Source organism: Porites lutea, chromosome 3, assembly GCF_958299795.1.
Source record: "Porites lutea chromosome 3, jaPorLute2.1, whole genome shotgun sequence".
In the NCBI taxonomy this organism is placed as follows: Eukaryota; Metazoa; Cnidaria; class Anthozoa; order Scleractinia; family Poritidae; genus Porites; species Porites lutea.
Genome location: NC_133203.1, coordinates 30,106,880 through 30,178,775, shown reverse-complemented (window position 1 = coordinate 30,178,775; position 71,896 = coordinate 30,106,880). Strand labels below are relative to the sequence as shown.

General features: G+C 40.6%; 4 protein-coding genes across 5 annotated transcripts in view; all 4 read right to left on the bottom strand.

The window, feature by feature from the left end:
- Positions 1 to 10,561, bottom strand: part of LOC140929592 (uncharacterized) — a 21,333-nt gene extending 10,772 nt beyond the window's left edge. Inside the window, exons 1-3 of one of the 2 annotated variants that reach the window (XR_012164747.1) lie at positions 10,426 to 10,561; positions 9,225 to 9,490; positions 6,743 to 7,958 (exon numbers count right to left, since the gene is read on the bottom strand). The gene's annotated coding sequence lies outside the window, so the exon portion shown is untranslated. Of the gene's footprint in view, positions 1 to 6,742; positions 7,959 to 9,224; positions 9,491 to 10,425 lie in introns of those variants that run through there. The other variant, XM_073379342.1, reaches the window with a different exon arrangement.
- A 5,030-nt stretch (positions 10,562 to 15,591) lies between these two features.
- Positions 15,592 to 22,616, bottom strand: LOC140930900 (sacsin-like). Its single transcript, XM_073380620.1, has 3 exons — positions 19,759 to 22,616; positions 18,186 to 18,474; positions 15,592 to 17,063 (listed from the first exon to the last, which is right to left on the bottom strand). Exons 1-2 carry the CDS (start codon positions 21,667 to 21,669, stop codon positions 18,187 to 18,189), a joined length of 2,199 nt encoding a protein of 732 aa, XP_073236721.1. The 5' UTR covers positions 21,670 to 22,616; the 3' UTR covers positions 15,592 to 17,063; position 18,186.
- On the bottom strand, positions 22,550 to 42,878 carry LOC140930899 (sacsin-like). The gene is made up of 8 exons (XM_073380619.1): positions 42,789 to 42,878; positions 41,194 to 41,255; positions 38,153 to 38,235; positions 36,161 to 36,271; positions 35,402 to 35,549; positions 33,301 to 34,291; positions 32,377 to 32,948; positions 22,550 to 30,804 (listed from the first exon to the last, which is right to left on the bottom strand). Exons 2-8 carry the CDS (start codon positions 41,195 to 41,197, stop codon positions 22,550 to 22,552), a joined length of 10,164 nt encoding a protein of 3,387 aa, XP_073236720.1. The 5' UTR covers positions 41,198 to 41,255; positions 42,789 to 42,878.
- A 3,025-nt stretch (positions 42,879 to 45,903) lies between these two features.
- On the bottom strand, positions 45,904 to 66,272 carry LOC140932140 (sacsin-like). Its single transcript, XM_073381786.1, has 9 exons — positions 66,269 to 66,272; positions 65,486 to 65,577; positions 64,618 to 64,728; positions 63,981 to 64,128; positions 62,598 to 63,579; positions 61,024 to 61,604; positions 49,424 to 60,471; positions 48,384 to 48,671; positions 45,904 to 47,004 (listed from the first exon to the last, which is right to left on the bottom strand). Exons 1-8 carry the CDS (start codon positions 66,270 to 66,272, stop codon positions 48,390 to 48,392), a joined length of 13,248 nt encoding a protein of 4,415 aa, XP_073237887.1. The 3' UTR covers positions 45,904 to 47,004; positions 48,384 to 48,389.
- Positions 66,273 to 71,896: the final 5,624 nt, after the last annotated feature.

Below are 71,896 nucleotides of genomic sequence, written 5' to 3'. Positions count from 1 at the left end.
ATGATGGAGTTACGAATATATGAAAATCATATATATGATTTGATATATGATACATGATCCTGCAGTTCTCATATATATGATTTTTATATATTCATAACTTCAAGGATAAAAAAATCGGCAAAATTGATGGAAAAAAAATCATAATAAGCCTAAATATTGTCTTCAGGTGAATAATTAGTTCAATCGAGCGAAATCAAAACTGCATAGAGACTTTTTAATAGAGCTAAGTACACATACGAATCTTTAGGTTTTGAATTAAATTGGAATAAACGAAGGCGGTGTGGGTAAGAAAGATGTAACAAAGAAAGGTTTCTGTACAATACTACCCTGAAGAAAACTCCGTCTTCGGGAGGGTCTCTTATTATATCTTATTGAAGTTTTTGTGGGAGGGAGTGGGGTGGGGTGGACGCTTATTCGAAGCTGGGCGCTTAACTTTTTCTGCCTTTAGGATTTATTCGAATAAATACGGTAGACGAAGAAATAGAAAAACGACGACGATAACCGACTACTGGAAAAGTTGTTTGTGTTATTTATACAAGATTGAAAGCGAAATGCAATTATGGGCAACAAACTTTTGAAAAGTAGAAAACTAGCAAGGCAAAATTTAATGAAAAATGGTAAAATCTAGATTTAGACAGCAACAATGGAAAACAAACTACAAACAGAACAGAATGTCGAATAAACATTGCATAAAAGCAAGATCTGAGTTTACTTACGTCGTAGGTTCAAGCTAGCGAAGCGCCGCTTCACTAGGAGCCGCCCGTAGTTTACTTTAGCAATAGAGGAGTTCACGCTCGTAGTTGCATCATGGGTAATCAGGGCAAGATGCCGAGAAATTAGAAGATTTGTAGTAGAATTCAAAGCCCGCTATTTCTTCCTGAATGCACATATTTGATGATTTCTCTTTAAAAAGTGTAACTTAAGAGTTCAAAGAAGTAATACACTAAATCTGGCGTTTAAAGACGTCCGTGATCATTTTTTAGTAAATCTCAATTTTTTTCATACATTTTCTGTAATTTTGATAGTGTCGAATTAAAGAAAGTCTATCGGAAAATCAAGGTTTTCTAAAAACTGATCACGGAGTTCTTTGCACTCCAGATTTAGTGTATTGTTTCTTTGAACTCGTAAGTTACTCTTTTCAAAGAGAAAGCATCAAATATATGAATTCAGGAAGAAATAGCGGGCTTTGATTTCTAATACAAATCTTCTAATTTCCCGCCATCTTACCCTGATTGCCCATGATGCAACTATGAGGGTGAATTCCCCTAAAGATTCCTGGCTGATTTGCTTGATTCTTGTCTTAATAAGAAGATTCCATTTTTTTTTTTTCTGGCTATTGCTAATAATAGCGCAATTTTAAAAGAAAAGTTTTACAAATCACGGTTTTTGCTCATTGACCAACAACAAATAAACTTGTGAATGAAGCTTCCACAATGATTCAACCCGGGTTAGCGGGCAAGATCGTAAAAAAACTGCACGCTCCCGGAACCAATCATTTTGCAGGATTTGGAAAATCCCGCCCGCTCGCAAACTGAGAAAAAAAATAATTGCATTTATTTTTTGTCTCATTAATTGCAAAAGTTTTACATGTATTTTTTCAGTTCCTTCTATTTTATATTTTGCGTTTATTTGTAAAGCAAAATCTGTTCAGTTAATTATTTTTGTTGATAATAAACTTGACACGATGATCTGAAGGCATTCCGATTTTCCTCTCGGGATCATTTTGCCGTCGACAGTGGGGATCGTTTGCTGTCGAGGATCATTTGCGGTTCATTTTGGTGCCATTTTGCGGTCTGAGGATCTGGGCGGCCAGAAATCATTTGCGTTACGGCAGTACTTAAGAACCTGTAGCATTTTCCCTGGGTCTTGTTGGTTTTCACTTGACGTCACTAAACGTCCTAAAATTCAAACTACAAAACTATCGATCCTACTAAGACTTTACTTTTTGAATCATTAGAGCACCTAAAAACTAGTATTCATACAAAATTTCACCTCAAAAGGGTTCTTGGTTTTGTGATAGAGTAAGTTTGAATTTTCTGTAGCCTGCAGTTTCTAAGCTTTTGCGTGAAGCGGCATTTACGAGACGGCCGAAAAAAACTGTCATGTAGGTTACAAAAGTGACTTATTTCAAGGAATTTTGCGATGTGAACAGTTCAAGTATCAGAAAAAGTATTACTTTTAGTGTTCATAAGTTCTCGGGCTCGAGAGATAAATTCACGCTATGGTGGCAAAACTCGGTGACATATGTTTCTGTTAGTTTCCGGCCGCTATGCTGATGCCTTTATCCGGATTGGCACCAGTATGGCGTCTCCATAGAAATCTCTGTCAATTTGGGTAAAACATTTCTCCGGATATCTCGTATATGTAATATTGCCCTGACCTGAATCTTGTCTTTGCACATTAACCTCCTTTCATTTTCCAGATTCTGAACATTATCTATTAAAGGGACTGTGTCACGATAGTGCGCATGTGTGTGCTGTGACAGTAGTTAATTGTTTTTAAACCAATAGGAAGCAAGTAACATGCACGCAAGAAAATTTACATAATTCAAAATTCGTTGTTCACGAAGCGGGAGACTTCCGGACGCTTTTATTGCGTTTTATATATCCCCATAATTCATATTTATTCTCTAGTATTCCTCAGATATATGTTGCAGCCAATAAGAATAAGATTAACAACCCTGTCCTGCTTTGAAAAAAACATTTACCTACGTGTTTTTATACCTACCCACACTAGCCAACCAGTCCGATCCCCAAACAAACATGATTTGTAAACAAACCTTGCTGGTCACTGTTTGCCCTATATAAACTTGGAAATACCTGAAAATTGCGCCTGACCGGTGACCAAAACATCCAGTATCGAATTAGGCAAACATTTTGCTCAAAATGCCAGCTAAATGCGCACTTTAATAAAATAAGCATCGATTTCAACACATAAAGAAACAAGATAATAAACGGAACATTCAGGCAACAATTTATTTTTAATATATGGATTTAGCCAGGGCTAAAAGCGAAGCTCCAATTAATAAAGTTGCAATTAAAATCTAGACTACAAGTAGTCCCCCATTTTTCCTCAGGGATAGTAGAGCGAATGAAACGCGAGCGCGCGTGAAAATCACCCCACGCGAGAAAAGGCGACGCGCGGCGGGAAGAGAGCCGCGTGTCACCTTTTCTCGCGTGGGGATATTTTCACGCGCGCTCGCGTTTCGCTCGCTTTACTATTCCTGAGGAAAATGGGGGACTACCTCGTAGTCTACTAAAATCAAACTATAACTTTTTCATCCACAAATTAAGAGCACATTCATGTGACTTTTGAGGGAAAGGCTAAGTTATTTTAGAGTGAATTGATAACCTTATATGTACACCCAAAAAATAGCAAACATCTTCGATCACATTCAAGATCACAAAAGATTAGGCCTCAAAAACAAATTCTTGGAAAACAAATCAGGCCGAACTTTTTTGCGTTCGACAGGATTACTTTACAAATTCTTGCCAGCAAATCTGGGAGTATTTAAACCAACCTTTTATAATTTTTGTACATCACATTTGAGGTGAAACAGTGCTATTTGTCATACAGACCTCGCACAGAATGCGGTATTTCACAATTTCTCAAGACAAATTGCACTCAGTCAATATTCAGGACGATCAATCGTTGGCTTTAAGCGAAACCGTTCAAAAAATTTCCAAAATCACCCACACGGCCAGCCGGTTCTCATTTCAGTGCAAGCTGTCAGTGTGGTCGAGTGTTTAAATGAACTTTAATAGAGTTACACTTCAACATAATAACGAATTTATTATTATTATTATTTGTTATTTAATGGTTTCAGTTATAGCCATGTGTAATCTTATAAAGCGTTTGATACGAGCGACATTTTTGAGTACTCCTGCAAGCGATGTTCATGAACGATGAAAACAAACGGCACGGACAAGCGATTAAAATTGCAAGAGAGACTACTAAAAATCAATAAAATAAATATAATTCGTTGAAACATTTACATAGACAACAATTTTCATTCACGAAGACAAGTATTTAAGTGTCTCTAAAAACCCTGAGTCTTAAAGCGTAAAGCTTAAGTTTATGTTTTAAGCCGGCTTCCCGGCGCGGTGTTTACTGTTTTCGAAGGTGAACTCCTCGAAGCAAGAAAATCGCTCAAAAGTTTTCTTTCTACAGCCAAATTCATAACTAAATATTCTTCGGAACGTTTTCTTTCTATTTGCGGTGAGCAAATGTACCTGAAGGCTTTTTAAAGTTCTGTAAGTTTATATCAAACCTGATACTAGGTCAGATCATTGACTCAAATCCTACAAACGTGCATAAACTCGCCGCATAAACTGTCAGCGTGAACTCTGCTCGACTTCATGAAGTTAGATATAACCACAGGTAGCCCAAGCTCGAAATATGAGCATCGGCGAGCATCGGCATTGTTGCGTAACATTCAATACAAATGTATAAGGATTTGTATGGGAAAAAACCTATCGTTTCTGTAACCTACCAAAATGAAAGGATTTCAATAAAAACAGTTTACCTTACTTAAAATGTGTGTTACGTCTCTCCTGTGTGGTCCAGGGGCGATTTATGGCCGTTTTATGAGTTTTTAAGTAAACGGTTTTCTCTCTCTATAACCTTTATAGAGTCTTTATAGAGAGAGAAAACCGTTTACATAAAAACCCATAAATCGGCCATAAATCGGCCCGTGGACCACACAGGGGAGACGTAACACACATTTTAAGTAAGGTAAGCTGTTTTTTATTGAAATCCTTTCATTTTCGTAGGTTACAGAAACGATAGGTTTTTTTCCCATACAAATCCTTATATTGAATGTTACGCAATAATGGCGATGCTCACCGATGTTCATATTTCGAGCTTGGGCTACCTGTGATATAACAAATACAGAGTAACAAAAACTGTAACCAAAACAAGCATGAAATAAAATAATTACTCAGGCTTGCCAATCGAGATTCAGTTCCTGAAAGGTATCATGAGGAAGGCCACAGTTGCTTGAGACTTTTAAACCCTCTTACGCATTACGCAAGGTGAGAAACGAAAACGATGCCATGCGAAATTGAGTTACCGAATTTTGACAAGGAACGTATTTCTCAAACAAAAACCCAGTAAACAAACCACCCATGAATAACAGAAGACTCTAGATAGCAGCTGTATTTCATTTTGTACACCCAGAGGAAAAAGACAGTTAAAAACATCACAAGTTGACACAAAACTCTGTCAGCTTCAGCTGTCAAAGTAAACAACTTTCAAGATGCTGCATACCTTTTCCGCATGAACTCAACTGTCAAATTTTGACCAACGCAGAGCATAAAAATTGGACGTAAAGCGTGATCAACGCGTGACCATGCTAAGAAAAGGTCTTCCCCGCCCGTACTTTTAAAAAACTGGCTGAATTTTCGCGTCCGAGGTCACTTTGAAATCAAAATCCTAATAGTGCGGAGCCATAGTGACATAAACACAGCATATTTGATGTGAATCATTGGAAAAAATAAACTTGAGCCTGCGATCATTTGAAACTGGTTATTTGTCAGCGGATAACTTCAAAAAATACTCGACCTCGATGGGTCGACACTTGAGCCCGCGGTACGGTCAGGTGATACTTGTCAGCAGATGCCCTGTTTTGACAGCTGTCAATTGGTCACAGCATTAATGTGCAGTTAGTTTTCTCTTGGGCTGCCAAACAAGATGGAAGGTCTGAGAGTAAACATTGGTTCTCCTGTGGTGCGGACGGACGGTCGGCGGGCGGTCGGTGTACGGTCACGTGATTACCAAATTTTCTGGGATGGATAGATTTACTTAGCTATGGGGCTCCCGCGTGGAGCTCCGCTATAAGATTAATTTCTAAACATTTACGCTCATACAGCAAAGATACAAGGAACATTCCGAGTGAACCACATCGGTAAAGATCGCGCGGCCTGTTAGTAGCTTTCTGGTATACAATTACGGATTTGGAGTCATAAATCGAATGCCTGTTAAACTTTTCATGTTCGATGGATTCTTTCCTCAAACCTCACACGACTTCCTGTACAATAAAAGATTGCTGGGTTTCTCCTTCTGATTCCAAGCACTCGAGAATTGTTGCAGACAATCGGAAATCATGTCGCAGATCAGCTTCACTCGCCGCTGAGTCCCATTTCTAGTCCACGGCTGTATCGTGGAAGCCCTTTTCAACTTTCTTTACACATTTAACGTTTAAAACCTAACCGAAAAAGGTAGATCGTTGACTGAAGAACTTAATGGACAGAACTGAAAGCCAGATGACCACATTAAACGCCACATTTGATCGGTTTGTAGGAACACTGGCAACAAATAATATGCCTTCGTGCACTTATCCTCAATGACTTCGAATTTTCTCGACAATGCCTGCACTAAATTAAAATACAAAATATGGCGTTTAAAACTTCCAAACATGGACCAAATAGTTCTTGAATACTGATATAATAGCTTTCTCGGGCGTCTCAGGGTCGATAAAAGAGGATTTTTTCACCAAATGCTTATCTTGAAAAAAGGTTCACCAGACCAAAAATCAAGATGCCGCATATGCACAGAAGCGTGTCACAGTCCCTTTAAACGGTCAAAATAGCGAGTATTCATAGAAGGTTGGAGATAAACAAAAACACTAAATCCTAGTACAAGTTTCCAGTGCCGTAGCATGTTTCATTTCGAAACTACATGTACAGCAATTTGAACTTCCGAGTTTCCACAGTGCGTGACACACACAAAAAAAGTCTCTTCTCTTCATTTTCACCGGTTTAACCGTTTTAAGTACTAGAGGATGTGTTTATGCGCACGTATGCTGGCTCTCGAGTGTAAAGAAAGAGCTTTTATAGAAAAAGTGAACTTCAGATGTTTTTGTTGATTTCCGGCGGCCATATTTGTGTACCAAAACTGTACACAAATACGGCGTCAAAGTTCTATAATAGTGTGTAAAATGTTTCGGCAAATAACTCGGAAACTGTGGGCGACATAGACCTGACACTTGAACAAATGGTTTACATATCCGTCTTCTGTAACATTTCATTTCCTTCCGCTGGATGGCTTCCAATTTTTTTTTTTCGCTGTGTTTATTGAGTGACAATGAAAACGATCTGTTAAAAATATCAGACAAACACGATTGACCTGTTACGTACGTTTAATCAAGCACACCGCCTGATCGAGTGGTTAGTAGTGAAATTAGAGAATAATTTCACGTGCGTTTTGTCCAAAGTCAAATTTCACTTGCTATTTGTCAAAACCTTGGACTCTCGCATGTGAAATTATTCCCTTTTGATTACCCATTATATCGTAGGTGACAAATCAGGCTCATAATTGTGGGTTTCTCACTTGTTTATGGGATTGAGGGCTCCAAGCACTGATAAGTTTGGAGAATAAAGTTTGACTTAGTTCTCCTTTTTCTGTTATTTTCAACAAAATACCTGTTAGAATCTTTCGTTTGTTTCGTGTGCTCTTTCGTGTGGTAGGGTGAAGTTTCGAACGCGAGTTTTAATGCCCCGAGATCTTCATTCATAACATTTTGCCATATCGGCAATGAGACATTCGGAACGTTGCTAATAGCAAAACAAACAATCTTGGAGTAGATGTTCCTGTCACGAAGATATCAAAACTTCTAAACTTCTCCCTTTCAAGATAAGCTAAGACAGGCCATTCTGCCTCCTCACCCAACTCAACTGTCGGATCACTTGATATCTCCAACTTCGTTTACTAAATTTCTTTTTATATCGCCAAAGGCGGCACTTCGCTCCGAACGCCTCTCGCGCTGGTGAGCGTGAAGGCCTCTGGCATTCAGCGTATTTGCCCTTCCATCCGAAGTCACTGTACATTCGTTGTGATTTAAGACGTCATCATATCGATCCATATCGGTAGAAGGGATATAAGTTTACTATCGCTTTTTAAGGCTGAATTCTGGTACACTCGTTGGCTATTGAAATCATCAAGTTCTTAGTGCCTTTGGCCTTTTCAGAGAAAAAGAAAATCCGTTTAGCTTTCTCAGTAATAAATCAATACAATTTACGGGTCCATCAATTAATTCAGATATTTGCATTAGTTCGGTAACATTTCATTTTCCAGTCGGTCCCTGAAGGCTCGTAGTTTCTGATCTGCGGAGGTTTTTGGCAGACTCCCAGATAAAGAAATTTCACAATGTTTGTGTAATCCCATTAATTAATTATCCTTCTGCATGATATGTTCTTTAAGTTACTGACTATCTGTAAGTGGTGTTTCCCGTGTCAGTACTACAGCTATTCTACTCATTATCTTTCTTCGGTATATTCTTTGATTTGTTAACTGTTTGCAGCTAGTTTTCTGATCAAAGCGAAATCAATAAATAATTAAATAAATCAGTGAGCCACGACCCTACAGTTAACGCACATTCCAGTGGGTCACAGTAGTTTCACTTTCAGAATACGGCAGAGCGTAGCAAAACCATAGTAATCTTTCAATTGAAGTCTCAAGCAATGTATGAAAGGAAGATAAACAGATGGGATCCAGGTTGATTTACAGTTAACTGGTTTTTCTCAAGCATTAAATTCGATAAAATTGTGGAGAGCAGTAGGGCACGTCTTAACCTTCATTATCGACACCTGAAGGCATGCATGAATTGAGGAATCCCTTGGGGATAACGGAATTTAACTCAGGACATTAGCTGTGGTCACACTACAGACTTTTACCTAGGTAAAACCGATTTACCTAGGGCAAATTCAACAAAAATCTGCCTAGGTAAATTCATCTCGGGTTTTGTTTTACCTAGGTAAAAATTCTGGTAAGGTCACAATACTGATATCGGCTCCCAAAGTTTTCACGCCAGTTGAATTTTTTTGGAGCGTAAATTCAAGACGGCAAAATGCGCAGGGATCTAGCTGATCAAAGCGATGTTTTTTTCTTTTATCTCGCTGTTATTTCTTACGCTAATTCAACGTGCAAAGTGAAGAAAGGCGAAGACGTAGACGACTCGTGCCCCCAAAATTTCTTTCATAGCGTGATCTATGTCCGGTTTTGTCATCAAGACCTTCGCCGATGAGCGTCTATTGGCTAGCAACCTCGGTATTTTATTTGTCCCTAGCTATTGCTTTGGGGTAGCTGTCAAGGGAAACTGTATTGTTTTCGATACATATCCAAGACCCAGACGATAAAATTTTCCCGAGGTAAGTTACCTGGGGAAAAATGGGCCACACTTAAAAAATCAAGTTTCCCTAAGTAAACTGTCAACAAGTCGTGTTTACCTAGGTAAAAAGTCTGTAGTGTGATCACAGCTATTGCCTTTCCTGCGCTCAGAAAACTGGACCAATTCCCTCATGGTGCCATGAATAATCTCCCACTCGGCCATAAGTTCTTCTTGGTTGAGTTTTATTGTGAACAGGCTTGCTGCGCAATCGTTGAAGCTTGTAAATGGCTAGAGCCGGGGGAGGCACTGACATTTATTCTCGGTTCTCACAGTCACGCAAACAAAAATAAAATAGCAAACCATTCAATACAGAACGTCCAGAATCTAGGAAATAAAAGAAGATAAATATGCAAAAGGCCTCGCCAAGAATCAGGTCTGGGCGATATTTCATATGCGAGATATTCGGAAAAACGTTTTACCCAAATTTATAAAGCTTTCTATGGAGAAGCCCTGTCTGTCTCCATTTGAGCGGCACAAATATGGCCGCCGGAAACCAACAGAAACATCTTTTTTTGAGTTTTCCTACTAATGCGTGAATTCATTGCTTGAAAAACTCATAAAGGATTAAAGTGATATTTATTCTGAGACAAGGAATGATTAGATAGCAAAATCTCCCAAAATTAGTAATGTTTTTAACCCACATAAGAGCCTTCCCGGCCGCGAGCTGAATGCCGCGTCACGCAAAAGCCTAGAAATTCAAACATCCTCTATCGCAAAACGAAGAACCCTTTCGAACCAAAACTTTGTTTAAGTAAAGGTGTTTAGGTGCTGTAATACCTCATGAAACTCAGAAACTAAGAAAAACCGATAGTTTCTTAGTTTGAATTTTTGGTGACGTCATGTGAAAACCGAGAATACAGATATGAGCCTCTATAACACTATTTGGAATTGTCGTTGTTAAAGGTGGGTTTCCACGCCGTTTAGTATGGGATCGAATATAGAAATCAGAGGAGTTTGGTTCAGAATAGGCCATGATTATGGGAAATAAATGAGTGGTACGAAAAATTTATGTCTAGTCTGGGATACGATAGGGATTTTCGGTATGAAGGTAAAATTGCAGTTGAACACGGTCTGGCAAACGCCAAAGGTAAAAAGGTCCAGTATCACACTTCCACCCTAATATTCATAGGGTACCTCCCCCTTCTCCTGCGCCTGGCTAATTTAGGACAACCCTGAGTCCTCTACTAAATAGTTTGACATCGTTATTTGTACATGTACAACGTAATAGTTTAAAGACAAAAAAACAGCGGTGAACTAACCTGAATCCATCTTGACTTAACAACAGAGTCGGCCAAACCAGGAAGCAGGACGTTATTTCTTTATTAGTATCTTGGACAAGGCGTTGAAAACTATGTATTTGAGTCTCAAATTGGCTGTGGACACCTCATCCAGTTCGCAGTAAACTGTTCATTGCGTCGCATCGTAGCTATGCATCCAGAAGTCCATCGGGGCATTCCCGAGCCCTATATTTGGATATGTCGTCAGGTCTATTAAGGAAACACAAAGGGTTCTTGTGGTGCAATTTTTGGCATATTTCCATAATCATGTCTCTGGGACATGACAGCCTACGATCAGTGTTTTCAGTTCACAAATACGCATAGAATAGGAAAGAAACTACAAGGAGGACAAAAAAACTAGCCGTATACAATTAAAAAAAATAACATCACTGACAAACAAAAGCTGCCATTTAAAAATAGCCGCTTGTAGTACTAGTAATCTTTTGACGGCAAAAGTTCGAGAAGAAGTTTTGGCTGATATAGATGACTTAGCCTTCGACAAGTCGGGACTGAATTGGACGAAGGTAAATCTGTTAATGAAGAAGATGTCTTCAATAAAAGGATTGAGTTCAGGTATTCGTCGCAGTCCCTAGGTCTGTGCGATGTTAACTTGGATATGTTGAAAAGATGCATACGCAAGGAAATTAAAACATTTTGTGGAGTATTTCAAAGTCCTACTGACCAGTTGAGAATTATTCCTCGCGAAGTGTGTTTATAATCTCGTCGCGCGCGAAGCGCGCGCAGTGCGTGGACCGCACCTGTATCCTAGCGAGTTGCAAACTCGCAGCGCTCATGACCCTTTTTAATAGTATTGGGGGTTTTCACTGTCACGCAATCAAAATCTGTTTTTGAGTTTTCCTACTAGTGCCTGAATTCATCGCTTGAAAAACTCACAAAGGATTAAAGTGATATTTATTCTGAGACAAGGAATGTTTAGATAGCAAAATCTCCCAAAATTGATACCCACATAAGAGCCTTCCCGGCCGCCAGTTGATTGCCGCGTCACGCAAAAGCCTAGAAACTCAAACGTCCTCTATCGCAAAACGAAGAACCTTTTCGAACCAAAACTTTGTTTAAATAAAGGTGGTTAAGTGCTGTAATACCTCATGAATCTCAGAAACTCAGATGAATCGACAGTTTCTTAGTTTGAATTTTGGTGACGTCATGTGAAAACCGAGAATATATTCGATGGTGTCCGCCATGACGTCATACAGTAGTTTGACGTCACGACGCATTTTTTGTTTCTAGGCAACATTCGGCTGAAAGCGATTTCCTATCAATGACCAAAGTATCCATGAAGAGCTGACTTGTTTATTCATGGTCAGCGAAACAATGTTTACTTCTGCACTTTCTACAAGTTAATAGAAAAACAAGAAACAACATAGGCAACAAATCATGGAGAATATTGGATATGGCCTGGGTGCAACGCCATAACCCACTTTAATTATAACTAAAAAATTAAACACTACAGCAAATGAAATAGAACTAAAAGCTACATGTAAGTGTGTCACGGAATTTATCAAATTGATTCAATACTTGGGATCCGCCACCAAATTGAGTGAAACATGAAAATAACTGCTCAGGGCTCGGTTCCCTGAAAGATGGTTAAGTTTAACCCAGGATTAAGCCAAATTTCAAGCAAGGTTTTCTTGTCTAGGAACATGCAACTCAAGGTTACTAAATACTGTTGAGCCTTTACGACGAGATTCAGTAATGATAACACAAAATGTTACCCTATGCACTGCATAGGAATGTAAAATACAAAAACGGATCAAAATTTTAATCCTAGATTAACGCTAATCGGCCTTTCAGGAACCGGGCGCTGAACGATAAAAGGTATAAATAACACAGCAAATATAAAAGAGGCAAGGAAGGACAAATGTGAAGAAGATTAGGAGGATTGCAATTATGGTTTTTGAAAACCTGTTAGCGCAACAATGTTTCAAAGTTCATTTTTGTTGAAATATTGCCTAGGAGACACATTTGTTTACACGAAACTGTTATCTTGACATTCACAAGTAATTTCTTAACTTTTTTTATTATTGAATAAGGACGTGTAATGAGCATTATTAGCAGAATGAACTGGACATAAGTGACACTGCCCCTTCTACATCCTAGACTAACTATGAACCATAAACTCCATTTCTTCACACCCCAAATGAAATTCTTATAAAAGATAGCCGATCTTGACCAAACTCTAAGACTAGGGCCGCACATCAAATGTAAAACTTCACATGCTTTAAAGGTTTAAAGGTTTAAAGGATTGCTTTAAAGCTTTAAAGGATTTTTAAAGGTTTGTTTTTTCAGTTTATCAACACTATTTTAGACTATTATATCACACTATAAACCCACTGCTCTTCTGTACGTTTCTGTCGGATTTCAGAGACGGTTACAAGGCTTTGTTGAAGCTCATACCAGACAAGGTCACTAAGATTTTTAAAGGTTTGTTTTTTTACAGTTTATCAACACCATTTTAGACTATTATATCACACTAGGTTGGCTTCCACGACTTCTGTATTTATTTGGCCTGATTTTTTGACCAGGCGCAAAGAAGGGCCAACCAGTAGCATTTAGCTGCGGAACTCCCTTTGTAGAGCAATGCCCCGCCCAACCGGGCCACTTTTGTTCTTTTCTATATTTGGCAAATAAGGTGGTTTCCCCGCAACATAACGTCTAAGCCAGAAATGAGCGCAGAAATTCCATACTGATGATGCACTACTACCTAGATCTGGTTTGTACTTTTGCTCAGTTGAAGAAAATTTTCAATCAGTCAGAAGGACTACCAAGATCTGGATACCGTGCGTCACCAGTATGGAATTTCTACGCTCGTTTCTCAGACGTCATTTCACGGGGAAGCCACGCAGTGGTGGCGTTGCGAAATGTCAGGTGTTTTTTCGGGCTATGACAAAAGTGACTTTATTTTCTTTTTGGCTGCAAGAAAGGTTTATAGGACGTTTTACACCATATTATAGACCATCATAATAGTTAAAGCTTGACGCCGCCGAGGGGGACTCCTCATATGAAAGTGGTGGGGATGCTCGTCGTCTCACTTAGGGGTGTAAATTTCGGATTTTGGTCTCACTTAAGGTGTTCTGGGCAAAACGCCATCATATTTTGCCGTGGAGGTCTCGTTTAAGGTTGAACGCCAAAAAACATAAACATATATACATTGTCTGTGTTTTAACATGGTCTCTTTTAGGGGTCAAAAAAAAAACTCGGGCCACGCCCAGATCGGTCTCCTTTAGGGGTTTAATCAAAATTTCCGACGAGCATCTCCTTTCATATGTGGACTTCCCGCCCCCCACCCCCTGGGCTTTTGCTATACTTTTGAATGAAGTCAATATCACTAATTGAGAAGCTTAAGTGCTGTACATCACAAGTTGTTGAAATGAAATTCTGCAGAGTCTAAAAATTTAAAGGTAATTTGGTAATTGCTTTGTCTCCTTCGATTGTGCGACTTTGGTGTACAAGCAAAAGGAAATGATAACAAATTCAGCGATTGTTACAATATCCTTAGAGAGTGGACACAAAGTATGGAGAGCTTATAGTTCACACTGTAAATTAACGAGTCAGTGCATGGAACGGAAAAAAGTCGTGCAAACTTCAATGCGCTAATGTCCGTCGTTACTACTGTGGGAATAGACGAGAGTTTTGTATTTAACACGCCTTAAAAATTAGTCTCGGAATTTGTTGCCAATGACGTTTCTATGGGTCAGTACACACGATCAAAAAGAAGACACTGATATCAACGTTTGATTCATTGCCTTAGCCTGTATTGCTGTAGGCTGCCTCACAAACGAAACTAAACTCTTGTTAACCGAGGTTTAATTACGTCTGCAACGCAGGCTAGCATTGCTAGGGCATAAGAAATGAAGGGAGAAGATTAAAGAGGCGGCATTGCTCTCTCTCCTTATGCCGGCGTGTCTCGGATGGTCTCATAAACACACTGCTGTGGACATGGCCTAATAAAAAGTAGCCTAGAGTGGCGTGAATGTTTCTTAATTAAAAGATGATAGAACTGTTCACACGAGTAGACATCTCATGGTTTTCAGGAGGAAAAATGCCCGGCGGACTTAATCGTGCAGCTTTAACAAGATAATTATAGATCGGGGAATTGAATCAGGTTACGACCTGTAATGGTTAGCCAGAGAAGAACTGAACAGGAATCAGTGATATCACGCAACAATTGAGCAGGAAGTTGTAGTTAAATTAATCGATCTATCAGTGGATCTCGTCGATGCCACTAGAACCTAAACGGACGCAACAACGCCCAACATTGCTGGGCCCACGATGTTGGGAGTGAGTTGTTACATCCGTGTTAGCATTGATGTGCAAACGGATGTAACAACTCCCAATAATGATGGGACCTGCAGTGTATCGTGGGAAGGATAAAACCCTTAAGACTTTGGAAACCATGTGCAATGCGCGTGCCTGGCTTAAAAAAATGTTGGAAAGAGTTTTGCAAAAGGACGCAACATGCAACATCCAACAATGTTGGCAGTCGTGGGCCAAAGATGTTGGGTCCATTTGCACGGCGCTAAAGCTGCTGTTAATACTAGGGATACGTAATCTGGCCCAACTGATTGTTATTAACTTACCCTAACATTGAGAATAAAACAAAGATAGCACAGTTTCTTTTCCCACTTTTGGTACTTAATGTCGTTACAAATGGCGGTTCAAGTGCTTTGTGATCAGTGACAGTAGTTGGGCAGTTGTGGAGACAGTAAATGTATTCACTTTCAATGGCAAGGAAATGTGAGGCTATCTATAAAATTCTGACTCCAACTATTAAAGTCTGTAGGTACGTATTGAAACCGGCAGCTGTCCATTGCTGCCAAACAACCCCCGGTTTCCATTCTGGGTGCGAACCTAAAAGACAGTACCCTGGGTCCAGAGGTCCGTTCTTAAAATACCTTAGATTAAATGAACCGTGCTCACGGTTTGATAGGGCTCGCGCCTTGTTGACGCGGGCTCGTCGCGAACCATCAGTCGGATCGATGAGAAAAAATGTCCTTTGGAACCCAGAGTAAAAAGACAGCTAATACTGGCACTCACTTTTTAGCTTTCTGTTTTTTTTCTAATGTTTACGCCGTAATGTGCATTTTAAAAGATGCTCAGGCTGGTTAGCTATAAGCACAGAGAGTAGGATTTTACTGGTACAAACTATAACGTTTGCTTTTATTTGCGCTAACTTTCACTTCAAGAGACAAAGTAGGTGAGTTTACTCCTACTCCGCACATGTACCTAATGTAATACTAATCTAATTTATAAAATACAATTACTGCAAAAATCCCTAAGGAAATGTTAAATGTTGATGCAAGTCTATCATGTATCACAAAAGTGGCGACCATCTGTGGAAAAGATACCCCCTTAATAGCGCCCCGAAATTAATAACTGTCCTTTATCTTTGTTACTACTCATAAACAAGAAACTAAGCGAAAACCATGGACAGAAGTTATGAAAGTTATCAACAGTTTGGTTCTGAAACATCGACGGCAGTGGCGCGATTAATTAACTACATGTTTTACTATAACAAAGTCACGCTTAATTTAGTTCTCAGTAGAAAACAAAAAATTCCAGATTCCAAGAGCAAAACGGGTCACGTGACTGATTTCAGGGTGAAATGTGGAATATATCCCTAAAAGAACTAGAGATTAAAAGAGCAATGAAAAAGGGGGTCTACCAAATTTAAGGTTGTAACTGCGATTTTATAGTTAAATCAAGAACGGACAAGATGTAACATGAATAATTTGAAAAAAAAAATCAGAATTCTCCGACATATAAATTCTGATAATCTTGCCGGCAGTCGACACCCATCTTAGGTTCAGGGCCTCAAAACTGGTTTCAAGCTATTTCTGATGCTTTTCTCATCTCTGATGGTGTTTACTTTTCGCTTCCCGCAATTTTTGCATTAACCAGGTCATGTACGTCCCATGTACGAAAAACTAATTCGATACCAGCGCTGCTAATGTATTACTTTGTCTAAATAGTTAACATTTTGTAGTCCCTAAATAAGAAAGATTTAAAACCTGCTAGTTTGTAAACAGGCAAGCTGTGTTGCATTGGTACTTGGTAAAAAAGAACAACGTTAAAGGTAAAACTTTCGACCAGAAAAGTTCTTCTAGAACTGAACAACTTGTTACTTCGCAAGAATCAAAGTCTTTTGTAAAAGCTGACTTTTATGTTTCTTGTGATTGCCAATCGAACTAATTTAAAGGTTTTTTTTTGCACTTAAAGAAATAAAAATACAAAAATAAAATAACAAAATAGCGTCAAGATTAAGCTTTTACAGTTACATTCTACCAAAAAAACCTCAATGGTGTTTGTACATGTTACACAAGATCGAACGTTACAAAGCTACAAACACAAACACGAAACAAAATGCTTCAAAGTCAATAAAACAATCAACAATGCGTTTGACTAGATACTTTAAAAATATCTTAGAAAAATTATTGAGTAAGTAATTAATAAGGCTAGTCAAAGATTGCGTCGAATAATATTCGATCGCGAGAGGCACCACAATCCTCCGATACACAAGTCTATACTGGACCTCTTCTTAATTCGAGTCTTCTGGAAGTTGCAGACTGAAATGGCTTCTTACGAGTAGTTTGATTATTAGCCTACAGAACATGACAGAAGAAAAAGGGAAAATTAAAATTTAGCCAACTAACCTAATTTCATCACTTTATAAGATTAGTGGGACATAAAATGAAGAGTGCTCTTTGGTATTCCCTTCTCTCTCTCTCTCTCTCTCTCTCTCTCTCTCTCTCTCTCTCTCTCTCTCTCTCTCTCTCTCTCTCTCTCTCTCTCTCTCTCTCTCTCTCTCCCTCTCTCTCTCTCTCTCTCTCTCTCTCTCTCTCTCTCTGTCTTTTTGCAGGGAATAGTTTTATTCCGTTTATCTTTCTTTTTTAGTGTCAACTAATTTTGGTTCTCAGCTCTTCCGGTTTTTTGCTTGCCTGTTCCTTCCTGCAAAACTCGTGAAATTCTCAACTATCATCTCGCCAAAGAGCACGCCACTCCAAATAGAAATACCCTCGTTTCAGATCCTCAGTATCAATAGTGGCTCCAAGATTGTCTTTACTGTGTAACCACACGGTGCCGTTTCAACAGCTACAACCAGGACATTTTTAAACCAAGAGTTTGTGCCACATAAATTTTAAAGCCTAAAACTGAAATGTTTGCACGACACTAAATTTAATTAGGGAAGCGCAACGAATTTGGACAACATTTATCGACGTGTAAAGCTATCGGAATGGTATAATTCGTATTGCCATCCCAATTTTAGTGGTTCTCCATTATTTAGTCTCAAGCTGAAAATGAAGTTCTTGAGTAAAGGCATTAAACGACTGAACGAATCCCCTTTTTCTATCAAGATTTGGGACGAGCTAGTTTCTACTCGATCGCAGCCCAATGTCCTAACTTTTCTAAATTTGTCCTAACTTGTGGCTGAGTGGTCAGCGCGTCGCACTCGCAATCCGGCGGTCCCGGGTTCGAGTCCCGCTCTGATCAATCGTTGGATTTGTTCTCGGTGGTCCAATTTTAAATTCTCGGCCATGCTTTTGATAGCCAACTGGTTGCCTCCTGCCAGTTGGGGTTTTCAATCCTGTTACGTCGTGTTTGAAATATTTGTTTCTGAGTATTTGACTAGTTTTTGTAAACTAGCTGTTCTTTCCATTATAAAGAAGACTTTTAACCTTTTAAACCTTTAAAATGAAATCAGTGGCAGTATCGTTAAGCCCCACCTTAATTCAGTTTCACTTGAACTATCTCCAGAATCTTTGTCGCTATTCTAAAGGCCTCCTCTGCATGCACTGCTGTGTATACGTCATGGGGTATGTTGGGGTATGACATAGTGTTAGGGTAACGCATGTGGACTGAATTAATCACAAGACGTTCTAGCTGGGCTGCTAAATCTTTTAACTCAGCATCTGATTCATCAAAACCATGACAATTCAGTACCAAATTGTGGTCATTTGTCTTCTGATTAGCATCCACGTTGTACTGCACAGCCTTCAGGGCCTTTTCGGCTGCCTGGAAAGAATAATTAACAATTATTCCTCGAGCCCGAATGGGCTCTGAGGTAATATCCCATGAGGCCGAAGACCACTAGTTGGATTTTACTAAAAATAGTTTACCATGGTTAACTCTGTGAGGTAAGTACAGACCTAAAACGGCCATTTTGTAATTCTATAATTTAAGTTTGGACTAAACGAAACAGATTTGACGATTTCAATTTTAATTGCAAGCAAGAGAAAAAAACAAAGCCTAAAACAAATATTAGCTAGATCCCTTTATCCCTAAACAAGTCTTCTACCAGTCCTAACAAAGTGAAATTCAGGAACAGAAATATATCAACATACGACCAAGTGTTGAACAATATGCACTTAGCTACAGGACACTAACTTAAGCCATTTCGGGGAAATGAAGATCAGGAACAGGAAAATAGTAGCCTATTCAGTCCAAGTTAAATAAATTTCTCTTAATTACACTTATCTGTAATTCCCATTATGAAAACAACAACAACAAAACAATTTTAAAAAATTATACTTAACTGATTTCAAAACAAAAAGAGAAAACTATAAATCAAGTTTCATCGAACACAGTAACGAACATGTGAAAATGTGAAATGTTTAGAACATTTTTCCTTAGTCCGCCGTAAGAGTCGTATGTGTCAAACGCAGTCATCGATGAATCCCTTTAGGACATTTTCTTCCACGAAAAACCAAATATTAAAAAATTCTGCTTTGAAGAACAGAAAAAAATAAAAATTCACAGCGGTTGTCTTTCATTTTGAGGCGGCAAAACAAGAACACAATAATTTTAAAACATAACTGAAATGGAAAAAAAGGGTTCAGTTGTCGGCAAGAGTCTGTCGGCAAACACATCAGTGTCTATAGATGCTGCATACGTTTTCACGCATGAATTTACCTGTCAAAATTTTGACCAGGTTTGGGGGGAAGATTAGGTTGTTCCTGAAGTGTGACCAAAAGCGTTGCTAAGCAAAAAGTACAGCCTTAGAAATTTATCTCTGAAAATTTTGTCGTAAGTCGAACATAAGCAACTATAAAATAGATTTTTACTCGAACATCTGCGTTGGTTGCCCATTAAGTGGTTAATTTTGCGCCAAAACGAAACGCAACGTCAATGTCTTGGACTCCCTTCCCTACCCTACTGAACTTTTTTTTTCAACCCTACCCCCAAAGAGTGTACGGACGGGCGGGCGGACGTACGCTAACGTCTTTTCCTAATTTTTTGGTTGTCGATAGGTTTCCATTTTTTCCGTTTACAATGTAGATATATGTTTATACTCTTTACCTGGTGGCATTTAAAGCAAAGCCACTCAAATGAGTCAGTGGTGCATGCTCTCTCTCTACTGCAAGACTCAAGGTCAGCGTCAGCTTGTCTCAACCAACGCTTGGCCTCTTCTGGCTGAGGATTTTTTCTGGTTCTCCTTAAGAAAATTGGGGGAGTATCATCATCAGGTGAAGGTGGCCATGGTCCATAGTCTTCTTCATATTTTTTCCGCTGTGAATCACGTCGTTTTACCCGCTCTTCCAATAGAGCAAACAAGTCATCGTAACCGCCACCGAGCCGAGAAACTTCATTCATTAAATGCTGCAAAGCATCCTTTCTTGGAAACCAACGCATGAATAGGCGCTTGACAATTTGGGTTCTCTCGTCCTCTGGGATTTCCCATGCGTTCTGGAGGATGTCCGAGATCTCTTTAAGCACTCCGTCCATATCCTCGTCCTGTTCCTCAAATATCTCTTGCAAGCGGTGAAATTTATACAGCCTACCAGCACTGACCTCAACTGCTTCTTTGTCGTGTTCAATGTTAATTCGGTATGCCTTTGTCAAGATAGCAGTATCTTCACTGTTAATCTCCTCGACTATTATAGCGTAGATGTATGTTGGAGTACCTTCCCGCTGGGCTAGACTTGGGTCGTGCAGCTGATAACCAACGTACTCTCCGGCTTCAAATTCTTCAAAAGCTTCTTTTAACAGGTGGTGGTCTTCGATTGGAATCAATGTACCGGGCTCTGGATAGATATACAAATCTGCCGTGGTGTAGCTGTCATCTTTACGAACTTTCATTCTGTCTAACAGTGGCCAAATACTCGAAGGTGGGCAACGGAGCATCTCACCAATGAGATTTGCCTTCTTTTGAAGGAACTCTCCATACATTTCCCCAATTATGTCCGATATGATTGGAATGGCATCACTCACCCCAGACAGCGTATCAATGTACACTTTACTTTTCCCCAATGCAGACAGCTCCGGCTTGTCTACCAAGAAAGGTACATCAGCTTCACTTTCTGGAATCTGAACTTCATAAAGAAAAAGGGAGGTCCTAAGACCTTCCACAGCAAACAAATCGATGCTTCGAAGACTTTCCTCAATGCCTCTTAAGACACTTAAGTCAAAATCTTTATCCTGATGGTTAACGTGTTTTATGATTCTTGCAACTCCACGAGCAAAGGGGATGGAAGATATCTTCACTTTCATCGTGTCAACAGCCCCGTTCGCGACAATTTTCGTTTTTACGGGATCGCAGAGTTTTTCCTTTACCACACTAGATAGCATCCTTGGCTGTACTTCTGGCGGTAATTTCAGCATCAAATCTGTAAAGTTAATCATGGCTGATTTACGACTTACATTCAGTAGACTAAGTTCTAGTACAAATGGCTGCTCAAGACCTTTTATCCTATAACCATAGGTTGGGGCATCATCAAACAACAGCTCCGTCGATAAACGTAAAGTAACAGGAATGGTGCTTATCTTGAGGTGCTCGTTCGAAAGGCAAAATTCTGAAGGCATTGCTGGTAGGTACAATTTGGAGAGAGTTAGCACGGATCGTGGGTCATCTTGCAAAGTTTTGAAGAATCCTCTGATGGCCTTCGAACACTTTGTAAGTTCATTTGGGTTCAGTTTAGAACCTTTGCATTTCTCATGCATCATCTCCAATACCACAGCGTAATCTCTACAGCTTACAGTCTTTGAACAGCCTACAAACTCAAACAAAGTCTGGAACTTTCCAAATACTGCAGGAATTCTGTAAAGAAACGGCTTAATCTCGAAATGCTCGTAAAGCTCGATGACAGCTTGTGTAGGCAGAATGAACTTTTTTCCTTCTTCAACAGCGATAAAACGCATGGTTTCGAGTACCCTCCTGGCCTCTGGATCGTTAATGGCGTTTGCCTGTAGAAATTCATAAATTCTTTCCATGACCCTCGTTACCGCTGAGCACTGGTCAGTTGTGATATTTTTCCTGGTGCTGACAGTTTGGCAGTGACTAATGACAAGAGCAACAGATGGCTTAATCTGAATACCAAGCTGTTCAACAAATACCTTAATGTACTGATCAACATTTCGATGACGACAGTCACTTGAAAGCTCAAAACTATGAAACCTTGGATCTGCCGACGTTGGAAGCAAATGTGCTTTCGTCCATATGATTTCTGCATGCTCGTTGACAACGGAATCTTTGAATGCAATGAATGGAATTTCGTCTCCTTGTGTTATTCCAAATGGTAGGCATACTTCTTGTAGTGATTTTTCAACAGGTCTTGCAGCCACGAAAGGAATCTCAGAAACAAGATGTAGAAGACCTTCACCAACCACATTTGGTCGAGAAAAAAGGTGTTGCAACAAAACTGCGGATTTTTTGTAGGTGTTTTCTGTTCGCTGTGTTTTAGCTTCATGTGCCACTTGGTTAGCAAACTTTAAGAAATCTTTTCCTGACACGTCTTTAGTGAGGCCAATCTTCTGCAAAAATGACAGCCACTCTTCAGAGTTAAATTGCTCCGGTGGAAAACTGTCTTGTGGTAACAAGGCATCAAATACTTCATTGCAGGGGTCATAGAAACTGGATGCTGTCTTCAAGGAACCGTCCACAGCTGGAATGAGCTCAATTCGTTTCAAATAGTCTACCAATTGTCTTTTTTCAAGCTCTTCACTTTCGTTCTCTTTTGCACTTACTGAAGACACAAAGCCGTGAAGATATCGAAGGTGGGCCAGCTTTCCTTCAAAACTAAACTGCTGAAAGCATGTAAGAATGAAATTTCGGTAAACATTTGATGGCGATACTTGCACAAATTCTAGGAATTCATACAAGGCTGACAGACTTTCGCGAGATTCTACCAAAAAAACAGTCAAGTCTGAATTCAACAACATCGATCCCGTCGTTAGGGATGTCATCAGGGAGAACAAAGACGTTCCTATCCTGAACTTTTCCTAGCCTTTCACCCGCCATTGGAAAGAAAGGAAGCCTCCTTAGAGTTTCTTTGTCGTCGCATGACAGAGACTTTGTGTTGCGGCTAAAGTAATTAAGAACCTCCATAGCTTCTTCGTCCTCTAGTTTCCCATCAAGGGTGGAAGGATTAGCCTTCAGCTTCTGATGAAACGCTGTGAGAAGGGAATGGGGTCTCTTAAGTGTCGCTACAAGATTGCGCGCTAAATTATACGATTCTGGTTTGGTGTAGCAAATTGTACCGATGCGGACAGTTGACAGTATAACTGAATCAAGCTCTGGCAACCCCAAACATTTTAAGGCCTTCACCAACTTCTCGCTGGATTGACCACAATCTCTAAAGTCAAGAACTGATTCTCCCATTTTCAAAGGCACCAAAAATTGTTCTGTAACTAGTTTTGGCTTACTAGAACTTGCCTGGGTTGCTGGAAGGATACAACACATAGTCAATGGCATGAGCAGGTCACGAACAAAGAAAGTTTTCTTTTCCTTACTGAGATCCTTCTTTTCTTCCTCTCCTAAGTCATTAAGTTTTTCGCTGACGAAATTTTCGAGGAACTGCCAAACCCTGTAAATCCAACGACGATTCGGCAGGGCCGTTGACTTTGAATTATCTTCAGGAAACCATCTCACGTACTGATCCTCGCTGCAAAAACATTCAGGAAGAGTTATGTGCAATTGAGAAGAGAAGGTATCTAAATCCAAAGGTCGGAAAACGGGGGTCTTTTTTAAATCAGCCATGTTAAAAACGTCACTTAGAACCTCTTTGTGTACAAACAAGCCGGGAGATCGTGGTAAAATATCGCAGTAACGACACAAACACCACGGATCGCTCTCACTAAAGACGCGTAAGAAGTTGTCCTGTGTGAGAAGCAATGGAAGACCTTCGAGATTCTTCAGAAACTGATCATCGTCTTGGCAGTACTTTAGAATTCGAATAACTCCTTTCACGTTTTTGAATGGACTCCTTTCAATGGGGCATGGAACGTCGCCAATACTGCAAAGCGGATTACTATCATTAAACGACTTGTAAAAGTCCATCACAGCCAAAGGAGAGACGCAGCACACCTCTACTCCTGCCTCCATGAATGAATCAAACAAGTCAATTGATAATGCCGCCAAGTTAAAACCAGTTTCCAACAACATTTCTTCGAACTGGTTCTTTCGTCTAATGCGACTTTCTTCCCTCTTTTTTCTTTCTTTCTCATCCGTATTGGTCCTTGGTGGAACAGGAGCAAAGCAACCCTTTATCTCGAGATTGTTGAAGTATGTTTGGTTCTTGCCTGTGTCCTGCGGCGCGAACCACGTGACTTGGACTCCGCTGGATCCTTTGATACTCTTAACACCGGCTCCTGAACTTTGCTTGGAGCACTTCACCACCGGAATAAGGTGCATTTCTTTTTTGCTCATTCCCTGGTAGACGGAATCAGCTAATGACTTCCAGTATGAATCTTCCAAGGGATACCGCGGAAACAATGCTTCATAGTAAGTTAACCTCTCTGTGATTTCACTTTTGCTAAAGATGGAAATCTGACCAGCCGCATCCTGCCCAACTGGCAGCTGAATGTATCCTCTTACCTTGTCCAGGAGAGTGAGGTAGCAGGAGGTGATAACATCACGTAGCAAGGCGTTATTCCAGTCACTTCGATAGCCAGCAGCTTCATCCTGCCACAAATTTCTTCTGGCCTCATGGTCCAGTGCAAAGTGGCCATTGATATGAATAGGTAAATTGGTCCGAAATGGCAGTGGAAGAAAGCAGTACGCTTTGCCATCGGGTTTCACCGCAGACCTGCTGTCGTTTAAAAGGTAAGCCACTCCACCTCGAGGAAGCATACCCAGTTGTTCTTCTTTGAAAGCATGAGCAATACTTTCTTCCACTGGTTTCTCAAAGCCAACCTGCTGTACAATCAGCCAAGTCTGTTCCTTCTGAAGGCTGTCACGAAGCTTCATACTATAAATACACTTTTTCACCTTAATGCTTGTGGGAAGAAAATCTTTTTGTTTCGCTTGCTTTCCAATCTGCTTCATGTAATCAGCAAAAGATTGTCTTTTCCTCTCGTCTTTCTTGGTCATAACAATTTCAACGGAGTAAGTATCAACCGGTTTGCCACTTCTGTCTACGGCGGCAATGCTAATCTTCCTCACATTGTTTACGAAGAGGAGAACTTCGAACAACTCCATTTTTAGACCTTCCATCATTCTGTCAAGCTGCTGCACGGTGACGGGTGTTCGTGATATTTTGGATTCTTTGGCCATTTCCTGGGACTTCAGTGGGAAGCGAAACATGGTTGCATTTTGTATCGGAAAAAAGTCCCCTAGGTAGCAACGAAATACATCTGGAAACTTACTCTTTAACTCGTCGATCTTCGTGTACATTCTACCTGGTTTTTCATCGGTAGGACGAGCAACGTACTTGCAATGAGGATCAAACACGCAAAGAACATCTCCAATTTCTTTACCCTTCGACCTGAATGATGGAACATCAGTTAGGTGATACACAGCATTAAAGCCAATGCCATACTGACCAGTCTTGTTTGGATCTCCCCCCTTGGTACCCTTGCCAAGGTTACAAATTCCCTCAATATCTGCATTGGTAAACGGTCTATTGTTGTACACACAAAGTGCAGGACCTTGCAGGGCTTTCCAGCTCTCGTTGAGCACCCTCTCTTCAGGATGGTTTCTAGGATCTATAATGAAGCAAATCTCAGTTGCTGGTCCGTCGTCTACATTTTGAAGAAGCTCTTTTAAAATTTCTTTCTCACCTGGATAACCTGTCAAAATCCGTTTTAATCGATCTGTGAGCTCTTCTTTTTGCCCAAAAGGAAAACCAACATCGTGATGTTGCAGAGCTCCTTCTCTGCGAGTTTTAACGCCCAGTTTCTTACAGGTTGACCAGGGAATCTTCTCATGGACAAACAGCTCCTCTGGATCATCAGGCATCCACGGACAATCCTTGTAGCACAGATCAGCTACTGCAAACATTCTGCGTCTGGAATCAGGAAGAAAAACTAAACCACAGCCCTCTTGTTCGTTGTCCAGGTCATCCTTAGACTCTTCAGATGTCTCTCCGAGTTGAATCACCATGTTCACAACTACCTGTAATGTTCGTTCGTCAAGTGGGGTTTCACCGAACTGTCCCCTTATTTCTCGAAGGCATGAAATGAAGTCGTTTGGTTCAAACTGCTTCCTGACACCACAAAATGTCAGGAGTTTGCCAAAAGAATCGGATAAATAATCTGGAACTTGGGTAAGGTACGGGGAACAGTCCGTTTTCACCTCAAATGCGACAAGATTTGCAGGGAGAAAGCGCCTTTCCACTAGAATAAATCGCTTCGTAGATAGAAAATCCTTGACAAAGGGGGTACAGTTGGCAAAATTTTCTTGTAGAAAAGAGTAAGCTTCTTTGCAAACGCGGCTCACTTCTTCGTAACCGTTAGTATCCATCTTTTTTAGGTCAGTAGAAATAGCTTCTTCAAGTTGTTTGACAACGTGCTGTGTCGTAACGTATTTGTCATTTAAATTGAGGAACTCTGCCACTTTACTGGGGACGTCCACATCGACAAGTAGCTCCGTGCAACACACAAGGTACCTCTTATCCTGAGGAAAGATATCCTTTGGTGCCGCCAGGAGCCTTTGAAATCCTCGATGTTCCTCGCTCTTCCAGGGGAGGGGGGATGACGATGGTTTTTCCAGAACTGGAAGGAACTCGGCTTTGCAAATGCGAGACACAATTGCATCCGGCGGGCATTTAGCTTTTCGCTTCAGTTTCATTTTAATGAACTTTAGCAAAACCTTGGCACGCTTGACTGCCGCTTTACTGTCAACTACATTAACGTGCTGGACACTCTCTGCTCTTTCTGCAACGTCTTCCCAGGGTAGATCATTTGACTTCATCCCAAGTTTCTCCAGTTTGGCTAGCACTTGAGGGTGACAAAATGTACTTACATCACTAAAGGGAAACCTACCATCACCTGGGAGAAACAAGGCGGAAGCTTCTTTGTCGGGAGTAACTAACTGACTCGGCCGCTTGAGTACCCTTCCACCAGGCGACACTGGAATGCAGGCGTTGTTCATTATTAAGTCTTCAAACTCAAAGCTGTTTTGATTTAAGGCATGTAACACAAGAACATCCCGCAGATCAGAAGCAACTCTTGATATGTTTGGAAAGAAAACATCACGGTAAAATCGCAACTTGTCGTATGTTTTACTTCTGATCACATTTAGCAAACCACAGCACTCAAACGACTGGAACACTTCGGGTGGTAAGTCAATCACCAGGTCATTTCCTTTTGTGAAGTTGCGAAACACAGCAAATGAAACTTCTCCAATTTCAGGATCCACGCGAAGGTCTGGATGGAGAAAAACCACTTGAGTAATGTCAGCCCATTTTCTTCCATTGGAGAACAGAGCATGAGCTCCATCAGCAATTTGCTTGTAGAATGACCTTACAACAGACCAGCAATGTTCGTTTACGTCAAACGCCCTTGGCCACAGTGAATGGAAAACATAAGATCCGTCTCCAGGGAGAATTTTCTTAAGATCTTCAAGGAGGCACAAATAAGCAGTAGATATGGAATCAGTCATTAGAACATTATTCCATTCCTCGCCATAGCATGTCTTGTCATCTTCAAGTTTACCTTGCAAACGACGCCTATTGGAATCCACTGCAAACGCACCATTTATAAACACAGGCAGGCCACTGTGAATTGGGAGTGGAAGATAGCAGAAAACTGTTCCATTTTCTTCCGGTTTGGGCATAAAGGTGTTAAATTCTTTAAACAACAACTGAACAGCTACTCCCCCGGACGGAAGAAGACTAGGGTCACTTTTTGCGAACTTCAGTGACTTTCCATTCCCCATTGAGGACACGATTAACCATCTTTCAACTTCTCGACTAGGAAGCTCGCTTATCTCAAAGAAACTAGCACCAACCTTAGTGAAAACGCATTCCACATCAACCGCAATGGACGATTCTGGAAATTCGTTTGGTTTGACTTTCCTAATCTTGGAGTTCTTTTTAACCTTGGATGATGCTTGCAGAAAATTAGACTGCACCAACAACTTCTTCTGCTCTGCTCCCAGTTTCTGCGCAGTGTCTGGTAGTATGATGGGGAAGGACAATTCTCTCAGTATTCCTCCTTGGGCGAGTGATTTATTAACCTGAAACATTAGCAACGGTTGTAGATTCTGGTCTGAAGATTTCGGTAAGAAGTACAGTCCAACGCGGAATACGTTTTGTGTAAAAAGAAGCAACGAGTTTGCTTTCACTAGGAACATTTTCAACAGTTTCCGCATTTCGTGTTCGTCGTAACACTTGTCTCTGATCTCACTAACTGCTGCTTGCTCTCTTGTCCTCAAAGGAAATCTGAACAGCGTGCCATCGTATGAGTTGTCTTCTTTCCGAAGGGTTAAATCACAGCCAAAAACACCATTGAATGGTTTAAACTGATTTTTAAATGTCTGCAGGTTCTTGACACCTTTGTTGAGATCAATCCTGATACCAGGCTTTGCTTTGTTTTTGATGATAGTCCTCAGGTGCGATGTGTTGGGATCAAGAATTACAAAATAGTTCTTACTTACAAACATCGGCACATCTGTAAGGTTGTACACTGCATTGAAGCCAAGTCCAAACTTACCGATCTTTTCAGTGTCATGCACTTTCGTTGCCTCGTTTAGCTTTGTGATATTAACAAAGTCTTCATCTTTGAATGTCGCGTCGTTGTAGACCCACAAAGCAGGACCTTGACACTTTTTCATTCCGTCGTCTATGAGAAACGTCATAGCATCCTCGTTGGTCCTTTCATCGTAAAGAAATCTTACGTCAGTGGCACCAGCATCGTCTGCATTTTGCACGAGCTCTTTCAGCACAGCAAGTCCATCTTTGTAGTCTTCTAGAAGTCGACTCAATCGAGTGGTAAGCTTCTCCTCCTGTCCAAACTCTTCTCCTATGGAGAGTTCATCAGGGTCTAACATTCGATGTGTTAGAGATGGTACACCTAGACGTTCAGCAGTGATGCTCGGGACGCTCCAATGTATGTAATGGTAATTTTGCTCTTCGTCTTGGCCAGCACTGCACAGCCATTCTTTTTCTCCAGTGTACATGCAGCGCTCAACTGCTTCAAGCCGGACGTAAGAATTGTCATGGACACGGACAGGCATAAGGATTTTTTCTTGCAGCTCTGGCGATAATTGGTCACATGCCAATTCATTTAAAATGTCAACTGCTAAATGGAGATCATGTCTTACTTCACAGGGGCTAAATCTGGAACTGCGACCGCTATACTTCACTTTTATTAAGCCAAGCACTTGCAGCAGAAGAGATGGATCACTTTCTGTCCTCATGCCAAAAAGTGTAAACAACTTAGAGTGTTTTAGAACCTCCGAGGGAAGAACGCGAACGTAGGGTGTAAGGTCAATGGGTGGCCTAATGGCAATCACGTGGCTAGGAAAAGAAAAGCCGTCTCCATTCCACACCCATTCGAAATGGGAAGATTCCAATGCCCCACTGACTTCATAATAGTCTGAACTGCTCAGAAACGAATAGACTTCGTTCACCAACGCCATGTAATACGCCTTCTCATCATCAGTGTAATGCATGACTACATTTCCCAAATGCTCAACGACGTCGACGACTTCTGGTTTATCTACCCAGCCAAAACAACCAGCAATTTCACTCGAAGGTTCAAAGTCGACAACAGGTTTTACACTTCCTATGAGATTTATTACGTTATGGCCCTTTAGTTCACATGGCTTAAAAAAATGTCTTCCTCCTTCTTCGCATGTTTCCAGCCATGGCAGTGAGGGAGGGAATGTTGATGGCTTGTGGCGCAACCGTGACACCCACTGAATTCTCATCAGTAAAGATCCCAACTCTTGTCCATAAACTTTGCTCTTCAGTTTTTGGGGATAGAGCTTAATATGCTGCAAAATTGCATCGGACCTCTGTCTTGCAGTTAGCAGGTCTGGAAGGCCGGAAACTTTCCTAGCGCTTTGAAGGAGGTCTGCGGCAGTGATGTTGGATTCTTCTTTCATTCCAATTTCTTCCAAAGCATTAAGAACGGTCGCATCGTTGTACAACTGGCCAATGGGAAAAACATTTTCAGCGATAAATATTCTTCTAAGATTGTAACTTCTGGGATCAAAGACATCCGATGCCTTCACCCGCTGCTTATGATGAAGCTGCGGCAGAAATGGCAGCGCTCGTACATTCCGCTTGAAGTGAACATCGGAGCGAATGACGTTTGCGAAATGCTTGAGCACATAGGGCATCAACTTGTCAATCTGTCCTCCATTATATTTGCCACTTTGCAAGTCAGGAAATATAATTTCGCAAAGCAATTCCATAGGTTTAAGAATCCGGACTTTTAGAAGAAGAGCTAAAATCCTAGAATCGTCTTGCGAAATAACAATGAGTTCCCTTAGAGGCGGGACGGGAAGATATTCAACAGGTGCGGCTGGTAGACCTTCCTCTTTGGACACAAATCTCTTAGAAAAAGTCTCAAAAACGGGGAGAGAGAGCATGAGAATGTGTTCCCTTTTTCCTACTTGCGTTGGTTTGACACTGGCGAGGAATGATCTCAAACTTCGCTTTCCTTCGGTGGAAACCTCTCTTATCAAGACTTCAGACAACCTTCCGACTGTGAACTTGGAGGCTAAGATCAAAATGGTGTCCAAAATACCTTGCGCATTTGGGCGATGTACGTAAGTGTCCAAAATACAGGGGTGGTCGATTACGAAGTGAGGACAACCAGTCAAGACATCCCCGCCGAACGCTGTCAAGACACGCATCAAAGCATCATCAATGACGTCCCCACCCAGGCTTTTAATCACTACTGTGGAGGGCTGCGTAAGTGGCTTCAAAGTAACAGTTGCTTGTTCCATACTGACTGGAACTAAGGAGAAGTTTTGAAGTCGCTGAAGTCTCTCTGTAGCAGGAAAGTGGTCGCGAAGGTATCTCCATATCAGTTTGATCCACTCTCTTGGAGGATGGTTGTGGTTTTGGTCATCTGGATGCCACAGAACAGTTTTGCCTTGACTCCAGTCGTAAGGCAGGGATTCCTTAAGAAGACTTACCAAATTGTTTTCAGAAAGAAGTCGTAACTGTGTACACTCTGCGAAAGTCAATCAATGGCAAGCAAGATGAGATTTTGTTATCGCCAAAATTCACGATTATTTAATTACGATCATTCTTCGAGGTAGGCAGCTTCATTTGAAGGAATAGTGGAGAGATTATGTGAGGCAATACGGAACAAAATATTATTCAACTGAAAGAAAATATCATAGCCTTTTAAGTGTTACAGCTCAAATATTATTTCAGGATAAATTTGATTCCGCCTAGGTTGACTCTCAATTTCCTTTGTCTCCTAGTCTTAGGAGACAAAAATCAACCTAGGCTATACAAATTTAACCAGAAAGACAAATCGATATCATTTGAAAGCTTCGCACTCATTTTTTGAGTTATCTCGAATTCTTGCGTGAGATTTCAAACAAGAAAAATTGTGCGAAGAATTAAGGCAGGTAAGTGAGGGGATCAAATATTGCACAAACGACAAACCATGATTTATGCTCCCTCCTGTTTAAATTAAAAGGCGTAGTAAGGTCAGTCAATAGGAGGGACTTTGCGAAGGACTAGGGAAGCGTCCTGCACAGTGACCGGAAGTAACATCTTTTCTACCAAGCCCTCATTACTTCAAGTAAGGAGTTAAAGATGCCTCGACGACGACGGTAAAGACCTAGCTTAAAAAAGTGAATTCGTGTTTTTTCAAACTATATTGCGATTATTCCAATACGCTTACTTGTCAAATTTAGTTGAACTCTCCTGAAAGTTGAAGTTATGCAGTGAACTTCCAGGGGAAAGGAATGTAAAAACAGAAGAAAAACGACTTGCTTGTGCACGGTTTTCAAGCTTTTCTGCCGAGATTTTATCTCTCATAATTTACACTCTTTTCCGTCAACTGCTTATTGTGTATTTGGCTGCATTTTACGTGGTATGTGGGTATATGGGTGTCGTGCCTGACACAGAATTTGGGGCGAAAAATAAACCTTCCAAAATTGCCAAAAATTTTGGAAGGCTGAAAAGAATGAAATGCGTATAACGTGTCTTACAATTCAGTTTCAAACACTGGCGTACTAGGCATATAAAATACAACTAAATGCTTATGCACTTCTCATTGCGGCCCGCTATGATATCCTACGTATTCGTGAAGTACACGCCCCGAAGAGCTTGCTAGCAGGCTAAGTACAGTTAAGAGCTAACTGGGTTAAATTACCAACACAACAACTGTGATCGTGTATCATACCTATTTTTGTATATTTCTTTTCCGTCACGGGACGACTACTATGTGAAAAAGCCTAATTTCACGTTTTATGGAGGACTTAAACAAGCGATAACGAAACTTTTTTTTACTGAACTTGAATTTTTTCTAGGGATTTAACTCAGGAGAGTTCCACTACATTTGACAAAGTAAACGAGTTGGAATAATCGCAAAAAAGATGGTAATAACGTCAATTCAAAAAGCGAGTTTACACAAAGCCGTCGTGGTATCTTAAGCGGGAGGCATTGACGCATTCCTGGAAAAAATACTTTCGGTCACTGCATCCGCAGTCCATTCAGTCCGAATCCGCAGTCCTTGCTTAAAATCCCTAGTATTTTAGCAGTGTCACTTGCTCCCTGTCTTAATTACCTAGTCTGGCTGCGTGCTTTAGTCTGTGAATGATGCCGTGATCCACTGTTTGATCCAAGAAACGGTTTTGCAGACCAGGTAAAAGATCTTGAGGATGCTCAGGCGAGCAGATGTAGATTTTCGGGGATGAGGGTGAAAAGGCGGTTAATTTGCCATTGGACAGAGGCAAAAGTTCCAGGTCACAGAGGTCTTTATACTGATCGTCTTGTAAACAAAAATGAAGAAGCCGTTGCTTCTCACGCCTTGTGAGCCTCCTATAACAAGCTGGTGCTCCCTTCAAAACTATTCGCGTGAAGCGGGGTTCGATTTCCGTACAGGAAGAAAATGAGCTAATAGCTTCAAACACGTGACTGGGTACAGATACAACAGAAACGTTCGCTCCAAGCAAGACTCTTTGAAGAAGCTCTTTTAGATCGTTTTCAGATAACTGGTTGAATATTGCATCTTTAACAGGCACCCATTTTCCCCAATTTGCTTCGGTGAAGACAATTTCCTTGTACGACAGCATCTCAAACAAAGGCTCTATAATGCTTTCCCATTTCTGCTTGACTAGTCTGAGATCTGGCCACGCTCTGAGACAAAATAAATGAAACATCGCAGAGCTAATGAATAAAATATCAATGGTGATACCAGCAATGACAAAGGAAAGTCCAGTTTTGTAATCTTTGGAGGCAGCACAGTGAAATATTGCTGCGATTCGTTTAAGCGATCAAAGGAAATTAGGCTTTACAGGCCCTTATTACATTATCTGATGAAAAATAAATACGTTATTAACTTGGTTAATATTTCCATTGATAAGACGTTATTTTGAATCATGTTTGCCTGCTAAAAAGGTTGATTGTCAGAATAGGCCGCTTGATCAGCAGCATGGAAGGAATCATAAGGATATATGTTCAAAGATTATACGAACATTGCAGATGTCACTGGTAAACGGCTGCCGCTTGCACTTTGAAGCTCTTGTCGTTGATGGCTTCTAAAATCATCGTCGCATAGGCTTGGGGTATGGCCTCCTCTACAAGACACTGATTCCATTTCAAGGATTTGTCAGTCAAAGGGTGACCGGCTCTTTTTAGATCTTCTTGTTCCGCGTTTGGAGATTTGATATAACGTCTATTCTGACTCAAAGCAAAGAAGCCATTCACATGAACCGGCAAACCTGTCAGGCTTGTCTTTTGCACTGGTAACGGCAGGATACAAAACACGTGACCTTGAATCGCTGGGGTGGGCTCGCAAGGGCTTGCTGGTAACGCCATGGCAACACCAACTAAGGGTAAGTAGCTGAGATCCTTAGCCAGGGTTTGGAATTCAGAGCATACCTCTCCGCCACAAAAATAATTAGTTACAAGGAACGAATGGCTGCGTTTGATTGTTTCTCGCCCGTGGTAATATTGTATTGTCTCAATCGTGATTGGATAGGTGACGTAAACTGGGTGGGACGAAAGCTTACCGCTAGAGACTTTTCCCCTGAACTCCTTTCTCTTTTCTTGAACCAGCTCAAGGCTTTGTTCGGATATTCTGACTAGAAAGGTCCTACTGGGTTCCCTGTCTAATTCTTCACGGACGTAGAGCTCAACGCATTCAAGATGTTGCAGGAAAAGTAGAACTAAGTGAGCGTCAGCAATGAAGCCACTGAACAATGCGCGCACCTTTTCGGCAGAATACAACGTCCGTGACAGCTTGGAGGCTTTACTGCGTAGTGGAAAGCGAAAGAGGGTGCCATTGTATGAGCCTGTGGTGAAAATGTCCTCTTTACTGTTAAATACTCCCCTGTAAGGAGCAAACTGGTCTGGTATGGCGTTCATGATATCACGATCATCTCTTATGTCCCAGCTGTATCCTGTACGCCTTTCTCCAAAGCATTTTTCGTGTGGATCAATTACACCGAGCTGCGAGTTGCTCATTATGCTTGGTAGATCTGTGGTCAATTAAGAATGCAGTACAAGAATGAAAAAAGGGATGAATCCTCACTTCAGGCAACACGACGTTAGAAAAGGAAAAGCTGCTGGTTAAACTAAAGGATTGCTGTTAAAATGGATCAATAAAAAGAAACACTACTTATACAAGTAGCTGGGGCGAACGTTTTTTTTTTATCAATGTTAAAAATTTGTTTACCACTAACAATTTAGTTGTATAATCTGCTACGCCAAGCAACGTTTAGTTAGAGGTTACCAGGCCGTTAGTAAGGTGGAATGGTTATGAAGCCTGATAGACTTCTTTGTTACATGTTTTTATTAGCTTTTGGACTTGACCGTGCACAACATTGAATAGCGTTCCTATCATTTTGAACTTACCGACCAACAGAGACATCGCATTAATTTATTCAGTCACAATTTGTGAACAACTAACAAAGGAATGTGCACGGCCAGGGAGCTTCCAACATAAATTGAAGAACCGTTGTTTTCATCTTTGATGTTTGCCGACTTTCAAAACCAGTCTCCTATACTATGGTATATTACAGTAAAGCCAGGTCAAGCGTACCCCCAAGATCCATTAATGAATTTATGATTCGAAAGTTGAATCCGTTGGTAGTTGTAGATTTCAGGTTCATCTCTGCATTCTTGCATGTGTAATGAGCCATCACTTCACACGCGAGGCACTTAATTAAATATCTACCATCTCAGTTTCCTAGAATTTAATGTAATTGTCTTCAATTTTAACCAATCAGAGATTTTTAATCTGACCAGATATAGAGAAGTTTTTGTAAAATATTCACACCTTATTACGCATGCAGGAATGCCGATTTGAATTTGACACTAGTTACGGGAACGACTACCGGATTCATTTTTCAAATAATCAATTCATTAATGGAATCTTGAGGGGTACGCTTGACCTCCCTTAACTGTTCGGCGTCTAATTCGTCCCTTGTCTCTTCATGTGGAAATTTATTTATATGAAAAACCGTCTTTACTCAGAAAGCCCCGACAGTTAATTAATATCTGGTTTCGCGAAGATAAATGATAACTGGCGTAACAAAAAATAAAATATATCCAAGGTTTTTGACTTGTTCACTAAGCGACCAGTTTACCTGTGACGTGGAAAACTGACTTGAAGCCCAGGCCAAAACGACCCACTTTCATCGGATCTTTGTCGTTCTTGCTTGTACACAGCATTCTGATGCCTTCCCAATCATCGGACGTGAACTCAGCGTTATTGTAGGCATAAAGCGCTGGGCCCTGTAAGGAATTACATCCTACGTCAAGAAAGATAGTTGTGCCTACTCGAATTTCAAAAAAAAATTGCAGTGGTTTTGGCTTGCTTAGCTAAGGAAGGAGTTAGACATGAAATCTTGCGCCTTTCGCTAGGCCAGTCAAAACTTAATTCCAATTTATGCACGTGGCGATCGACTTAGTTACGCTCGTCGCTTTTTTTGTAACGTATTTCCTCGACTACCCGTTTGCAGGGAGAAGGCATTGCCTTCTACGCTTATTAGAAGAACTTGAATGTTGGTGTGGCCCGGGAATCGGACACGCGATCTGGCACTCTGCAGGCCCGTTCCCCTGCAACTGAGCTAACCCTCCGGCAGTAAATGTTGTTATGTTTGACTAATGTATTTATTGTTTAATGTTGACCTGTTAAACTAATCTTCAAAGTTATTATCCTGCGTTTCAGGACACGAAGTGAGTGAAGGAGGAGTGGTTCTACTTTCAAACGAGGTGAGGTGGGTGGGTGGATGACCGATGGTCCCCGACCCCTGTTAGTCCATTAAAATCTCGTATCAGTTGAATCAATTCAAGTTACTCAGACATCTTAAGTTTTTCGATTCTGCTTCGCCTGGTGCTACTACCTGAAACTGAGCAAGTTCTTTGCTGTGCAGCTTTTCTGTTCCATAACTGTGTTTGTCATGCAGAAATTTCACTTGACTTGCACCTGCATCCTCTGCATTTTGGATGATTTCCTAAACTCAAAATGGGATTCAAAAGATGCGTTTAAAGCTGTTAGACACGGTTAGTCGTATATTTCTCTGCTTAAAGGTAATGACTGCTGTTATTTAACACTGTGCATATCATTCCTTCCATTAATAGTCCTTTTTCGAATTATAAATCACAGCTAAATACGAACATTAACAACACATTTATACTGGGTTAGCCTCGACATAAAGTAAAATCCGGGACAGAGTAGTATACAGGTCTTCTTCTCGTTGGAGTCTGTGAATATATTCAGTTCATTTGAAGGACTATTTGGAATACATGGCAATGAAAACAATTTCAACCTCTGCAAGTTCCTGACTCTAGTTTCTAGTCATGAGGTGAAAACTCTAAGACCTCATGCCAGCAAGTAGCGAAAACACCGCATTTTTCACCAGTTCCTCTTTTTAGACTGGTTTTCAGCCAGTTACCACGGGAACTGCTAAAATTGATCCATCTTTCTCTTCTTCATTGCAAACCATCTTCGCGCTTGTCGTTATAGATCAATCCAGGGGGGTTTAAAGACTGTTCAAGCACGGCGAAGTCAGAGAATCACACAAATCACAATCAAGGCCACAAGTGGCATAGGAATGGTATCAAAAAGCCTAAGAAGCAACGTCACCCATCATTGAAAGAGTTGATCCAAAATTCCTTCGAAACCAGAGGTTTGCAAAAAAACACAACAAACGTCACGCAGGGAGTGCTGTCAAAATGGAATCCTAAATGTCACTATAAACTGTGAAATAAAAATGTATACAACAAAAAAAAAAATGATTAAGGGCGTATTTTCCGACTAATCGGATGTGGTCAAGCGGTGTTTTTTGTTTTGTTTGTTTTTCGCACATGTGTCTTTTTCTCTTCTCTTTTTTTTGGCGCATCTACCTCGATCTTTCTTTCTTACCTTCTTTTTCCCTTTGCCATCATCTTTTTTATATTTAATTTTGTCGCCCCCCTTCGCTCCCCCCCCCCCCCCCCCCCCCACCTTATCGTATTTTATTTGAATGGAATTGTGGCTGGCTAACTTGTTAGGAAAGGGAGAAATTTAATCTACAAAGAGCAGTATAAGTAAATAGAAAAATGAGGGTCCTCGATAGGTTTTTCAGGATCCCGGATTTCCCGTATTTCCCGTATTTGAAGCTCGGGATTCGGGATTTTTCAGCAAAATCGCCGCGAGAGTCGGAATTGAAAATATGCACGGGAGTTGGAATGCCAAAAATAGCCACCGGGATTACGTGATTGCACGAAATTTTGGCGGTCAGGATTACAGGATTGTAGAAGCCTATTGCGGACTCCCAAAATTGGCCGTGGATTTATCTCTTCCTTACATGTATTCGGCAATCAAAGAAATTTAGAAGATTATCTTTCGTATAAAACAGTTTTGAAATCGGGTAAAACAAAGCCAGCATTTCGTCAACTAATATCTCCTAAGTAGTTCTTATTACTTAAGAGGCCCTGTTAGGGTAAAATTCCATCAAACGACATGGTCTTGAAGCGGCGACATACATGTAGGACAGAAGAAATGGGGACAAACGGACACAAAGATGGGTTAAAACTGCCACAGCAACAGAGAAAAGCACAAATACAATAGTGAAATACTGACAGCGACATGGCTTCCTCCTCAATACGCAAAACTAAAGGTTTTAAAATTCAATTCAGATTAAATTATTTACACAGTCAATGTACCTAACCTTCCTAAAAGGGCCTCACTAAAAATGTAGTTCTACTAGACTTACAGATTACATCCTCTCGTACTTTTGTAAAACAGCCATAGGAGAATTTACTCAATTGTTGACCTGATAATTTCCGTTTATAGGAGGCAATCAGTTTATACAAAGATTCCTATAGCATAATAATGTTGTCCTCTGCCTCACCTTCAGAATCTGTCCATCATCCGGGTACTGATCCAAGATTTTTTTCAACTGCTCAATCAGCGATGGCTGAATGAGATTAAAACCTAAGGAAAAAGGGGACCAGTATTATACTCTTACACCTTTTTATAGTTTTAACTCTAAAACACTGCCTAAGAAAGGGATGATAGCCACATTTTATTATAACTATGGTCTGAGTAGACAGGTTCGGCCAGCGTTTTTGGGTATACTATATATTGGGGTATTTAATTTCAGTTATACAGTATTTTTAAGCTGATTCCTTAGTAAAAGAACCTAACATACATTGTAGATGAAACTTGGTACACTGATGTAACAAGTCAAGAAGATGATAAAAAAGTAATAAAAAGTGGGGGTCACCGTGCACGTTTTGACGTCACAATGCTGACAAATACGGCTATTTAGGACCCTTTTACAAAAACCGCGGGCAGCCCAAAACTAGACAAAAAGGAGGGATTTTTTCGATGATACATGTGGTATCGCACAGAATTTGACTTTAACGTATTGTTTATCCACTTACGTACCAGAAAAATGCCTTTTAATGCCCTTGTTTTTACTTTACGCTCCAAAGTAGAATTAAATTGGACACGCGCTATTCGACCCGTGATAGCTCAATCCGTACAATTTAGTAAAACTGCCAAAAAACTGAACATAGATTTATGCCATTTTTTTTCTCATCGAAAGGAAGCACTGTCCTTATGAAAATCACGAAATAAAATATGGGGGTCACCACACTCGTTTTTGCAGTAGAGCTGCAGAAAGTGCGCACCAAATGCACTTTCTTAAGAGATTTTTGAGAGAGGACTGGGGCGCGTTTCAAAATAGAATGTATGTGAAAGGGGGAAGACAGTACTAAAAAATCCGTTCTTATAGAATTTACATCGAGATATCACATTTAGGACACAATGTGATAAAGAAAGCGTTTAACTGAAAATCAAAGTGAGTAAGCACAAGTTAAACATCCACTATCGAGGTTCTCCGAGAGGAGGTCGAACTCAGCAACACGCGTACTGCTTACGTTATGCACATTCCCAACACATTGGGTCTCACCTCGGCAAGAAACAACAGCAAGCAAAAATTCCAATAGCGTCTTCATTTTAATAATGTTACTTCACATGCTCTTTTTTACGGCGGCCATCTTGTTATGCGCAGTAAGAGATGCGCAGTGCAAAACCAGGGAATCACCTTAATGCTTAAATTGGGTATAAAGTATTCACTAACGACAAATTTTGGGTATAAAGTATACCATGGTTTTCTTAATTTTGCCATGAGTTTCAGTATGATTTTTGGTATATTCGAAGGTTTATTTCAGGCATATTGGTATTCCTCTACCCCTAAGGCCGACCCTGAGTAGAAGAATCTTAGAAGCACTGATTACTTGACTTATTAATATTTCTAATTGAACAGGGGAAGGAAGGATGAATACAAATTGGTCCCTGATTAATAGAAAAACGGTTACTCCCTAGTGACTACATGAAATTTTAGCATACCACCCAGTACAATTGCAGTTATCTACACTTTGTAGATATTCTTGTACCAATTTTTTACTGCCCTGTTCAAAGGAGCCTGCAGATGCCTTGAAGCTGAGGGAGCTGCATCTGCTTGATCTCCTCCACTCACTACCTTTTAAATAATTTGCAAGAGAAACCTGACTAAACATGCAGTGTACTGAACTTCAGATCATGTCAAAGATAAAGTATATTTTCACATTTTAAATTTTAGAAAATTGCCTGGTAAAGTAAAAGAAAGAAATTTGTATACATTTAAAGGCTAATGTCCTCAGCTGTTTCATTCATTAAAATTTGTATTGACAAGACATGTCTACAGTGTTCTCCCTAGGATTTTGGGAAGGCCAAGGGGTATTCTGACTGTGATTCTTAACGGTGTTTAGACGAAGCCTGCTGTAGGCTGAATAAAAAATGTTTGTTTCATCAACTTTATTGAGTGATTTTGTCTTTGAAACACCTAGCTCTGGATGTCAACTTAAGCTTATGTTCAGTTTAATATTTGGTATTAAAGCCAAGCAGCAATACAATTTTGCAGTGAATTAAGCCAGGCAGCCATTCTAGCCTTTAAAACCTAGGGGGAAAACTGGTCTACCAGCTGAGGACTAACTAAAACAACTGGGGGGGGGAGCTTATGGACCCCACCCAGCATTATCCCCCTCACTTCCTAGAAGCTTCTATCATCAGCATTTATTTCCTTGAACTAATATATAGATTTAGCCAAGGCCAAAAGCAAAGCTCTCCAGGGATGTTTAAAGAAATGTCTTTCTCAAGTAAAAAACTGGTCAGAGGATAACTTTAAAAGAAAATGTCACCTCCATGAGTTGTACACCTGAGCCTGCAATACAGTCATTTGACCCTGGTCAGTGGATACCTTTTTTGATAGCTGTCAATTGACCATAACATGGATGTCCAGTACCAAGTTAAACAGCCAGTTAAACACAGATATTACACTGTATGCCTTAGACTCCTAGCTAGTATTAAAGTGTGCCATTTGACATCAGTTTACATGTAATGTAGGGACAGTCAGTTGCCGGGCATCTGCTGATGTCACATACAAAATTTGTTGGACGGATATAGATTACCAAATTTTCTTAACAATGGGGCTCTGCTAATAATTATTATAAATCCTTGATCTGCCCCATACTAGGTGAGAAAAGGTCAGGTTAGGATAACATAGGACCAGGTTTCAACTGGCCAGGACATGCAGGACACAAGTAGAGACAGGACAAATTTTGGTAAAATGGAATAATACCAATCAACAGTCATTCATAACAAAAGCAATAAAATTGACCAGACATTAAGAGAGAAAGGATTGATTCAAGTAAATGTTTACAGACCAAGGGTACAAAGGAAGTCAGTTTTACAGCTTGCCATTCAGCAAGCTGTAGCTAGCATGTACTAGCCTGAAAAGTCATTTGAACTAACCCCCCCCCCCCCCCTCCCCACCACTGCATGGTGACACTGTGCAAAACTTGATAAATATGGCCATGGTACAAACAAAACTGTACAACTACTTACTCATTCTACAAGACAGATTAATCTTCAAATGAATACAATTTTAATGCTTCATGTAACTTCATCTGAAAGAGTCATGAAATTTAGAAAATGTAATTAAAGGTCTAAACAAACTCAGATTATTATTTAAATGATAATTATAGTGGGATAAAAAAAGGATATGACAGATAAATTGCTTATTCTTGAAAAAATCAACCTAAGTTGAAATTCTTTCATTTTATGGCTTTTAATAGCCTTTCAAATAAATTCTGGCTCCAGGGGAGGGGGGGGGGGGGGGTACTGGGATTTCAAGTGACGGGGATAATCGAATGGGGGCGAAAAGAAAAACCCAGAAAAAACCCAGAACCGAAAATTTACAGACTCCAAAACAATCCCATGCCGAATTTCTGAAATTTTCATTAAAGCATTAAATACAAAATTAATGATATAATATGTTGTACTTTATTTGGTTGTACTCTATTCACAGAACAGCCAGGATACATGGGCACTACCACAAATCTTCAGATTGTTTTAAATACCCAGAAAATCCCCACAAATATACAAAAACATTCTTGCCACATTTTCCTACCCAAAAAAATCCTGGAATGGAGAATTTCAAACCCAAAAAATTCCAGTGATCATCCCCATCACTTGAAATCTAGAGCAGCCCCCTTCCCTCTCCCTCTGGGACTCCAGCCAATTAAATGCTAATATAGGTAAAATAAATACCAAATAGATGTTTTTTACGTTTATGTGTATTATTAAAAATCTGATATACATCCCCGGGGTTAGTACCCCTGAGAATTCTTAGTGGGGGTGTGCCGCCTGACTCTTCAAATCCTGACCATATTTCAAACCAAAAAGTGTCATTTTTCACACCCATTTTCAGACCCGGCCTCTTAAATCACATCCATTTTCAGATCTGGCCTCATAGGCAGAAATTATCACATCATACTTAAATTCTTAAAATGCTTTCCAAATTCTCGTACCTCTCTTTGTTATTCATTTGGAATTGAAATGACAAATACGTATACACTCCACGCCTGATTCAAGACCTAAATGGGCAAAGAGTATACCCTTTTTTAGACTGAAAAGCCACAAAAACCATACCGTTTGGAGCGGCACATATCTTTATGGCTTATATATTAAGGAAGTACCCAATCCAGGGTAGATATCGTATTAATATTATTGGTCAACTTAAACTCCTCCTCCTGGCAACCCCACAGCTCAGGCACTAGAATTTTGGGAAAAACAGAGTTCAAATTCACCTAGGGCCAAGCCACATACAGCTGTTATCTGCAACAATTAAGCCACAAATCTTTCAAAATTTGTCAAGAGTGCCTCTGCAATGACTTTCATGTTTTGCCATGCCTTGTGCAAGGACGAGCACAAGAGGTCAAGGCAATTAAGTCCATCATATATTATCAAATTCCCCTTAACCAAGGGAAGGCAAAGGCATATCAATTCTTCAAAGCTTCAATTTCACCGATACTTTAAGCCAACCGACAATAGCAGTCGTTCGATAAACTAGTGGTTCTTGTTTTATAAAACTAACAGAACAAAAAAGACACATAATTATAACAGCCAGGTCATATGGGATTGTGTAATTCAACACTCACTCTTTACACCGTTGAATCTATGCAGGAAGTAACTCCACTGTCTTTCATAAAGCCATCTCGTGTTAATTTTTTGGGCAAGTAATATTCCTTGGAAAAAACAAAAAAATAGTATATATTTTCAGCACTGGAGTTTCACCAATGTTAATTTAATATTTTTAGACATTTTTGCCCGGGAGCAATAAAAATTAGTCACAGTCATCAATGCATTGAATGATTACTTTTCTTCTGCGAAGCCACAGACTCGGAGACAGAGTTGAAACAGCATTGGGATTAGTGAAAAGTGATGTGTATTAATATTTAAACTTAATGGTTAACAAATCATTTTCAGGAAATCATGGATAAACATTCCTGCGTGCCACTGGGATTTGCCGTCGCATAGTTCTAAACGTAGCCGAAAGAGTCATTTTGTTCAAAAGTATTCCAGTCTCATTAAATTATTTATTTAGCTGAAAGGTAAATGAGTTACACGCTTCGTAAGAAAATTCAGGCTTTGCAGAAAGTAAACTTCCGCCGTTCCGGCATGGCCCCGGTTGGTACCGAAGTTAGTTACATGAGCAACGACGTAAACGAAAACTGCTGTTTAACGAATTTCCAAAGTAAGTGGTTAAGTTAGCGTACCTAAGTAACTAGCTTGAGATAAAATTTGTTACTTTTCTTCGACCAACATGCGTTGTGTACAGTTGAGGGCGGGAGAGTTGAAAAAACTGACCCCCACTCCGCGGACTACCCACTGACCCCACTCCGCGGACTACTCTACGGACTACTCCGCGGACTACTCTACGGACTACTCCGCGGACTACCATGCGGACTACCCTAACTAATCAACCAAATTTACTTTCACGGAGAAAAGAGTTAGAAGAAGCGTACCTGCCTACAAGATCACACTTGATAAACAGCCGCCATCTTGATTTTCACCATTTTACTCGACCCAGCTCTCCTTTAGCCTCGCCCCAGTCTTCATCGGCCACAAGTCAGAGCACGCCGTTCAGCCAATCGATGACCACTATTGGCGCTGGTAACAGTTTTTGTTATATTCAGCTTAAAAATGTTTTTAAGAACTTACTTATAGCCGTGCTTGGAAGTCACCATATTTTTGGATTCACCTGGCCCACAAGGCCCTTGGAGACGTATTCTCCTACGTAGGGCACGCAGTCGTTATTTGGATCGTCACGCGAGGTTTGGAGAGAAGCGTTGCGTGACGATCCAAGAACGGAAGCTGCAATGGACGTAGCAATGAAGAAGAAGACGATATCACATGACCAATGCTGGATTCCTTAGAAAAACCCACAATACCCATCATCCTTAGCAACTATCTTAACTCATGTGGCGAAATTTTTTCGTAGCTAAATATTCTAAGAAAATGACACAAGGGTCAGGCTGAACGGAAGGTAGTACAGTATTTTAAATAGCTTTTTGACATCTTCACAACCGTTTCCTGTTCTAGCCGGCGCTACAACTGTAATCACAGGGCACCCAAAAAATTGTAATTACAGTACAGTGTAATGAAGTAAAACTTTGCCTTATCTTATTTATAAAATATCTAAGATAGTACGCACGCTCTGATTGCCGAGAGGCGTGTTTCCATGAGAGTATGTAAACATGGTTGTAACGGGAAATTATAGCGCAAACAAAACTGCTTCCACTCTGATTTTGTAAAGGTTACACCGAAAGGACAACCGAGAAGCACTGGGAACGATCATGTTTCCTTTTGGATCATGTTACCGTCACGGGGCGGGGCAAAAAATATCCATACACAAATTCATGGGACGAAAAATCCAAAGAAAATCAATTCATGCAAACTCATGCTATATAAAGAAACAAAACAAACTACAATAGCTCTAAAAGGAGAAAAGAACAGAACAGAAGAGATAAAGAAAAACAAGCTCTGCCCAGAATAGACCTCAGCTACGCAACCGATTTTTTAGAAATGTTATGAAATACAGTAATTGATGAAAAATGGATTGAACTTAATTCGATTGCATTGAAAATATTGCAAATGTAAAGCAAGGGCACACAAACACCAACCCACGGCCGGGCCATTACATCACGCATGCGCGGGGCCTCAGACAGCTGCTTCACCCTTATTGGGGCCCACCAGCGTGGCAAAGCTGTTGGGTTAATGAACAGGGAAAACCCGCGTCTCAAAAACCCCTTACTTAAAGAGGTCATCAACCATTCGTCAGATAGAATCCAAAAGCAAAAAAAAACACTCCCAAAACTCATTTTTATAATTTTCTTGGTCTTAAACATCTACAATATTTGGACTAGGAGTTTACGACATTTTGTTACATTTTCATATTTTCTCCCACCTCAGCTTCTTATAGCTTAGGTTATGTTCACACTTTGACACTATACCGCATAACTTTCCCGCCGGCACCAAAACCATACTGGATAGGGCTTCTTGTTGCAGATAGGTTCTATTACTAAGCTGGTTTAAAACAAGCCACAGACGGTGATCGCCTAATCTTAACTGGTCCTCAGGCTATGTTGACATTATACCGGAAAGCTTTTGCGCCGGAAATACGAAAATGCCAAAAAATACACGAAAATACCGGATAGGGCTTCTGTTCACACATAAGAACGCAGGCTCGTTCCCAGTCGTCCTCGGCGATTTCGGATGTGACGTCACCTGTCAAGCTTGTCGGGAAAATTCGCCTAGGACGTCTCGCGCTATCGCGCTCGGTTCCAAGCCTCCTCTGGTCACTCGGATAGCGCGAACAGGCCTGGGTACGAGGCTGTTAAGAACGGTGATTTCAAGGCGATTTCTATAACGGAGCGAAAATGCGCCGATCTCTTAAGTGGTGAGTCACATATCGGATAGGTGTTCATACTATACCAGATAGCTTTTCGTTTCGGCATGGAAATAAAGCTATCCTGTATAGTACGAACAAATATAGCCTTTCATTCCTCAAATTTTTAGAGGTCATCAATAATAATAACAATAATAATAATAATAATAATAATAATAATAATAATAATAATAATAATCAACTTTATTTAACGAGGGTAACACGGGATACTTCAACTGAATAACTAGTGACCCTAGTCATGCACAAGTCATGCACTTGTCTGATAGAAATAAAAAGCAAAAAAACAAAACAAAACAAAGAAACACTCCCACTAAACTCAGTTGTTTAATTTCGTTAATCTTAAGCATATTCACAACAGTTTTCGAATCAAAAAACTAAAAAACTGTCAAATATTGACATGACGGCTTCCAACGAGATGTATGTCCCTTTGGACCACAGAATCAGGTTTTCCGTGCGTTGCGCCTCATGAGTAACGACGTCAGTGTACATGTACGTTACTAAATCAAAACACGAACAAACAAACTCTTGAGTGTTTGGTACTCTAGGTAAACCCTCTAAAAACCATTGAAAATTATTTCTTGATGGTGCAAGAAACTATAGATTTGTTCCTGAGCCTAAAGAAATCGAAATTACAGACAAAAAGAATTTAAATTTTAAAAAAAGTGTTAAAAAAGCAACATAACACAAGAAACGTTTGTTACTCGTGTCACCTTTGTAAATGATAAGACTATGCAAACTGATTTTTTGCAAAACTGAAACGAACTAATATCCTCTACGTTGCTATTAGCTGTACTTCACCAGCTTCAAAGTTCATATCTAACATGCAGCGGCCCATATATGTATAAGCCATACCCAATGTATAAGCCCCATCCACAAGTCGAATGAATTTGAAAACAAGTAAAATGCACTATCGTTTGTATATCATTTCATTGCTTTATACCGTCCACAGTGATCCGGAAAACTTCAAAAACGAGACGATTCCTCGACACTCGGCTTGAATAGAATTGTAAACAAACGTTACCTTAAAACACGCCAGCAAGGCAATAACATATGGCCATTTAATTTTAACGCCAGCGTTCTCGACGATCCACGCATCCTACATCACCTAGCCGGTGTTTTCACTGAAAACACCGGCTATTCTTCCAATCTGAAGATTATCTTTCGGTGGACAAAAACACCTTTTTAGTGTGGTCTGTATGCAAAAGTGGGAAATGTATTTAAAAATGATCTGGAAATACTGTGGACGGGCCTTAAGCTGGCATTGCAATGAGACTACTAAACTCGAGCATAATTTTCTCTACTGGCAAAAATTAGTCTAACTTCTTCTAAGATCGAATGGAACTGCAGAGCCACTCTACTTTAAATGTGGTCTGATTCGCAACTCATCTTTCAAGGATAGAAGAATACTGAAAAAGAAAAGAAAATGCTTCACATCAATATTTCTGAAATGAATATTTTTCCAAACGTTTGAAGAAACTGGATATTTTTTTGATGAGGTAGAACGACACGAATTACAATGTAATGGCATGAACTCTTAAAGCTTGGCAATGTAGCCCATCGATATACCGCGTTTCACAGGTCCAGTCGAGTTAGAGCAAGAAATCCCTATGATAAGCCACCGCCTCTGATAAGACGCCCTCTCACTCTCTTTCAGTGGGAAATAGCGAGGTCACCCCGGTTCATAAAATGTGAAGATAAATGAAAAGCCTTAACATCAAAGTTATTAGTTTGCTGAAATTTGTGAGACGTAAGGGTAACTCGAATCAATCGAATGCCATGTTCGGCCGTAATCTGTAGCAAACGAAGAGCTTTGATATGGTTTCCAAGTTTCATTTTCACGTGAACAGCAGTAAGTAGCAATGCATTGGAAATATGCAGAAATGTTAGATATTGTTGTCTACGAAAATATGAAACTTGGAGACAATACCCCTGAACAGTGAGAGGTTCTCACTTATAAACAAGAATTTTCTGACACAAACTTAACGAATTGTAACTCTTATTTTACTGGCTTACAATATATCAATAATCTTGAAACTCAAAGGTCATATAAAACGACGGTTGATCTCAAAAATCTCAATCTATCGAGTGGTTTAAAAATTATTTGCTCATTTGAAAACCTTAAACAAGAGCGCCTCGATACATACTAATCAAATCCTTCTTTCTAGCAATCGGCTAGAGCTATCTCCATGATCTTTTACACTCGTTTTAAAAAAGATTGAAACTATTATGAGGTGAAATTGCATCTCAAAAGCGCTTCGTTTTCTACAGATAACGGCCAAACATTAAGATTGTCCAGTTTTTACCGTAATTATGTCCTTAAAGACTTCATCCCAAAATATCTCGTTCACACTCTTACAGATTTCCTTCAAAGGTCACGAACATCGAGGCGGCTATTGGAGGAAAAAGTTCCAACTTGGGAGGTATTAATCCTGAAAAACCCTATTGAGCCACCTTAACTGTGTTCATACATGGCATGGTGGTTGTCCTTCGTATAAGAAGACTGTGTGATGTGGTATCATCTATGGATTCTCTGGTGGCTCTGTAAACCCAGTCTGGAAGCGCAGAGTCTGAAACAGATGGGGCACTGGAACTCCGTTGTTGTGACTTTAGCAGAGGATGTTCTGTGAGGTCGTTCATAGGCCGCCATGAGCTTTTGAGTCTTTGAGTTCATAACGAATCTTGAAATCAGCTGGTGTAGTTTGGTTTCTTCAACCTTTCCATTCTCGCCGTAAGCCATATTGTCTTATTTCTGGACTACAAAAAATGAGAGTAATATCACACATACCTTTAACTAAGTCAATTCGACTTTCACTCTCTCCAGAATGTCTCTTGCTAAGTCCAGGGCCTTCTCTGCCTTTTCTGCTGTATACACGTCATTTGGTATCTTGGGGTATGACATAGCGTCAGGATATCGCATGTGTGCAGAATTAACTACAAGACATTCCAGTTGACCCGCTAACTGGGTTAATTCAGGGTCATCAAAATCATAGCAATTTTGACACAAATTGTGGTCATTCGTCTTCTGGTTTGCGTCCACATTATATTGCATGGCTTTAAGGGCCTTTTCCGCTGCCTGAAAAGACATAAACAACCACACGTAATTAAATAATAGTAGATGAAAGAATGTTTTGGTTTGGGGCTACCTGATGATCACAGGAAAGAACGACTCCTCGTGTTGTTTCCACGAGATTGGATATGCCACAATGAAACTTTGCATACTCCATTGTAAGCAAATGGTTCTTCCATCCGTGTGTTTTAGAGCTACAATGGACATATATGCAACTCCAAGCCAAAAGCGTAAAAAAGCACCCTAATCGTATTGGAGGAACTTAAAATGTTCTTAAGAAACCCTAAGATCGCACACCTACTTGCTTTGTGCTCTTTTAGTATTGAGACTTACGTCCTCTGTGAAAAATTCTGGAAGTTCATTAATATTGGCTAATTAGATCGGAGTGTGCTAATGACCTAGCCTATAACGTATGATTTTTAAGCAGAAATGACTTGCTTCCCCTCGGCGACCTTTCAATGTCCCTTTAATAAAAGTGTCGACTTTAGCTTAACCAAAAGTGGTATAAGATTTCCTTTGAAAGTCAACTTCGATTGTGTTTGTCAATATCTTGGCATAAGAAGTGTTTTTAACTTTTACTGCTGTTTTCCGATGCTGTTTATTTAAATATTAAAAGAGTTAAAGACGGAATTCTTGTTGTTGATTTACCGGCAAAAAAGACGCCCCTTATGGTTGTAGAATAAACTCAACATTCTTTATACCGCACTGGGCTGGAACAATATACATTGGAAATATATCAGGATAAAATGCAGGATTACCTGGTAGCATTTAAAGCAAACCCATTCATATGAATCTCTGCCGAAGGAGAATTCCCTGGTGCCAGCCTCAAGATCAGCTTTAGCTTGTCTGAACCAGCGCTTGGCCTCTGCTGGCTGAGAATTTTGATGACAGAAACTTGGAGGAAAACTGTATCCTGACCTACGGCCTGATGAAGACTTCCATGAACCGTACTTTTTGCGGAAGTTTTCTCGGTAAGTTTCTCTCTGATATTCTCGTTCTCTTACAAGGGCTACCCATGAAGCAAACAAAGAATCGTTGAAACCATTGAGTCTAGAAACTTCTTTCCTCAAATGCTCAGAGGTCGCTGCGAACAACTCCAAATTATGAACATTCTCCTTTGGAAACCAACGCAAAAACAAACGCTTGACAATTTGATCTCTTTCTTCCCCTACTAGTTCCCATGCGAGCTCGAGAGTGGCAGAGATCTCTTTACACACTTCTTCTTTATCTTCGTGTAATTCCTCCTGCTCGTTAAATATCTCTTCCAATCGGTGAAATGTATGCAAGCGAGCAGCCTTGACCTCAACTGGCTCCTTGTTATGCCCAATGTCGATCCTGTATGATTTCAACAATATCTCAGCATCTGTGTTTGATACTTCCTTCTCAGTAACAATAGCGTAGATGTAGATTGCAGAGCCTTCCTCCTCCTGTAGACTTGGGTCATTCAGCTGATAACCTACGTATTGCCCGGGTTCAATTTCCTCAAAAGCGTCATTCAGCAGATGCTGATCTTCAACTGGAATATAGGTACCGGGTTGTGGATAGATTTCCATTTGTGCTGCGCCGTAACTGTCATCTTTACTTATACCCATCTTGTCCAAGAGTGCCCAGATGCTCGAGGGAGGACAAAGTAACATACCGGTAATGACATAGGAATTCTTACCGAGGAATTCCCCGTACATTCCCACGATAATATTGGCTACCAGTGTCCAAATGGTTTCATCTATTCCAGTTAGCGCATTGATATAAACTCTCCACGTTTCCCCGCCAGGTAGCTCCAACTTCTCTTTGAAATATAGCACTGATTGCTCACTCTCAGGAATAAGGATGTCATTGTGATAAAGAGACGTTTTAAGGCTTTTCACAGATAAGAGTTCAATGCTTCGGAGTCCGCTTTCAACACCTTCTATAACCCCTTCATCGAAGCCTTTTTTCTGATAATTGGCGTCTCTTATGATTCTCGCAAATCCATGTCCAAACTGCACAGACTTGAGTTGCCGTTTCAGTGCATTCACTGCCTCAATTGATACTAATTCTAGGCTCTCTGGGGAGGTGAGCGACTCTTTCACCACTGACGATAACATTTGTGGTTGTAAAGAGGAAGGCAATTTCATCATGAGATCTTTAAAGCTCGTCACGGCTGATTTTAAGTTTACTTCCATCAGGCTAAGGTCAGGCACGAACAGCTGGTCGATCCCGTGAATCCGACTGCCATAGGTTGGAGCGTCATCAAATATAAGCTCTTCTGATGGATGCAAAGTAACAGGGTTAGCTTCTAGTGGTTTGATCGGAGAGCCGCATTCTGGATACACTGCTGGTAGGTACAATTTAGGGAGCGTTTTTACACTTTCATCATCGTCCTGCAAACTGTTAAATAGTCCTCTAACCGCCTTACAACACATTTGGATTTCGTGTGGCTGTAGCTTTGCTTCTTGGCACTTTTTCTGCAAAAGCTCTAAGACCATTGCGTAGTGTGCAGAGGTTACAGTCTTGGAGCAGCCCAGAAGCTTAAACAAAGACTGAAACTTGCCAAATTCAGGAGGTACTCTGTACAGGAATGGCTTTATCTCAAGATCCTCGTAGAGCTCAAGGACGGCTTGTTTAGGAAGGATGAACCTTTTCCCTCGCTCCACCAAGATACAACGTGTGCTTTGGAGCAAGATATTCAAATCAGGTTCACTGGCTGCCTTTTGCTGCAGAAATGTGTAAATGCGTTCCATAACCCGTATGACAGTGGAAGGGTTCTTATCGCTGAGATCTCCTATGCCACTTACCGTCTGACAGTGGCCGATGACAAGTCGAATTGATGGCTCCTTAATAACGTTGAGCTGGGCCAGGAAACTTTCGAGATACTTTTCTGTCTTTTGATGAGGACCCCCACTCGCAATGGCTCTGTAACTAAACCTTGGATCCGCCCAAGCTGGAAGCAAATACGCTTTGGTCCATACAATTTCTTCATAATCCATTGGTACTGCACCACTAAATGGAATAAATGGGATTTTGCCGTTTTTCATTTCACCAAATGGTGGACATAGTGCTTCTAGGGACTCTCTTACTGGCTCTGACGCCACAAAAGGAATGCTACGAACTCGAGTTAAGAGCCCTTTTTCTACAACATTAGGCCAGGAGAGAAGGTTATTCACTAGAACTTCGGACTTCTTGTAGGTCTCTTCAGTGCGTGCTGATTCAGCTTCATTTGCGACTTGGAGAGCGAACTTCACAAAATCGTCCTGGGAAACATCTGTAATTAGGCCTATCTTCTCCAAAAAGGGAAGCCATTCGTTAGTGTTGAAAATTTCTGGTGGAAAACTGTCCGCTGATAACATAGTACGGAAAACTTCATTACGGGGGTCGTAGAAACTAGACGCTGTCTTCCAGAAGCCATCCACTGCTTGGATAAATGGAACTACTTTCAGATAGCCTAGCAGTTGTTCTTTTTCAATTGCTTTGTTTTCCTTCCCTGGTACACTTGCCGTGAAAACCAAACCCCGAAGGTATCGAAGATGAGCCAATTTTCCCTCTAAACTAAGATGCTGAAAACATTTCAAAATGAATTTTAGATATGCATTTGCAGGTGGTAATTGGTGAAATCCGAGGAATTCATACAAGTCCGACAAACTTTGACGAGGTTCTAGAAACAAACAGCCAAATCTGGATTCCACAGCATCCATCTCGTCCTTGGGGATCTCAGCAGGTAGAACAAACACGTCTCTTTCCTGTACTAATCCAAGCCTTCCGCCCGCCAGTGGAAAGAAAGGAAGCTTCCTTAGTGTTTCTTTGTCGTCGTCTACTAAATCCTTGACACTGCGGCTAAAGTAATTAAGAATGCTTTCAGCTTCCATGCACTTAAGTTTATCACTAAGAGAGTCGGGATTCTTCTTGAGTTTCTGATTAAGCGTCGTTAGAAGCGAATGAGGTGTCTTCAAAGTCGCTACTAGACAACAAGCGAAAATGTATGAATCCGTCTTCGTGTAGGACAACTCATCAACGCTGTTGGATGCCATCACAGCTGAGTTAAGTTCAGGCAATGTCAAACCTTTTAAAGCCACGACCAACTTCTTGCTTGATTGACTACAATCACTATAATCAATAACCGACTCCGCCATTGACAGAGGCACCAAATAATGATCTACCAACTGGTTTGTCTCTGTTGCTGGAAGAATGCTCCATTTAGATAACGGTTTGAGCAGGTCACGAATGAACGAAGTTTTGTTTTCATCTGTTACGTCGGATTCCCTCAATGTTTTGCTGGTAAATCTCTCCAAAAAGTCCCAGACTCTGTAAATCCAGCGACGATTCGGCAAAGGAGATTTTGGATCTTCAGGAGACCACCTCATATAGTGATCCTCGCTACAGAAGCATTCAGGAAGTGTAAGGTGCAAATTTGTCGAGAGTATTTGCACATCCAGGGGTCGGAAAACAGGGGCTCTTTTAAGATCAACAGTGTTGAAAACTTCGCAGTGGACTCTTTTGTGCACAAATAATGACGGCGATTGTGGTAAAGTATCGTAAAAATGACTCAAACACCGAGGTTCTTTCTCGCTAAATACGCGTAGGTAGTCATCTTGTGTGAGAAGCAATGGAAGACCCGCGAGATTCTCCAGAAAATGTTCATCAGCCCTACAGTACTTCAGAATGCCAATTACTGCCCCTTTGTCCTTGAATGGAGTCTTGTCAATAGGAAACGGGATCTCGCCAATACTGCAAAGCGAATTTACATCATTAAAAGACTTGAAGAAGTCCATAACAACAAGAGGACATAGACAGCAAACCTCTACTCCCGCTTCTTTGAATGAACGGAAGACGGTGATTGATAGTGTCACTAAATTGAACCCAGTTCGTAGCATCGTTTCTTCGAATTGCTGTTTTCGCCTAATCCGGGCTTCCTCTTTCTTTCTCCTTTGCTCCTCTTCAATACTTGGCCTTAGAGAAAGTGAAGCAAAGCAGCCTTCGATTTCGAGATTGTTGAAGAATACTTGGTTCTTGCATGTGCCTTGCGGTGGAAACCATGTTACTTCTGATTTCAAATTTTTAGCACGGCCATCTGACATTTGTTTCAAAGACCTCACTACTGGAATTAGGCGCATCTTCTTCTTGCTCATTTCTTGGTACATGGAATCAGCTAACGCCTTCCAGAGAGAATCTTCAAAGGGGTACCTGGGGAAAAGGCTTTCATAGGAAGTTAGCCTTTTCTTGATCTCGCTTTTGCTAAAGGTGGAGTATTGACCTGCAACATCCTTCCCAACTGGCAGCTGAATGTATCCTCGTACCTTGTCCAGGAGCGTGAGGTAGCAGGAGGTGATCACATCTCGTAGCAGGGCTTTATTCCAGTCACTCCGATAGCCATCATCTTCATCCTGCCACAAATTTCTTCTGGCCTCATGGTCCAAAGCAAAGTGACCATTGATATAAACGGGCAAATTGGTTCTGAAGGGTAGTGGAAGAAAGCAGTACGCTTTACCTTCGTTATCTTTTCGCTGCCCAGATGACCTGCTGCTGCTTAAAAGGCAAGCCACACCACCGCGAGGTAACATCCCAAGGTTTTTCTCTCTGAAAGCTTCAACAATACTCTTTTCGACAGGCTTCTCAAAGCCGACCTGTTGAACAATCAACCAAGTCTCCTCCTCACCAGCGCTGTCACGAAGTGTCATGGTATAAATGCACTTTTTCGGTTGTATACTTGTAGGGAGGAAATCGTCGTGTTTGGATTGCGTTCCAACTTGATTCATGTAATCAGCGAAACATTGCCTTATCCTCTCATCTTCTTGAGTCATAACAACTTCAACGGAGTAGAACTCTGCTAGTTTTTCACTTCTGTCTATCTCTGCAATGCTAATCTTGCTCACATTGTTAACGAACAGAAGAACGTCGAACATCTCCATCTTCAGATCTTTCATCATTCCATCGAGTTGATGCACGGAAACAGGTTTCTTTGATATTTTGGATTCTTCAGCCATTTCCTGTGTCTTCAGCGGAAATCGAAACATTGTTGCATTCTTTATGGCAAACAACTCTTCAAGATAACAGGGAAAAACATCTGGAAACTTTTTCTTCAACCTATGGATGTCTCTGTACATTCTTCCTGGTTTTGCATCACTTGCAAACGGAACGTACTTGCAGTGAGGGTCAAACACGCAGAAAACATCTCCAGTTTCTTCACCCTTCGACCTGAAAGACGGCACATCAGTCACGTGGTACACAGCATTAAACCCGAATCCATACTGACCAGTCTTGTTTGGATCTTCTCCTTTGCTGCCCATGCCAAAGTTACAAATTCCTTTAATGTCCCCATTGGTAAATGGTCTGTTGACATACACACAAAGTGCAGGACCTTGCAGAGGCTTCCAACTTTCTTGGAACACTCTTTCATCAGGGTGGTGTCTAGGATCCTTGATGAAGCAAATTTCGGTTGCTTGTGCATCATCTGCATCCTGAAGAAGCTGTTTTAAAAGCTCTTTCTCGCCTTGGTGGCCTGTCAAAATCCGTTTCAATTGATCTGTGAGCTCTTCCTTTTGCCCAAAAGGAAAGCCACTATCGTGTTGTTGCAAGACCCTTTCTCGGCGTGTTTTAACTCCCAGTTGTTCACAGGTCCACCAGGGAATTTCTTCATAAACGAACTGTTCCTCTGGATCATCAGGCATCCAGAGACAATCCTTGTAGCAAAGGTCAGCTACTGCAAGCATTCTCCCACCAGAATCAGGAAGATAAATATAAGTCGAGCTTCCTTCCTCGGAATACCATTCTTCATTACAATGTCTCACAGTCTCCCCAAGTTCGATAGCCATATTGACTGCCACTTGCAAGGTTTTCTCATCGAGTTGTGTTTCTGCAAACTGTTGTTTCATTTTTAGAAGACCTGAAATGTAGTCCTTCGCTTCGAATTGCTCTCTAACACCACTGAATCTCAGGAGTTTGGCGTAAGAATCGGATAAAGTTTCTGGAAGTTTATTAAGGAAAGGGGAACAATCGGTCTTCAACTCAAAGGCGACCTCATCTGCGGACAGAAAGCGCCTTCCAACTAAAATGAACGGCTTCGTAGAAAGGAATTCTTCAACGGATGACGTACAGTTGGCAATATTTTCTTGTAGAAAAGAATACGCCTCTGTGCAAACGCAGCTCACTTCGTCTAAACTTTTACGATCCATTGTACCAATGCTGGCGGAAATGGCTTCGCTTAGTTGTTTCATCACGTGCTCTGTAGTAACTCTTTTTTCGAGTAATCTTAGCAATTCTGTCGCCCTCTTGGGGATGTCTAGGTCGACAACTAACTCCGTACAACACACCAGGTATTTGTCGGAAGGAAGAAAGACGTCCTTCGGGGATGCGAAAAGCCTTCGAGATATTCGATAATCTTCGCTTTTCCAGCGAAGGGGAAATGATTTCGGTCTCTCTAGTACTGGGAGAAACTCAGCCTTGACAATGCGAGAAATGACTCCTTCCGAGGGGCCTTTGTCTTTCACCTTTAACTTCTTTTGTACGAATTCTATCAAAAACTTAGCACGCTTAACTGCCGCGTTACTGTCCACTGAATGAACGCGTTGGATACTCTCTGCTCTTTCTGCAATATCTTCCCAAGGAAGATCGTGTGAGTTCATTCCAAGTACCTCTAGTTTGGCAAGAACTTGTGGGTTGCCAAATGTATTCTCCTCGCCAAAGGGAAACCTACCATCGTCTGGGAAAAACAACGAGGAGGATTCGTTGTTGGGATGCACTAACTGTCTCGGCCGCTTGAGAATCTTTCCATCAGGTGAAGCTGGAATGCAGGCGTTGTTTATTACCAAGTCTTCCAACTCCTCGTTGTTTTGATTTAGTGCATACAGCACAAGAACATCCCGGTGGTCTGAAGTAACCCTTGTAATGTTTGGAAAGAAAACATCACGGAAAAATCGAAGCCTGTCGTATGTTTTACCTCTTAACACATTAAACAGATCACACCGTTCAAAAGACTGGAATACTTCGGCTGGCAAATCAATCACCACGTCATTTCCTTCAGGGAAGTTACAAAAGACAGCAAACGAAATTTCTCCAATTTTAGGATCCATTCGAAGTTCTGGATGGAGAAAAACCACTCGAGTAATGTCAACCCATTTTTTTCCATTGGAAAACAGAGCATGAGATCCATAAGCAATTTGCTTGTAGAATGACTCTGTAATAGACCAGCATTGTTCGCTTACGTCAGAAGCCCTCGGCCACAGTGAATGGAAAACATAAGATCCGTCTTCAGGGAGAATTTTCTTAAGGTCCTCAAGGAGGCACAGATAAGCAGTAGATATGGAATCAGTCATTAGAACATTATTCCATTCCTCGCCATAGCATGTCTTGTCCTCTTCAAGTTTGCCCTGCAAACGACGCCTCTTAGAATCTACTGCAAATTCACCATTTATGCAAACTGGCAGGCCACTGTGAATCGGTAGTGGAAGAGAGCAGAAAACCGTTCCATTCTTTGCTGATGTGGGCAAAAAGGTGTTGCAATCCAAACTAAATAGCTGAGCAGCTACCCCCCCGGACGGAAGAAGATTAGGATTGCCTTCAGAAAACTTCAAAGACTCTCCACACCCCATTGAGGACACGATCAACCAGCTTTCACGTTTTCTTCCAGGGGGCTTCTCTTTTTGAAAAAAACTGACTCCAAACTGAGTTAAAACGCATTCCACATCAACGACAATGGATGATTCAGGGAATTCACTTGGTTTGACTCTTCTGCTGTTGGAAAGTATTTTAACCTTGGATGATGCTTGAAGAAAATTAGAATGCACCAACAACTTCTTCTGTTCTGCACTTAGTTTGTTCGAAGTGTCTGCTAGTGCGATAGGGAAAGACAGTTCTCTCAGTATTCCTCCTTGGGCGAGTGATTTGTTGACCTGAAACATTAGCAACGGTTGTATATTCTGTTCTGAAGATTTTGGTAAAAAGTACATTCCAACGCGGAATACGTTTTGCGTAAAAAGAAGAACAGTGTTCGCTTTCTCGAGAAACATTTCAAACAGTTTCCTTATTTCGTGTTCGTCGTAAAACTTTTCTATGAGCTCACTGACTGCTGCCTGTTCCCTTGTTCTCAATGGCAATCTGAAAAGCGTACCATCGTACGAGTAGTCTTCCCTGTCATGGCTCAAATCACAGCCAAATACGCCATTGAATGGTTTAAACTGATTTTTAAAGGTCTGCAGGTTTCTGACGTTTTTGTTGAGATTAATCTTCATACCTGGCTTTCTTGTGTCCTTGATAGCAGTTCCCAGGTGAGATGTGTTAGGATCAAGTACGAAAAAATAGTTCTTACTTACAAACATTGGCACATCAGTAATGTTATACACTGCGTTGAAACCAAGTCCAAATCTACCGATCTTCTCAGTGTAATGCACTTTGGTTGCTTCATTAAGCTTTGTGATGTTAACAAAATCCTCATCCTTGAATGTTGCATCGCTGTAAACCCAGAGAGCAGGACCTTGGCATTTTTTCATTCCCTCGTTAATGAGACAGGTCATAGCATCCTTGTTGGTTCTTTCGTCGTACATGAATTTAACCTCAGTGGCTCCAGCAGCATCTGCGATTTTCACGAGCTCTGTTAAAACTGAAAGACCATCATTGCAGTCTTCTAGAAGTCGATTCAATCGAGTAGTAAGCTTCTCCTCCTGTCCAAACTCTTCTTCAATGGATAGCTCATCAGGGTCCAACAGTCTATGTGTTAACGATGGTACACCAAGTCGAACAGCAGTGTCGTTAGGTACATTAGAATGCACGTAATAGTATTTTGGCTCTCCATTCTCGCCTTCACTGTGAAGCCCCTCTTTTTGATCATTGTACATGCAGTGCTCGACTGGTGCAAGCTGAACTTTCAATTTGTCCTTTACACGGACAGGAAGAAGAATCCTTTTCTGGACCTCAGGCGATAATTCCTTACTTGCCAACTCGTTCAAAATGTCGACCGATAACTGGAGATCGTGTTTTACTTCAGAGGCTGCAAATGGGGAATTACAATCATCGTACTTGTCTTTTATCAAGTCAAGAACTTGCAATAGAAGAGATGGATCACTTTTTGTCCGCATGCCAAAGTTGGAGAACATCTGAGAGTGTTTCATCATCTCTGGAGGAAGAATGCGAATGAAGGGTGCGAGGTTAATGCCCGGATCAATGGCAAGCACGTGGCTAGGGGAGGAAAAGCCGTCTCCATTCCACACCCAGTTGAACTGTGAATATTCTAGTGCTTCTGAGACTTCACCATAGTTTGCACTGCTCAAAAACGAATAGACTTCGTTTACCAAAACCCTGTAATACGCCTTCTCTTCCTCATTGTAATGCCTGACTGCCTTCTGCAAATGCTTAACTACATCAGAGACGTCTGGTTTCTTCAGCCAGCCAAAGTAACCCGCGACTTCAGTCGAGTACTCAAAGTCTATGACCGGTTTAACCGTGCCGATGAGATTGATCAGTTGAGGGCTCTTCAGTTCAGAAGGCTTGAAAAAGGATCTTTCTCCTTTTCCTGTTTCAAACCACGGGAGTGAGGGCGGAAAGTTTGACGTTTTCTGGGGCAACCGTAGCAGCCAATGGATTTTCATCAGTAGCGATCCCAACTCTTCTCCATCAATTTTGCTTTTAAGTTTCTGTGGATGACGTTCAAGATGCTGCAAAATTGCATGAGACTTTTCTCTTGCTGTTGAAGGGTCTGAAAGCACACTAACTTTTAAAGCGCTTCGAAAGAGATCTTTCACTGTGATATTGGATTCGTTTTTCATTCCAATTTCTTCCAAAACATTTAGGACGATGGGATCGTTATACAACTGGCCGACGGGAAAAACATTTTCGGTGACAAATATTTTCCTTAAGCTCTCATTTCTGGGATCAAAGACATCTGATGTCTTCACCCGAGGACTCTTATTTGCCTTTGGCAAGAATGGCAACGCTTGCATATCCCGCTTGAAGAAAGCATCGGAACGAACGGTGTTTGCAAAATGCGTGAGCACATAGGACATTAACTTGTCAATCTGCCCACCATTATACTTGCCGTTTTGGATGTCAGGAAATACTGTTTCGCAGAGCACTTCTGTTGGTTTCAGAATCCGGACTTCAAGAAGGAGAGCTAGACTCCTAGATTCTTCTTGAGAAATATCAATGAGTTCCTGTCTTGGTTGAATGGGAAGAGATTCGATACCCGCTGCTGGCAGACCTTCATTTTTGGACACAAACCTTTTGGAGAACGTCTCAAAAATCGGAAGAGAGCACATGAGATTGCTTTCTTTTTTTCCTACCTGCCCTGGTTTAATATTAGCAAGGAACGATCTCAAACTTCGCTTTTCTCCTGGAGAAACCCCTCTCACGACTTCGGACAACTTTTTAGTGGTGAACTTGGAGTCTAAGTTCACTATTGTCTCAAAAATACCTCGGACATTGGGACGATGCATAAAAGTATCCAAGACAGAGGGGTGATCAAGTATAAAGTCCGGACAATCAGTCAAGACAGTCCCGCCCATCTTTGTCAAGACATGCATCAAAGCATCATTGATAACGTTCCCACCCAAGCTTTTAACCACGACTGTGGAAGGCTGAGTAAGTGACCGCAAAGTAACAGTTGACTGTTTCATGCTAACTGGAATTAAGGAAAAGTTCTGAAGTCGGTAAAGCCCCTCTGCAGTAGAGAAATGGTCGCGAACGTATCTCCAAATGAGCTTGATCCAGTCTCTTGGGGGATGGTTGTGGTTTTTGTCTTCTGGGTGCCACAGGACAGTTTTTCCTTGACTCCAGTTGGAAGGCAGAGATTCTTTAAGAAGAACTATCACGTCGTTTTCGGCGAGAAGTCGTAGCTGGGTGCATTCTATGAAAGAAAATCATTAGCGTAAAGAGGGAGTGCCTGCCGCTGTCAAAATTGTCTACTGTTGTCAGGTACTCCCTTTGAATTAAGATAACTATGAACAAGACACAGCTTCTGAATCATTGAAACGATGGGCATTGACATTCTTGTATGTCACCACGAAACAAAAAAAAAACTACTAAAAGATAATATCATGGCGTTGTTAATAACCAAATTGGTACTGGTAGCTTGGTACACAATGTATCAATCATCCGGACTATATATGCATTTAATGAGATTAAGCTAGTGCGGTTATGAAGGAGATTAATCATTTCCAAACTCAAATGTTCTAATTACTACATTGTTCAACGGGATAAAAAGGAGTCGCCAAAGGATAACCTAGTATTTTTAAATCCGATTTAAAACCAGAAAATTAGCGCCAAGAATTAAGGCAGGCGGGATGAATAGGGCATGAAATTTTGCACTTATGATAAATCCTGAAAAATTTTCCCTCAGTAAACGGTGTCATCGACAAAGAGGAGTCTCCAAGCAGTGCTACCTTGTACTTTGACTGACCTTGTCTGACTGCGCAATTCAGCTTTTGACGGATGTCTGAATCCACCGTTCTATCCAAGAAGCGGTGCTCTAGGCCAGGTAGAAGATCTTGAGAATGCTCAGGCGAGCTTATGTAGATTTCATGGGCAAGGGCTGAAAATGTGGTAAATGTGTCATTGGAGAGAGGCAAAAGCTCCAGGCCGCAAAGGTCTTCATATTGGTGATCTTGTAAACAGAACTGAAGAAGCTGCAGTTTTTCATGCCTCAAAAGGTTTTTGTAACAAGCTGAAGCGTTCCTCATCTCTTTTCTCATGACGCTAGCTGTGATATTCTTGATATCCTTAGCGTCGGTAAAAGAGCTGATGGCATCTATAACGTGGCTTTGTACAGAGACAACTGGAACATTTGCTGCAAGTAAGACACTTTCAAGTAGCTCTTTAAGATGTTTTTCAGGTACCTGGTTGAAAATTGCATTTTCAACAAGAAGCCATTTTCCCCCATTGACTTTGGTGTAGACAATTTCCTTGCCTTTCAGGATCTGAAACAATGGTTCTACAACGCTCTTCCATTTCTGGTTGACTCGTCTGAAATCTGGCCACGCTCTGTAACAACGTAAATGAATCATCATTGTTAAAATGGATAAAAAAAGAAAGCCGTTAAGGTAATGGGTGCAATGACACAGGCCAATAAAATTTCGTTGGAGGCGGCATAATGAAATATCGCTTCGGTTTGTCTCCTCAAGGCTGCTGGTGTCCATATGATGACTAGGAACTCAGAGAAATATGTCCAGAGAACACAGCAAATATACAGTCGAACCTCTCCACAAAGGCTACCTTGGGGACAGAAGAAAGTGGCCGTTGTGGAGAGGCAGCCGTTATGGGGAGGTAGCGGGGGAGTAACATGCCAATTTTTTTGGAAGGAGTATAACACGTTTATTGTGCTAATGTCATGGTTACTGAGTCACAAAATGGTAATCCAGTCATAAATAATATAGAGAGATAAGATACACAAAAACATTCGCAATAAGTATCGTACACAAATTATTGCAACAGTATAGATGAAACAAAATCAAAATACGATTACCCACATCGACGTGCCACACGGATCAAATTTTATGACCATTCTTGACTTTTTAATCAGTCGCTGACTTGTCGAGAGGGTATTTAGCAGTTTGTGACACGCGTTAGTGGCCGTTGCCGTTGTAGAGAGGTATAAAAAAGAGTCAATGTTTGGACTACTCGCCGGGACAAAATAAAGTGGCCGTTAGTGGAGGTTCGACTGTATGGACAAAACTCTTCGACAATTAATCGTTAAAATAGCTAGTCTTTTTTAACGATTGCAGCGATAATATGAAAGCCTTAGCTGTAGTGCTTCTTAGAGGTAAGGCAGCTATTGGTTTTCCAACTGAAGTAGAATTCTGTTTCATAGATGAGATTTACTAAATTAAGTCAATTTAATAAAATTTTTACAAGCGTCATTCACAAGTGTACTATTGTCTTCAGACTTCAAAACAATAGCTCCACTTGAAAATTACACTTGTGAAAGTTTTATTAAATTGACACCTGGCTTTACAGTTTCTTACAGTTATCACTTACTGGTAAACGGTCGCTGCCTGCACTTTGAAGCTCTTGGCGTTGATGGCTTCTAAAATCATCGTGGCATAGGCTTGGGGTATGGCCTCCTCTAAAAGACACTGATTCCATTTTAAGGATTTGTCAGTTAAAGGTTGACCTTCCTGTCCTGCGGTTGGAAACTTGATTTGACCTCTATTCTGAGTCAGGGCAAAGAAGCCATTCACATGAACCGGCAAACCTGTCAAACTGGTCTTCTGCACCGGTAACGGTAAGACACAAAACACGTGACCTTGAATTTCTGGGACGGAATCCTGGGGACTTGAGGGCAATGCCATGGCAACGCCAACTTTTGGTAGGTAGCTGAGACTTGGATCCACAACAAGCTTTTGAAATTCAGACGATAAATCTCCGCCACAAACGTAATTGGTTACAAGGTACGAATGACTGTATTTGCCTGCTTCTTCCCCTTGGTGATATTGTACTGTCTCAATCGTAATTGGATAAGTGACGTGGACTGAGTGGGGTAAAAGCTGACCGCTAGGAACTGTTTCTTGAAACTCCTTTCTCTTTTCTCTTACCAACGGAAGGCTTTCTTCGGATACTCTGACTTGAAACATTCTTCTGGGTTCCCTTTCCAACTCTTCACGAGCATACAGTTCAATACTTTCAAGATGCTGCATAAACAGTAGAACCAAGTGGGCATCAGCCATGAAGCTATTGAACAAATCGTTAATCTTTTCGGCAGAATACAAAGTCTCTGATAACTTGGACGGCTCAGTTCGTAGTGGAAAGCGGAAAAGAGTACCGTTGTATGAGCCGGTGGTGAAAATGTCCTCTGGGCCGTCAAATACTCCCCTGTAAGGAGCAAACTGGTCTGGTATGGCGTTCATGATATCACTGTCATCTCTTACGTCCCAGCTGTATCCTGTACCTCCTTCTTCAAAGCATTTCTCGTGTGGATCAATTATGCCGATCTGCGAGGTGCTCATGATACTTGGTAGATCTGTGGTTAAATAAGAATGCGATATGAGAATCAACTAGAGATGAAGTATTGTTACTTGAGCAAGCATAACATTAACAAAGTGAACCTATTTTAATGTTACACGCTGTTGTCATTCACATTGGATGAACTACACTTGTAGTGTATTGAGAAAAGGTAGTACACTCTTTCTTTTAAAGAGAATGTTGTTTTTCCTGCCCAGGCTGAATATTCTTATTGGTCTGCCGATTTTAGGCTAAACATATTCTTGCATTATTCTTAAATTATAGCTTCTGACTTTTCCGTTTTAGAATGTATTGGTGTATAAATTGAAGTTAATGCCCGTTTTTTAGGGTCTTTTGGTGGCTAATTTTGCGGTTAAGAGAAAGAAATAAATAACCGCCTCAGTGAACGCGTGTTCTTACCTGTAACATGGAACACCGACTTGAACCCCAGACCAAAACAATCCTTTTGTACTAGATCTTTGACCTTTTCGCTCTCAAAAAACATTCTGATACCTTCCCAGTCACTGTGCTTAAACTCGGCGTTATTGTAAGCATAAAGTGCGGGTCCCTGTTAAGAATATTGCGTTTACAGTTAGATAGCTGATTTAAAAAGAGCTACAGTTTTGTAATTGAGAGAGCAATAGAGTTGTAAGTATTGCTGCACCATGTTTTCAAGCAGTAGATACTTAAAACGCAAAAGGAATGATATTTTGCTTGCAAACGCCATTCGGAACCTACACTTTGACCAAATAACTTCCATTTCTTCGAAAAATACACGGATCGAGCTGTTATTTCTTCCCATAACAAAGCTTCCTCTTTGAAGCTACTCGCGGGTAGTCGTGAGTAACACATTTTCGCTTATTTAGTCGTGAAATAAGCACATAAACTGCACTCAAAAACATTTTTTTGAATTTTTCTTTTCCCTTAGTAGTTTTCTCCGATATGACGTCGTTGGGTCTTAAATAAAGTTGTAAAATTGGGCCAGGGTTCTTAAAAACTGTTGCAGATTAATACCAACTGATAAATAAGTAGATAGGTGTTAGCAGTGTAGGCTGACCTGAAACTTAGCGAGTTCCTTGCTGTGTAGTTTTTCTTTTCCATAGCTGTGACGGTCATGAAGAAATTTAACTTGACTTGCACCAGCATCTTCTGCATTTTGAATGAGCTCCTGATACAAATAAACCCAACTAAGTATTCATTAGATATTTTTAATTATTATATAAACACCAATGAAATACCAGGTGAGCTTTCGCACGAAAACTTGATATCTTCACGTGTGAAAATATCACCATTGCTATGGCTACTTAATAGATAGCTCCTGTGTTTATATAATAAATAGAGCATTACATGGCCGCTTGGAGATACGAAATTTCTCTTCTAGTGTTGAAAAAATGTTTCACTCGTTCGCTGTGCCCACTCGTGAAATATTTTTCAACACTCGAAGATAAATTTTGTATCTCCGCGCGGCCATGTATTATTATCCTCTATATACCTTTATAGAGTGCCATCAAGCGTTTTTATTTATTTATTTATTTTGAGAATAGGGAAAAGAAACAAAGGCCTGATACATTTTTATTGCACAAGAGGCCAATGCGCCCCCGCTATAAATTATCTAACATCTGGCCCAGTTGTTCAAAGGGTTGATACCGCTATCCACCGGATAAATCTCTATCCACTGGATAGTGCATTTGGTTTTCCTAATACTTATCCGTTGCATGAATTTATTCGGTTGAAAGCGCTATGTAACATTTGAACAACCGGGCCCGGGGCGATACGTCATCAAGACTTGAAAGTGGTCTGCTACCAAATGTTTCACAATTCAACCTCTTTGGAAGGAGGCACGATTGATATGTTGAGTAATATTTCATATATCAGGCTGGCGCTAATGAGTTGACATTAGAATATTTTAATAACCTTTGCCTCACCTTCAGAATCTGTCCATCATCTGGGTACTGCTCCAACGCTATTTTCAACTGCTGAATCAGATTAAAACCTGGGGAAAAAGCTTCATAAGTAACTATAAATAAATGTCCCGGCTTTTAGGCTAGAATGATAAAATAGAGTTTCTGACTCACTATAATTACTTGAAATGTTTTTACCACAGGCTCAAACCACTTCTCCCATGGTCTCCTATCCTTATCCTCTTACACCAATCATATTGAATGCTTAATTCACTTATAGCTTTCCAGAGATGACATCTTTGGTCAAAGAAAGCATCGTTCAATTATGAGGACGAGAATAATGATGATGGTGATGATAATGATGACGATGATGATGATGATAATGATGATAATGATAAGATGGGATGAAATAGATTGTAGCTCGGGTTGGGGTGCATTGGGATGAAATGGAATAAGATTAAATAAACGGGATGGGACAGACAGGGATCAGATGGGATGGGAGAGGATGAGATGCTTAAGAAAAGTATGGAATGAAATAGGAGGGGTGATGGGAACGGATGATGTAGAAGGTTATGGAATGGAATAGACCTCTTTAGCTTGTACGTTTTGTTTACCCAATAGAGGTCCCAGGGGAACTAGCCTTTTGTGTTTTCATACAGTATGCGTAGATATGCGCGTGAATAAGCCCATCGTGGTTGTTGATGATTGGTGTATCACGAACTTTGCTCATGGTTTGGTGGGTCTCGATCCGAAGCATTTGTAAAACTTTTTGGACAGATATTGAACACAAATCACTATACTACTTACTCATTATGCAAGACAAAATCAATCTTCAACTGAGTAAAATCGCTTCATAATTCATCTGAAAGACAGGTGGTAAAATAAAGCGTTATTTTTTTAATGAACAAAAAAGAAGACATAAACGATAGGCCTAGGAGGTTGATTATTGGACTGGACTTAATTAGTTTGTTTTCGAAACAAATTGAAACATACTTTAAATCGTTACAGCTAGGTCTTATAACTCATAGGGAGTTACGGAATACCGCTTTAACTCAGTTTTGAATGTGTGCAGAAATTGTTCAGACACCTCCTCGGCACGTGACTGTGGTTTTATATATTTATTTTCATTTATTTAGTTTGTAGTAATTGTCCATACTTTTAAGCATTCTTTCTGAATGTTAATAGAAATTCTCAACGTTTTTGTAGGAGTACAGAGAAGGTAAAAAACGTAATATGAAACATACTGCCAGCATTTTCAGTTTCGGGTGGAAACAATGTTGGAATCAGCATTCAAGAGCTAGGCAATTTATAGACGATTTCATATTACTTTACCCCTGCCGCGTTGCGTAGTTCGTTGGGAAATTGGGTACTTCGTTTTGAAAGTAGCCTATTACGTAGCAAGTAAGACAATCAAATTGCGAACTTCGAAACGTAGTTGTCAACTGTGGCGCGACTAAACTTCACAAGTTTGCAAGTTTAGTGGAATTGTTGGAAGCTCATCCCGATGTCTGAACTAGACGGTTTATGGAATATATATTTTAACGGGAAATTGAATAGTTATTCGACTTATTCTACTCACCTTAAAAAGCAAGTTTTAGAGGTCAATAATGTTACCAGCCATCTTATACTGAAGCTAATTTCCGAAAAACAAGCGGAACAATTAAATATTTTGATTTCGAAGAGTAAGAAGAATGCCGGAGGAGTTGGTTCAGACTGTGAGGAAACTTCAGGCACAATTAAGTCGACGCTGCAGTTTGATAGCAGTGATGTATCGTCCATAAAGACTGAAATTATTGAAAAAGATGATGTCAAAATTTCCCCGGCAAGGTTTCCTCCGACTTGTTACCGCAAAAACAATAAAAAAAAGCAGAGCTGAAGCTAGCAGGGGAACAAGGGGGCAGCTGCCCTCCCCGGACCTGTTGAGCCAGACTCATTAAGTCTGGATGGATTTGTTTTCTTTAGACTCAGTAATTTTGATTATAGTGACTTGCAATTGTTTTCCATTTTCACATTCGAGGTCGATTTTTAGGAGATATATCTCATGACAAGTGCTAAAAATTCCAAATTTGAAAATTTTCTGGGGGAGGATACCCCCAGACCCCCCTACAAGGTTCGTGCCTTCGGCACTCGCGATAATGCTCTCGATAATGCTCAGTAGTATCTGTCGTAAGTGTAATAGCTGTAGTAGCTGTAGTAAGTGTAGCAACCGAGTGGTCGAATTGAAAGCTCTCTTAAACGCCTTTCTCACTGTTTATTAACACTTTCAAACAAATTTCAGTTTTAAATGGTCTCCATTCTTCTAATCAATGTGAACAGCGCTGAACTTCCCGCTACAAAAGGGTCTACCGTAGTGCACCACAGACTTTGAAACATGGATCATGCATCATGTTTCATGGGAGCAATCGTAATTGAAATAGGTGTATATTTGCTGCTATATACTTATGGGAAGGCGACATTGGCCGGGCTAACATTTTGAAAAACTGTTCAAAAAATTTTATTCAAACTCATTCCACAATTTGGTGGTTATTCTCACGGTACGTTTATAAAATTAGGTAAAATTACAGGAAAAAAATCTTTAAAAAAGAAATTGTGAGTTTTTCCACAATTTGGTAGTTATTCTCATGGCACGTTTTTAAAATTAGGTTTTTAACACAACTATGCTCTGAAGCGGAACATTCCTTAAAAAGCATATTAATGATGCGCCGGGGGTTTCCCGATTACGTAAAGATCCACTCACAAACTTTTTCACAAACTCACAACTTTTTCCCAATTTTTTTTCGCAAATGTGGACAACTTTTGTGTAATAATCTGATCGAATAAAAAACGGGAAAAACCCCTTCATTCCAACATGAATTTCACAGGCCTGACTGCCCCCTGACTGGGTGAATCCGCTTCTGTGTGTGCAGACAAACCGAGTCGACTTTTTGTAAGCAACAGTTCGAAGTAAAAATTCTGTGACACTTGGGTCGCTGTTTGTTTTGATTTTTTTAGGTTGCCTTTCAAGCGTGCGGGGTTTCTGCGAAGTAGCGTCTTTGTGACAGGCGCTTCGCTGTGGTTGCCGAAACAGTATCTGCCTGCGCTCCTCTTAAAGGGTTCCCGTTTCGACCGGTTTACACTCGGATCGCTGCTTGTTTTGATTTTTTTACTGCTGTCCACAATGCCGGTTCACGAGGGTAGTACTGAAGATAGCGGTTCTGTCTGCACCCTGCCCCGGCGGCGCCCGGCCCGAGCTGCCGAGCAACGCGATGCTGCTCGGGGCGGGGCCCCGGAACAGGGTGTAACAGAACCGCTATCCTCTATAGTACTGCCGTTCTTCCTTATATATAACCTCTAACGATTCCCACTTGCGGGCTTGGGGTACCTGTGATTAAAATCTGTGCAGACAGGCTGTAAATAAACACCTAAACTTCAAAGTCAAGAATAAGTAGAACCGTTGCATAGCAGTTAACCGGTAATAATTCAAGGATGTGGGAAGAGCATTTTTTTTGTAAATTTTTGCAAAAAAACACTTAAATAGCGACTGGGTAAGAGTCTGCTATAAACTGGGAACGGCAAACTGAACTGATTTATTAGCAACTCCGTTGAGAAAACAACTACAGGCAACTGGATAGAATACTCGAATTATTTCTTGACAAACAAATGAAAACTCAAAATTTACAACCTAAATCGCTCGGAAGTTCGCAAATTTATCAGTCGTTATAGCCACAGTGCTTGAAGAAATTCCTTGACATGAACGGATTTATTCTGCTCTAGGCACTGTAAATTGCCACTTCGAATTCAGTGTAATGTTCTGTAAATTCCGAGTTCTTGCGTATAAACCAACTCTTAAGAAATCTACAATATAACATCGTCTGTCCTTGCGGTTCCTCTGTTCCCACCAACTCCAGGCTGAGCGCTCCCTGTACGTATGAAGCGGATCGACAATATTTTTCACTGTCTTTCTCGGTAATTAAACTGCTGCGCTATTTTGATTTCTGAATGGTTTCGAACCCTCTAACCATTTTTCAAATTATCATGTCACGGACCTCACACGGCGACGCCTTGCCCTGTTTAGTAAAAGGATTCGGTTTCACCACTTTGCAGATAGTTTCCTGCTTTCAAAGCCCGGGGGGGTACTCCTGGGAATTCTTGGTGGGGTGTGCCACCCGATTCTCCAAATCCTGACCGTATTTCAGACCAAATAATGTCATTTTTCACATCCGTTTTCAGACCTGGCCTGTAAAATCTATACCCGTTTTTAACCTGGCATTTAAGTAATTATGTAATTATTGCTTAGATTAGAACAGCAACAAAAAAGATGTTTTAATGCCATCTCGAATTCGCATTTTTCTCTTTCTTTCTTTCTAAACTCATTTGGAATTGAAACGATAAATAGGTTCGTACACTCCCATAGTTCCCTTATAAACTATACCCGATTCCAGACCAAAAGTCTACACTCGTTTTCACACCAAAACGGCCCAAAAACCTTACCCTTTAGGGCGGCACATACCTATATGTCTTATATAAGGGAGTACCCCCCCCCCCCGATTTCAAATAAAGATAAGAAGTTTCGAAGTTAAGTCGCGCCAAAGTTGACAACTACGTTTTGAAGTTCGCAAGTTGATTCTGTATTGGCTACTTCGTACCGTAGTACCCAATTTCCCAACTTCGCAAACGTGCGCGGTGAAGTGATGCGAAAGCGACTGTCTTTAATGTTAGCCACATGGTGTGTGTTGTGTGTATTTATCAATTTATTTATTTTTTATTTTCCACGAACCATGCTGAAAAATATAAAGGCTTAATCCAAAGTAAAATTTTACCCGGGGTGTTGAACGCTTTGGAAGATTCAACAAACAAAGATCGATAGTAGACCTACAGCAAACCCTTGAAATATGTACACTTTACGAAGACAAATAGCAGACCACAGCAAACGTTTGGAAGATGAACGCCGAGGACACGTGAATCACCACGTGAGATAGCGCGTCAAAGTGAAGCAAGACATAAGCAGTCGCCTCAAAACGAGGTAAAAGTGTGTCGACACAAATGCAATCTCTAAAAAAACCTCCCTTATTAATTGCACAGGACACTCAATAATGCACAGAACACTAGCCAGCCGAAATATTGTTATATAAAAAACAATACGCGTTGTTTTAAATCAGCTTTGCAGTAGTCTTTCGTTTCGCGTTCTTGGTTCTTTATATTTTGGCTGATTTGATCTCTTTTCTAGAGATCCAACGTTTACAATTGGCAGGATTTTCATCCACGGTTTTTACAGTTAATTTAATCCTTTATTACAGAACACTAACACAAATTAGGGGTTGCGTTCTGGTACCTCGAACGCAAAAAGTCATAATATTACAAAACTAGCTTGATATTACAAAGGCTTTGGACTGAAGTCTTCAGTCTTTCTGAAGGCCATTCCTTGCACGGCGTCGTTGCCACGGAAGTAAGTGGAGCGAGGAGGCAATCTGCTATTTTAAAAATTGCTAAATCAAGATATTTATTTTTCGCACCTACGTGAAATAACTTCTCATAAAATGTTGCTGAAGACCGAGAACACATCTGTATGAATTGTTCGGCAAACTGCAAACCACTTGAAACCACAACGGCTGTGAGAGTGCAGTCCCGCTCAAGTTCTCGGGAAACGAATCACTGAAAATGTGACAAGTTATCGTAAAATTGTACTCCTTTTTTAAGCGTAACAATGACAAAGTAACCTTACCTTTGCGATCTTTGCTAAGAACAACACTTTCCCTTGTTATATCAGTGTAAAACAAGTTCTTTCAAGAATGAGTTCATATTAAATGTTGGCTCAATGATAAGGATCTTGAAAACGAACCTTTTCCGAGAAACTCAAGAATCACGAGACGTCACATGACCAAAGGTGGATTTCTTGGAAAACGCACAATTCCTATCATCCTTAGCTACAACTTGAGTGTTCGTAAGTTCTTCTTCTCTTTCCGCTTTTTTTTAAAAATCTTATTTACTTATTTTTCCATCATCAGTTTTCTTTAGCGAAATTTCGATCTTTATCCTGGCCAATTAGCATTTGCTATTTGCAGCTTAAGCTATTACAGATTGTTAAGCAATGAATAACAAATGAACTTTTATAAGAAGTAAAAACAAAAACCGCCCTAAGACCGTATTTTAAATACACCAGATGATTACTTATTTTTACCTTTATTTTCAATCGCATCAGTTATCCCATCTTAACCAACGAAATTAGAAAGACTTGACTGAAAACACATACAAACACTCCAAGGTTTCCAAGAAACGGAGCTCTTTTAAAGCCTACGACAACAGCTTTCCGAGAAAACCAGACCGAGATTGAAGTAATAATGCAAATGAGGCAGTATACGAGAGGCCGTATTGATTTCTCCAGTCTGCTTATTTATAAAACCTTCGCTTCATTACATTTCCTGTTATCTACATTTGAAAACGTACATAAAAACGAAC

Excerpts from the sequence above, each read along its gene's own strand:
- LOC140930899 (XM_073380619.1), bottom strand. Across the intron at positions 35,550-36,160 it reads AAGAACTTGCTCAGTTTCAG|GGCCCAGCGCTTTATGCCTA; the intron begins GTAGTAGCACCA and ends AATTCCTTACAG. Across the intron at positions 32,949-33,300 it reads CAAGCGGCAGCCGTTTACCA|AGCGTGGCCAGATCTCAGAC; the intron begins GTGACATCTGCA and ends ATTTTGTCTCAG.
- LOC140930900 (XM_073380620.1), bottom strand. The coding sequence starts at position 21,669 with ATGGAAAGAATTTATGAATTTCTACAGGCAAACGCCATTAACGATCCA. Across the intron at positions 18,475-19,758 it reads TTTGCTTTAAATGCCACCAG|GCAGCCGAAAAGGCCCTGAA; the intron begins GTAAAGAGTATA and ends TATTCTTTCCAG.
- LOC140932140 (XM_073381786.1), bottom strand. Across the intron at positions 64,129-64,617 it reads AGGAACTCGCTAAGTTTCAG|GGACCCGCACTTTATGCTTA; the intron begins GTCAGCCTACAC and ends TATTCTTAACAG. Across the intron at positions 61,605-62,597 it reads CAGGCAGCGACCGTTTACCA|AGCGTGGCCAGATTTCAGAC; the intron begins GTAAGTGATAAC and ends ACGTTGTTACAG.